Here is a 71202-nt window from a genome sequence, read left to right as displayed (position 1 = left end):
AACACAGAATTATCTTGATATTAATACGTCACATCGGTGAACAAAAATTAAAATGAAAACAAAAGGGCTTTTTTGAATGTTTTTAGTGTTTTATTTGAAAAAAATCTAAAATGAATATAATTAGATTTACATCTAATTATATATATTTATATAATTATTATCATTATTAAATATAAATAGAATTAGAAGTTAAAGAGTAAAGTTTGGTAAAATAATGATGTCACAGTGACATCATCAGTTATCCAAGTTTCAGTGTGACACTACAAATTTATAAAGGAAAGCCTGAGTTACAAACTGGAAGTGTGGAGTTTGTAAGATGTGGGAGTTTAATAGGCACAGTGAGTCTGATGAAAGACTTTTTTATTCAGCTGCATCATGGGAAGTGTAGGATCGTGTGTTTTTTTGGGTTTGGTCCATAATAGGGACTAAAAGTACCTAGATTACCTCTTTAAATCTCATGCTGGGACAGATTTCCATTAAATGTTACTTTTTACATGAAAACACATGAACCACAAGTCTATGTTATAATTATAATACAATTAACGATACAGCTGAATTATTGCTCCATTTTCTCCACAAGTTTCAAAAAATATGTTTCTATATTCTCTCCTCTTCCAGGTAACATTGAATACAGCTGCCCAGCGTCCAATGAATGTGAAATCACCAAGAGAAGAAGGAAATCCTGCCAGGCCTGTCGATTTGTGAAATGCCTGGCCGTGGGCATGTTGAGAGAAGGTCAGCTATACACTGAAAATCACTTTCAGACCTTGGTCAAAACATTGTTTGAGTTGCTTTGATCGGTCGATAGACTTGGCAGAGGTTCAAATCTTGTCCTTTATACAGCTGAGATGGAGAAAAAGCAGCCAGACAGTGAAGGCTGACACAAGTCTGACGGCAGTTTCTTTGTTGTGCATTCCTGGAAACAATACCCTGATTACCAGCTGAGATTCTCTTAATGTCTCACCTGATAAACTGGTGATGGCATGTACTGTAGTTGGGTAAACTCCAGTGAAACCTAAAACCTCTGACAGTTAAACTTCAGGCCCTTCGTGCCAGCTGTGATGTGTGTGTAGGTCTGTGTATGTGTAGTAAACACACAGAACTGAACAATGCATAGCTGTGTCTTTGAGAGGGAGGAGAGGGCCACTAACTGTTCAGTTGTCACTCTTTGCTTCACCAGTGTTCCTCAAAAATAACTTCTGGAAATCTGCCAGTATGTGTGTGTATGTGTGTGTATGTGTGTGTGTGTGTGTGTGTGTGTGTGTGTGTGTGTGTGTGTGTGTGTGTGTGCATGTAGACATAGGTGGTAAGGCACCATTGTGTCTAAGCACCCATGTAGTGTATTAATAACTACAGTATATATAGACTCTTTTGGTTAAATTAAGGCAAATATATAAAAGGCAATAAATATAAAATACATCAAATAATTTTAGTGATAGCTAGCTTTTACATCCCAAAAATAGTTGTACAGCTAATTTCTTCTATGCAAAACTTCATTATGTATGTCCAAAAATATGAAATGACGATGATGACATTCCACAGAGAGTCAGTGACAGCAGTCAGGTGCTCATTTAGTCTGACTGTGTGCCTGTCTGGTGACATATTGTTGTCCAGATTTAGAAGTGACTCAAAAAGGAAAACATTACCGACCTCCTACTGTACCAGCCACTTGTTGCCTGCTGTGTTGGGCCAAGAAGGCAGATAAAATGTATGTGTGTGTGTGTGTGTGTGTGTGTGTGTGTGTGTGTGTGTGTGTGTGTGTGTGTGTATGTGTGTATGTGTGTGTCTGTGATGGAACTAAGGGACAGTAAATGTAAAGATGAAGCATTTAACATTTGTTGTCAGTATCATAAACCATACTGAAGAGGGAAGAAGGAAAACAAAACATGCTAACTGCTTGCTAACTGTCAGTTAGCAGCTTGTTGGTGTACTTGCTAACTTAGCAAGTGTACTTGCAAAGTTCGCACAATGTATTAAAAAAAGATGTATTTTTACCATTGACTCCTTTCTCTTTGTGCGAACCATGCATCTTTCAGAGCAGTTTATACTCCCACAGAGGAGTTTATGTTAAAGTTGGTGGTGCAATCTAAAATGCTATCTTAGCTTTCTCCATTTTGGACTCTCAGACTCTCTGTTCCCTTAAAGGTCAGCGCTGGTCAATGGCAAATTGGGTCAAGGTTGAACTTGAAATCAAATCACTTCATCACAACCCCTCTGACTTTCTGGTGCAACCAGGCGTTCAAATAATGCCCCAGGTTAGCCAAACTTTTTTGTTAGAGGAAATGAAAGTGAACTGTAAAATTGTCACCTAACTGTGTGCTGTAAAAAATTATGATATATTGCAGTTGTGCAGACAGATTTTCTGTGCAATGGTAGATTATTACCATCATTTTGTAAACTCTCACTTTTAGTTTTACCTCCAAATAGTGATAGATCAGTATTAGATTATTGACTTGTTTACAACCTATGTGATTGTCTGACTGCTTGTTTCTTGACCTGTCAAACTTTGACAGATCGCCATTTTCCCAGACCTCATTACTTTCATATACCATCATAACCAATAGAAATGATAACCAAAACTATGAAATAAGATCCCAGGTGTAATAAACTGGAATTATCCTTTAATGCCACCTACTCATCTCTAAACACACAGGAGCACCTGTTTATTGCTGCTGTGTGTGTTTACAAATGTGTGTTGAGTTATGTATACACAGAATTATAGCATCTTTACACGCGTATCAGTTTGTGGATATGAGTTTGCTTAAACACATATGTGTCTGCACTCACATTTACGCTCACACCTCTGTGTGTTTTTGTGAGTGTGTGCGTGTCTGCCTTTTTTCAAAATTAGCTGCTTTTAAAAGGGTATGGGCATCAATACAGTCCCAGTCCACCTCTCAGCCACCCCCTCTTCTAGCCACCCTCTTTGCTTTCCCTCCCCTCTCGTAAATTCCTCCAGATGCCTTGTGGGATTCCTAGACCTCCGTGAAATGCGAACTGCCCCTCGTAACTCCCGTCATAAGCGCCCTCGTAACGCGCTTCATCGTGTCTCGTAATGCCCCTCTTCCCCGGAGAGGCCGCAGTAAAGGCTGAGACAGAGGAGCTGTGAGGTTTAATGGGGAGAGTCAGAGCCATATTAAATACACAGCTAAAAGACATATAGACCCCAGGCAGGATTTGATTAAGCCTTGTTTAGTGCCCATCCCTATAGTCGCTGTCGCTTCTAAGGGGTTGTAAAAACATGTATGTTAACAATTTGTGTGTAATATTTTTAAAATACAGTTTATCATACAGATGTAATTTTGTGATCCTCTACTTTTATGGTTTAACGGTTAATCTTCCTAAGAAAGCAGCAATACCATTATCAAAGAACTTCCTGTCTTCATCTTGTCTCATCCCCACTTCCTGTTAGCTGAAGTTATTTGGTCTCAGGTGTGTTAATCGTGCCGTGTTAATCTGTATTCTGAGAAAAGCATCAGAACACAACAGAGGGACTATGTGCACTTTTCACTGCCAACTTTCCAAATTCTTTTCTTGTCATTTGTTGACGAGAAGAAGGGAATGTTACGCCACAGTGGCGTTGTGGTGGCAGCTCATGTGTACATTTGTCACAATATCTGAGATGCGTGGGATTGTTTATAGTGAACACATGCTGGTGGTGACAGCAGTGATGGACAACACTAGACACAGTAACCTGGATGAGTAAGGAGCAGTGTCTGGATGTCCGTGCTCCTGATCGTGCTGTTCTGTTTGCATTTTGGGAACTTGAAAAACTCCACATGTGAACATTCAGACATTCTGAAAAGAAGCTCAGTGATGAAAGCGGCAAAAAATAAATGAATGTCTGAGTAGTGTTAATCGAACTCTGATGGGCTGTACAGACCAACAGGGAGGAGGTGTGCGCATCTGTTTTGTTATCCACCAAAGCTATTCTTGGCCTTTTGGTTGTCAGCACATTTCACTGTGAAGAGTTACACTTAGCTCTGATGTGTGTGTTTGAATAACTGTCAGATCCAAACACACACAAATATACCCGTATAAAACACAGTCTTTCTATACATCTACTACCAGAGTTTGATTTAATCCAGTGTTTGCCAACAGTTTAAGTTAAATCTCATAACAACACACAAGTAAGCACGTCCCTCATCCCTCATTTCACACCTCATAGTGGCACCTGCCAAGTACCCAATGCTTACTATTTACCCCACGTGACTTGACCAAAGGGTCAGGGAGCATTGAGTTTACCTGACCAATCTCTTCTTTAATACCCCCCTAATCTTCTCCAGTGCCAACTATTCTGTCCTTCCCAATAACTCCAAACTTCCAACTCACTTCTATGGACCAAATGTGATGTCCAAAAGTATGAAATAGAGCTAAACAATCTAAAATCTATATCCTATATTTATTTTGACTGTAATAAGAGCAAGCAATTGTTAAACACAACACATCAGCACAACATTTCCCTTCTTGGCCTGCTTGGATTAATCACAGTATGACCACTTCTGTGTTGGCGTTTAGGCTGATGGTTGGCTTTAATGAGGGTATGATGTTATTTTGACAAAACAATCCCAACTCAAAGTCTACTTACTAGCTTTTTCTGGAGCTTTCAAGGCTGCTGGTGTGCTTCTGTTAACGCCAACGCTGACCGGTGTGGGTGGGGGAGCCCCAGTCGCACTGCTGTTGACCCCACATACTCCGCTCTCTCGTCCAGCGTTTATCCCCCAAAACAGAGGCGACTGCCCACCGTGTATCTTCAGTACTATTTCTGTCTTTAAGCTTTTCCTGTGGTCCTCCTCCTGTTTAAGGATTTCTTCTTTTAAACATTTATTTCTTCGTGGGGATTGACACTGTTTACTGTCGCTGCAATTTTTTTCCAGATTAGATTTTTATTCGCTGAATGTCCCAAGTAAAACGTCCATGTCACTGTTGAATTCTTCCGGTAGACAAACATTTTCAGCTGGGTTAAACAAAGCTGAGCGGTTGGATGCAGTGATTCGGTCGACCTCTTTTTTTAGTTGAAAAATGTCTTAATTTACCCAGAATCCATTGTACCAAGGTCCGATTTAAGATAGTCAAGATCTAAACTACTTTGTGCAACTTATGAATTAAGAGGTCTATCTGAAATCTGGCTATCTGTTATATTTAAGCCATAGTCGAAGTCTATCTCTGTGAAACCAGCCATGCCTATAAAATATTCCTGACAAAGTAAAAAAAAACAAAAAAAACACTGAAACATTCAGCTAAAGACTACATTGGGACTGTTTGGGTGTGGTGTGGTTTGATTGGATTTGATTGACAATGCTGGCAACATGAGCAAACAACCCAGCAACTGATTTTCAGCTTTTGATTCAAATATTGTTGATCCCTTATTGCTGTAGGGAAATACATGACATCACCTTTTTTTCTTTCCAGCTGAGCTTCACCCATTTCAAACCAATTAGAAACCCTAGAGAAAACTCAAATGCAGATACCTCTAATGTAAAATAGCCAAACTCTGACCTCATCATTCAAAGTGAAGAAGCTGATAGGCACAACAGGTTAACATAGAGTACATTTATAGGACCTTCAAGGAAGTGGGTAGGTAGGGATTTTGCAAGTGTCTATCTGTCAAAATCTTCCCACATTAAAATATGGAAGTGTACTGTCATACAACACCTGAGCTTGACATTTCATAATAATCTTATGGAAGAGCACATTGGCATACAGCAAAGGTCACAGGCCATATTTTCACACCATTACCCCTCTTTCCACCCTGCCTTTCTTCTATTTCTGTTCACGATCCATTAATTAATAAAGCAGAAATTCTGTAAAATTGTTTTCATGCTAGTAGCACAAGTATGAAATGACAAACCACCACATGACTTTACAAACCAATGATCCAAAAAAAGAAAGAAGAAGAACCTGTCCATAAACTGAAATGACCCTACAACACATTTTACATGCCTGATTAAGAGGACATTATATTATTTATTTAATGCTGTGGAAGTTGATGCATGATCTCCATAAATGTCTGCATAGGTAAGAATATGTACAGGAGGCTGCAGGCTCAAAGGGATGGAGTATCACTATAAGGTGTCAAGTGGGCAAATAATAACCTCAGAGTGTCTCTTACAGGCGCGAGTGCCGTTATAGATCTATTCAGGGCCACTCTGGCCGTTTACACTGTGTAGATCAGGTAACCCAACACCACTACTAAAGGCTTCCTGAGTCACGTTTGCGCTCGCTGGACACATGCATTTTCCTCAGAGATGCACTTGGTGACTGTGACTTTCAGCTTCTCCTCATCCAGCTGCTCACTTTGCACGCACGCACACACACACACACACACACTCTTAAATCCCTATCGCCATGGTGACGAGGTTGCCACAATAAATGTTAAGAAGAGCAGTTGTCATCAGCTGGGTGTCATGTTACAGGATGCACGCTGCTGTGCCAACATTAGATATGTCCTGCTAGGTCTCCTTGGGCCTGTCAAGATGAGTGAGCGGATGACTGGCCAACTTCCTGCCTCCTTCTGATAACTGATTACCTATTTGAAAATGCCGTCAGTGTCTTTACTGATGAAAAAAGTAAGACGGCCTGCACGCTGACTCCAAACCACTCCACTTACCCGACCAAGATCCAAGTGGAATTGAAATGTTCTGTTTAAATAAATTTGTTGTTTGGAGTCACTGTGCAGACATTACCAATTGATGCTGATGACATACATTGAATTATGTCCTTTTTTAAAAATTAAAAATACTTATCTTCTCACATCATATAATTGGCTGCTATTAATTTTGGATTACTTTGTTTCCCATAATTGAAGTATTTATTACAGCAAGTTTAACTCTCTATAATCTCACAATATAAATGTTTTTTTAATCAAGACTTCTAACAAGATATATTTTTTGTCTGTATTTGAAATACCACTTAGGTTACTGTCAGTCAAATTGAATTTACTGAATTATTATTGTGCATGTGATACATACTGTATGTGCTGTATGGGAGTAAATGTGAGTGAGTCTCCCTTTCTGTGCATTAAGCACTTTACCCTGCAATATTGGGACACCCAGGTGTGACAGCTGTGCATCATTAATGTCCTGTGTTTGTGTTTTTGTAGGTGTGCGTCTGGACCGGGTCCGAGGCGGCAGACAGAAGTACAAGAGGAGAATAGACGCTGAGAACAGCCCATATCTGCACCCACAGAACGCCCTGCCCCAGAAAAAAACGTGTAAGTGTACAAGCAAAACTTTATATCACCTACGGTGCATATGAACACGACTGCAATACATAACTGTTAGGCAGTCAGTCTGCCTTAATGGATTACTTTATTGTAGATATGACAGGCTCTTATTTTATCTTGTGTTGTGGTCTGTGAGTTCAAAACAGTCCAATCATGTTTTCTGTGATGTTGTCTGTCAGAACACTGAATCATTTTTATAGCTGGTATTTGCTAATGAGTTGGCATTAATCATTGCCAACTGTAATATTTGAAGTGAGAAGTGGGAGGCTTTGAATGGCTGTGATGAACTTCTTGTCTACTTTGCACTTGTAAAGCAAAACATTCCTGTCCTGTGGAAACCACATACCTCCAAAGTGATGCAATGCATTTTTCAGATAATCCTGTGGGGTTTCAGATGGTTTATTTAGCCTTAGAAGTAGGGCGATTTACTCAACCCGTGAAGAAATACTTACAATTCAAAATCACCTAATTTGGGGCTACATGGTTTTCACCGGAGAGGGACAAAAAAAAAAAAAACATTTTCCATTTCTCACAAAGGATTTTAAAATCTCTTCTAATCCCTCTGAGAGTCCTCTAAACTTTTAATTTCGGACCTTTTTAGATCTTGACCTCAATGAGAAGAGACCTGATTAAATAACGGTGGTTATAATAATATAAATTTCCTCTCTCACTCTCTCTTAGTCTCTGTTGGCGGTGTGGTGGAGAACAAAGTAGTGTCTCTGCTGCTGGTGGCCGAGCCCGAGGGCATCTTCGCCATGCCGGACCCCACTGTACCTGAGAGTGACATCAAGGCTCTGACCACACTGTGCGACCTGGCTGACAGGGAGCTGGTGGTCAACATCGGCTGGGCCAAACACATCCCAGGTACGGTTCAGGCTGAAACCACCGTGTCTCGCTCAGTCAGTCACTCAGTCAGTCAGTCAGTCAGTCAGTCAGTGAGTTGTTTGCTCACACAATCCACCACACACATTATCTCACATTAAGTCTATAATCAGATCAGAGGAGGAGATTGTTGTGACTTGCGGTTGCCAAGACACTTGCTGGATGCCCGGAGGAGAGAGGAGGGCATGTTGGCGCGGCAGTGACACATCCTCTGTGTGTGTGTGTGTGTGTGTGTGCGTGCGTGCGGGTGCGTGCGTGCGTGCGTGTGTGTGTGTGTGCGTGCCATGCCCTTGCTGACTGAGGTGTGTTCCTAATATATCAGCCAGATGACCAGTGGCCACCTGGACATTTTAATTCATTTCCTGGGCTGCAGCCGTCTCCCTGTGCTGTCTGAATTACGGAAATCCTCCTGACACTTGGAACACACTTAGCTTCTCCTCTGACACAGGAACAGCAGAAGGGATGTCCAGAGTTTTCTTTTTTTTTCTTTGGATGAGAGGGTGGAAAGGAGAGGGGAAGTGTGTTCTGACAGCTTAGTGGGATTAAAATGCTGGTATGCAGCGATGTTGACAGTTGTAATCGTTTGCGGTGGCAACAGAGGTCTGCAGTTCTGCTGTGGCGACACAAATAAAAAACAGCACTATTCAGAAACAGTACACCAGTACTGTCACTGTATGTATGTTGATTTTAGTCTTGAAATGATCGGTCCTTTTATTAGTTATTTGAGTGACAAAAATTTAATTGACAGCAAGTTAGGGCTGCAACTAACAATTGCTTCATGATCGATTAATCAGCCAGTTATTTTCTCGGTTAATTGATTCCTTTACAGGGCATTTTACATAATATTTGGACACTAAAAGCAGTGGCCTGGTCAGTGAGTCATTACAAAGACATGCTGTGCAGACAAACTTTACTCAGATTAATCTATTAAGTTAGTGTAGATCCCAAAGTTTCCAACAGCGAATGTCTCAAGCTGAATTATGGAGAAATAAAAGGAGGAAAAGTTGACATTAAGGTATTTAAACCGCTGTCGATTTCTCTTCTCCTTGTTTTTCCTCCAACTGAAGGCCTGACTGCTTTATCAGCTGTGGTTATCCACACCCAAAACATCACCAGGGAAACACCTGGGGTTTTTGTTGATGTCTTGTCTCCGAAATGCTTACAAAACAAACAAAGCAGGTGTGTGTGTGTGTGTGTGTGTGTGTGTGTGTGTGTGTGCGCGTGTGTTTGTGCTTGTATCCCTCTGTACTATATTTGTCCCCATGTTTGTTCCTACAAAGTGGACATGAAGCAACCATTTGAGTGTGTGTTGGTGTTTGGTATCCCTCATCAGCATTTCCATTGTTCTGTTAAAAAAAGGAAGAAGAGAACCAACCCCCCCCCCCCCCCACCACCACCACCACCACCATCACCATACCTCCCATCCTTCTCCTTCTTCTCACCCCCCAGGCTGTTGCTGTCTGTCTCTTTTCTCTCGTTGTCGGCTCTTTACTGTCAGCGCACGAGACAGACGGAGTCCGACTGATGCGTGTATTTGTAGCCCTTTGCCAGTGGAGGGTTTGGCTGAGAAAGTGGAGCAGCAGCAGAGGCAGACACCCACCTGAGGGGGAGAGAGAGAGGGGGAGAGAGACAGGAAGCCATGTTTTCATCCAACTGTCAAGCACATCTTAGTCAAACTTTTGAAATGTCACAAAAATAAAATAAAATGCAACAAAAGGTGAACTTCCATCAGATGAGTTGAGGCGAATAAACGTGATTCGTACATTGATGAAGAAAGAAAGAAAAAATATTTGAAAGATCTGATCAGCAGTCAATATGTAAGGCTTTCATCTAAAGCTAAAATCAAACAGTTGTTCAAATATCACAGCTAATTTTCACAAGACCATGATGCACTTGTTCGAGAAGAACATGACATTTTTAAAAGGGTGTAGACATTGAAAGATTTCTAAACTTTTAAACAATTATTTGATAAAAGGAGGAATTCATGAGGCTAAACTTGTAAAATCTGTCATTTGCAACATGTTTCTCACTTTAGGACGTATTTTTACTTGTTAAACTCACCCCTCTTGTGAAATACACTTATCTGAAAGTTAGATGAGAAGACTGATACCACTCTCATGTCTGTACAATAAATATGAAGTTGGAACCAGCAACTGGTTAGACTGATATGAGTGGTCTCGATCTTGTCTAACCCTTGACAAGAAAGCAAATAACTGTATGTCCTGAAATGTTAAAATATTCCTTTATGAGAAGATAAATTAAACAGATTTATGTCAATCAATTAATGATTTAGTTCTTTATCAGTTATAACTTCCAAACATCCGCTCGTTACAGCATTTTACAAATGCTGGAATTAGCTGTCCTCAATTTGTTAAATAAAACAACTTATATGTTGAACTAATATGTTAATTTTTTAATGAAGATGTAAAAGCATTTATCAATGCTGAAAATAAACTGTTATCACTGATATCACACTGTTACCAAAACATTGTCCTAGTCACTGGGAAATTTTGGTTGGCCTGACTGATCTAGCTATTTCAGTTTAATAGAAAAAGACAGAGACAAAAAACAGAAAGGCAGAGTCAGAGAGACGGAGAGAGAAAAGGGCAGATAAAGAGAAAAAGGATGGACAAAAAGAGAGAAATGGAAAGAATCATAGTGACCCTGACAAAATGGGACAATAGCATCATTCAAGGAACAGGTTGATAAGACAAAGAAGGGTAGATAGTAGAGACAATACACAGAGAGAGCGTAGAGACGAACACGCAGAGAGAATTGGTATTTTAAAAAAAAAAGACTGCCCCCTCCTAGCAGCGTAATGGCCATGTCACATCAGCTCTGGATGAGTGGCAGGCCACACGGCCCCCATCGCTGCTAGAACCAGGGTCCTGGGCGAAGTGGCCTGGGCCATCTGAGTTCTTTGCCCAGGGGGAGGTGAGTGTGATGGGGCTACTGTCCTGGCTGCTCCCCCTCCTCTGTGTCTGCTCTTATCAGGCAGATTGACAGTGATGTGGTCTGAAGTCTGAGGGCCAGACTGGCAGATGAGCTGGCTAAAGACCAACTGCCCTCTTTGCTTTTGGCCTTTTTGAGTCTGTGCTGCAAGTTGGCTGTCGAATGCGCGTGCTATGGTGTGACTGGCTGTGTGTTATTGTTGATAAGATACACTGGCAACATAATTCTCCCCAAATGTCAACACTCCTTGTTGCCCTCAGTGTCCTTTGCTTTGTCCCTTGAAAACATGCTCTTTTCTCTTTATTGAAGGTTTAACTTGTATTTGACCTTAAAAATCTATCAATATATTTCCTGAGATTTCATCACACAGACCTGCACACACACACACACACACATTCACACAGGTCTCTGTCCCTGATCGATGGTCCAGTGCCAGAATACTGATCCCTATCGACCAATGAAATTGTGCACAGACAGCGTTTCCAATCAATCAGGGAGCGATAGTGGGGAAATGGGCGCCACTGACGTTCCCGTGGTGATTGTAAAGAGCAGTGGATCCTGATAACAATCACTGATGGTGTCAAAAACACAAACGCCTCCCCCGCCTCCGCTCGCACTGTAAAATCATCTGTTTAATTACAGTAAACGTGCGCGTGAGTATGTGTGTGTGCAGGTTTATGTGGGGAGGATGATCAAGTTTAATCATACTCCTGTGAGGTGTAATTGTCAATCAAACTAGGAGTGTCCTACAGAGTGTAATTAAATTCACCACCTCTTTATTCCTGTCCTTTGTTATGCCCTTTGCTGTGTGGCCTGCTTTTAAATAAAGCATTCTGCCACAAACAAATTCTGTATTATCAGTAATATTAAGGGCTCATGTACACTGTCATCTGCACCTTAAATATGTCATCATTAGCATATTCCATCAAGGTACAACTGCACACACTAAAATAAAAAAGACAGATTGGGCTGGACTGTCCGTTTATCTCATACAGTATATGTCTGTTAGATAAAAGATGGTTTGGTTAGCTTGGCATAAAGCTAATGCTAAACTAAGCTGCTGCTGGCTGTGTAGCTTCATAGTTAGCATACACACAATGAAAATGGTATCAGTCATCTCCTCTATATGTTGGCATGAAAGCAAATAGGAGTATTTCCCAAAATGTCAGACCAGAATTTAATTCAGCTGCAGAATTATATGTTAAAGATAAATAATCTAATTTCTACAAGACATTTTTGCAGTTACTATGCTAATGCTAATGATGCTCTCTCTTTTGATATATTCTGAATCTATGTTCAGGCATCTTCTAAATGATGGTGGGAACTGTGGGAAATAGCAGGTTGAGGAATGTGGATGCAATAAAATAAATAATTACACTAAATTATTTAAAGGGGCACTCCAGTGATTTACTATTACTCTCCCATTAAGCAGGGGGACTAATTAAAAATAGGAGGGTCAAAATCAAGGCTGCAGGGACCGAGATGTCCTGACGTTTAGTCCCGAGTATGGGTCAGGTTTCAAAAATGCTGTCTCTTACATCTCCCATAATGCAACAGAATAGCATCTTTCATAGACCTTCTCTGCCTACTAAATACCCACTTCTTTCAAACTCCATGCCCCCAGCAGGTTTTCTGTGAAACATTTGTGGTGTCCCGTCCAATTCAAAATGACCCTGATGACATCAAGCTTTGGAAAGCCCCTTCCGCAGCAACAGAAGACATTAAACAACGTTTTTTAAAGGCCTAACTGCACTATGACTAGTGAACTGACCTTTGTATAATGGGCGGAGTGCCCCTTTAAAATCTTTCTTTTCTGCTTATCAAATTACTGCTCTACATTCTTTATTTCCTTAAATCTCTCAGGCTATACAATCGTTAAACTAAATAGTTCTAACCCACTACAGTATCTCTAACCCGTCCATTTTTCCCCTCTTTCTGCTTTAGGCTTTCCCTCCCTTTCGCTGGCAGACCAGATGAGTCTACTTCAGAGTGGCTGGATGGAGATATTGATCCTGCGAGTGGTGTTCCGCTCGCTGGCCTTGGAGGACAAGCTGGTGTACGCCGAGGACTACATCATGGACGAGGAGCAGTCGAAGCTGGCAGGGCTGCTCGACCTCAACAACGCCATCCTCCAGCTGGTGAAGAAGTGCAAAACCATGGGGCTGGAGAAGGAGGAGTTTGTGGTCCTTAAGGCTATTGCACTCGCTAACTCAGGTACAGAGTTACTTCTTACAGAGCTTAGGTCTTTTACCTTCACTGTTCTGTATCTTTATGTTTTGTGTAATTAAAGCATAACATTTCATTCCTCAATTCCATCTCTTCTATCAGACTCCATGCAAATTGAGGACTCAGAGGCAGTTCAGAGACTCCAGGACGTCCTTCACGGGGCCCTCCAGGACTACGAGGCCACCCACCACCCAGAGGACCCTCGGCGGGCCGGCAAACTGATCATGACCCTCCCTCTCCTGCGTCAGACGGCTTCTCGCGCTGTGCAGCACTTCTGCAGCATCAAACAGGACGGCCGTGTGCCTATGCACAAACTGTTCCTTGAACTGCTGGAGGCCAAAGCCTGACCTGAACACAGACAGTGGTTCGGTTCATCCCCACCTCCGGTACAGAGGTCAGGATGGGAGGAAGTGAAGGATAACGGGTAACGGTGGGGTATGACGCCACGTATTTGTCCATTTCAGCTTGCATTTGACAGTAAAGTTTTGAATTTGCAATCGCCAGGAAGCTGCTGGAATATTTTTAGAGACGCACCCCTCCTACTTCCAACGAATGTTTGGAAAAAGCAGTCAAATTTGCGTTTAGTGTCTTGACGCCATGGACGTTGTCATCTTTGCTGTTTGTGACACTAATCTAAGTGTATTGACCTGCTTTGAAAGCTGAAGACAGATGACCAGACAGTGTAACAGCAGAAGAAACCGCCTTCTAGAGATATTTACAGTTACATGCCAAAAGTAGAGCTTCTTTTGTCAAAAGACCACCTGATACTTGAAGATCCTCATGGATTATTTCATCCATGTTGAAGCCTGTTTATCTGCATTCTGATGCATTTAGAGAGCCTTTTAATGATCTGATTTATTTGTCCTTTTTGTATAGAAAAGGTAAACGTGTCCTAAGAGACATTTAAGTAAGTCTTGCCAAAGAGTAAAGACTCATACTATTGAATAATACCAGCAAACGTCCACAACATTATAATGTGGCCTGTAAAACATTCACATAACCTGCATCCCTGCTCTGTCGTGTATCGCAAAAATATCTATCTCGTCACTGCATTCATGTATAGTTGATTAAAGGGAAGCGATTAAGTGATCAGCATCTCATAACACAATAATCAGCCTCCTGATTTTAGTAGAAGATTTCAGGGAAAGAGTACTTAACATGTCATGATACCACTGTATTACAGCAAAGTGATATTTATTTAAAAGTGGCTCTGTTCTTTTGCTGTTTTTTATTTACTAACGTGGCATTAATGGAGAGTAGATTAAAGCAATTACAGTGGATAAATAATTTTTTAAAGATTTTTAAATGATATCATTGTAAGATAATTTTTTTACTAGCTTCTCTGCTACAGCACTGATACCTGTGTATACCATATCATGAAATTCAAGAAAACATGATTTAGAAGTGGAGTCTGTACTTGAAGATCATAATGTTGTAGAGATGTGTAGACCCATAGATATAACTTTAACTATGTAAAATGGCTGCCATACTGTATAATCTGGATTAGGGAGGTGCTTGATGTCCTTTCTCTGGTAGAAATCTATGTGTAGGATGAAATTTGTGCACTACTTTTTGCTTTTAGCCATAATGTTTGGGGAAACTGGTGATGGCGCTCTGTTAATCTAGTGTGTTTTGTGTGAAGAGTAGCTCTATCTGAAATTTGTCTTTTTCCGCACATGTTAAATGAAGGGATTAAACTCAGAAGGAATCTCAGTACAATAAACAAAAAGCCCTGCTCCTTATTTTACTCCTTAATGCAAGGTACTGTGACACTGTAATGTGCATATTTTTGTGACAAGAGGATGGCAGCAATATGACGGTTTAAATGTATGTTCTGTACATTTTTGCTGTATATACAGTACATCATGTCCTATGCCAACAGCTGAGAGATGTTTCAAGATGCAAATAAGCTTTGTTTGGATGAGCTGTGCCGTGCTATTTCATTCTCAGGTGGATTCTTGGGCAATAAAGATGATCCCCATAATGCAAAGCTCAGAATATCTTTGCGTGTCATCTTTCTCAATAAAGAGAAGCAGGGGAAAAGGCTTTGAAACAAATTCATTAAGAGCTGGTAAGTAGGCGCAGTGTACTCTGCACCGTCTGACAATGGACTGTCATTTCCAAGTAAGGCCCATTATGGCACATTTAGGCCATCAGAGCCCAGTTGGATGGAGATTTATAATTACCAGCTGTAATGTAATGAAGTCTAACAGTGGCTCCAGGGAGTGCTGGTCATCAAATGCCTGTTGATGCTGATGGAGGGAGATGCAGCCAAGCCATCACTTTCTCATACAATATTTATTAGGATCTTAATACAATGTTTAATATACACTATGTAGTAATTGTAAGTAGATACAAGGATATTTTTGTTTAGCTTATTTTGCTACATTATTTTTTTAGTGCTCATTAATATATTTCAAAATTTTAACTTGTATAACTGTTGCATGTTTACTGCTAATTCATCAATCTCAGAAGAACCAATCCAAGCGTGTTATAATATACCCAATATGTACATGTACAAATCATCCACAGGGAGATTTTAACTGTCTGTAAATGTGTTAAAACTCCTGAAGACATGTTGAAGCTTAAAATTGGATTCCTTAGAAACAGTAACTTGACCAACAAAAAAAAAAGAAAAAGAAAAAGAAATCAAAAGGTCAACTAGATTTCTTCAGCTAATCATATAATTGTAATACATTCCTCGATAATAAATGTGATACATAAAAAATCCTATACAATTCCAAATGTGTGATATTGTCAGTCCTTTGTTATCCGTTAATACAGTTATGGATGTTTCATGGGAGGAGTTGTTGACAAAGTAAAAACTTAAAATGGTGTCATATCAATGCTTACAACTACAATAACATGTTGAAAACAATTTATAAATGGCTAGTGTCCTCCTGATAAATACTAATGGGGATGGGGGGGGGGTTCAAAATAAAGTGCTACCAATATTTCTTACAATATGATCAATCTCAACATCATGTTTTACACTGTTCATTTAGAAAATGTAATTGGAAATTGCGAAGGCGAGGAAAACACCCTGCTTTTATTAGACTGGTGATTGAAGACACAGATATTTAGTTTAGATTACATGGTTTTTGATTGAGTTTACAGTCGATAAAGGAAGTATTAACTGGACTGACACGCTGCTTTCAGTAGCAATCAGTCACGACCGATTCTGTAACATGAAGCATGTGATTTTATTTATATATACACGATAGAAAAAAAAACTATATTATATTTATGTATCTTACATTCAAACAGGAGATGGGAGGAGAAGAGTGGAGAGGAGCCAATGCCAGAAAGACCTTAAGAATAAAGATGGATGAAGACAAAACAAAATCCAAGTGAACCCATTTGTCCTTTATCCCTCCTTATCTGTCAGCAGAAGGTAAATAATCTCCTTATTTACCTGTGGTTAAAACTCATGGAGTGCACCGAGGGATTTGGAACAAGCTGGAAATTTTTTACCACATCAGCTGTCAGTAAGTGAGTTAGTGATCTTGAGTGATATATCCCCGTATGTCCCTCTCCTTAAATGAGTTAGTATGTGTCTAGCGGCTGTGTCGCCCGGACACCTTGGTGATGGATGAGGCCCTGAGGAGATGGGCTGTAAAAAAGGCTGATTCTGGCACTCAAGGGTGAGATCACTTCCTCAATAAAAAAGCATTGTCCCGAATCATCACAGCAAGGTATGAATGCTGATTAGGGTATTAGACAGAGGAGAGCTTGTCTGTAAAAATAAATCAAATGAGCTGTTAGTTAATGTGGGGGCCCCTCTGATACAGAGCGGTGATGTCTGGAACTGGGGACCAAGGACTAAATATTTAAAGAAAGCATTAAATAATCACTTTGTTTTGTTCGATTATGTTGCTAATATACATAATTCTGAATTTGTCCTTGTTATGTTGCAGCCAACATCCCCTAATACAAGGGTTCATCTCAAAAATGGGCCTGAAATGTTCCACACTGAGGTGATGTACATGAATATGCGATGATTATAATTCTCAAGACTTTTTTTTTTAAACACACTTGTGTACTCTTGTTGTGATTAACAGCATTAACATCTTACGTCTGTTACATGTTAATAATTGTGTGGTCTTAGAGATCCTGTCCCAACATGTTACACCAGTTATAAAAAATACTCAGCTTTAAAAAAAAAGTGAAAAATCTGCTCCCTTTCCCTCATTAAAAGAAAAAAATCCACAATCTGTGAATGTGCAAATATTCACCTACATTTAACTGGTTGAAACAAGAATATTTCCATTATGTTTCCTACTTCTTTGCTTATTGAAGCATAATTGTTTCCAGACACAAACCATGCTTGTACAAACACGTTTGAAACTCCCATTTAAGGTGAAACATTCTCTTTTCAGCAATGAATATGAAAACAGTCAAACTCTGCACAGTCAAGGTCAAATATCCAAATTAAGAAACAACAAATAAACCACATTTTTTTTAGAGAAGGGAGACTTTAACATTAAGAGGGAAAGCACATCTTTTTAAAACATTATCATCTGGGAGGCCCCATTGTCCAGTACTGATGGAGAATCATGTTTAATTCAGCAGTTTTCAGGTAGAAGAAGAACATGACCATAGAGCAGGAAGATATTTCAAACTGGTTCTGATCTAACTGCTTCAAATCCTCCCAGACTTGCATCCGAGCTGCTCACATTTAAAAGTTTTATACCTTCCTGCGGCACTGCCATGAACACCCTGACAAAATGTTACTATATCTGCTGCTGTAACTCTGGCCTGTCATTTTCTATCATCCACACACAGCAGATGGACAACTGTACATGCACAGTTAGAGGTCACATGAGAGGAGTGACTTTGTCCCATCAGGGCTCTTTGGAGCTGTGATGCTACGTCCTGACATGAAAGACAAGAGGTGCATGTACTTTGTTTTCAGTCTTCGATAAGGGGCACTGCAGCTGTACTTGCATAATGAGTTCCTTCTTTGCTGCTGTTGACTCAAACTGGACACTGCCTCGCAACAACAAATCCAGCAGCTGCTGCATAGCACCATCATGTGGTTATAGAGCGTACTACATGGAACACCATGTATTCTGGTTGGGGCAACAAGGTCATGTTGTTCAGAAACATTTGGAGACCATATTAGGTAAAAAACATTTTTATAAGTTTAAGACGAGGCTTTTAAAATGATCACTCCCCCTTTTGAGCAAGGTCAAATCTCGCCCATGACTTTTAGATACTCATGATAAGCACGTTAACACAAGTTATGAAATCACAGTCATAACAAAAAATGTTCAAAATGTGCAGAACGTAGCCAAATAGATTTCCACTTTTAAATAACTTCAACCATGTACATGTGTTGAATTTCCATATATGAAATACATGTACATATAAAGTAAAATCATATATGTACTTAAAGTATAGCCTATATATATAAAATTGCATATAATACCTGTAAGAAATTGGAACAATATCACATATTGTCATATGTCTAGCTAATAGAAACATGTATTTAGCATGTCTATCTATATTATAGACATGTTACATAAATATATATCCATCACAAAGCCTGTCAGTATATGTTATTATTATATGTAAATATAAAAGAGACATGAATGTGTATATTTAATAAGAAATGATTAAGAAAAACAAAACATCCACAAGGCCTAAAATCTGTCATCACAATATTATCATATGTGCATTATTAACCTGATATCAATACTTCATTTTTGAAATGTCAAGGGTATCGTCAATACCTGTGTATAATTAGGATTACATATTCAGCACCATATTAACACAGAATAAAAGCCATGATATATAGTGACAATTTCGCCAATCTTTTTTAACATCATGATAGCAGGACATCTGATATGATGCAGCTGTCCATAACACTGTAGTAACAAAAATGTGGCACTTTATTAATTGTTGAAAACCCTCTGTCCATTTAAATATGTAGCTGCCTATAGGCTTGTGGAATAAGTATTCTTTATAATTCAGTACTATACACACAGAACTGTCTTTACACCGATAGAGGTCACATATATATTTCATATCGTCATCATCAGTTGACATTTGTGCGTATATATGCATACGATATGAGGCATGTCATTTTATAAGAAAAGACAGACTCAAACAGTGCACCTGAGGAGCAGAGGGGTTATATGCTTCTACCATGCCTCTTCAGGTAAGCTGAAACCTGACACCTGGCTGTTACCATGGCACTGCTAAGGAAAGCAAAGGTTGATGGGAGTTTTTAGAGGATTAGGGGAGCACACATGCAGTGTGTTTGAGGCTCTTTTAGCTCTGATACTAGATACTATATTTCTTCCATGTGCTTTCTAGGAAACATTAGCCTCGGGGCAGGGACGGAGACATGGGAATATTTCTCTCAAGTCTGTGTGGTGTTGAAGAAGAGGGCAAGTCGGCAAGTAAAAGTATCGGGTGTAAAATATTGATGCGACGACAGGTGTGATCCTAAACGCCCAACAGGTCTTTGCCCTTCTGATTGATGCATCACAGTGAGGGGCTGCCAGCACCCCCGCCACAGGCTGAACCACGGACCTCAGAACTGGTGAGTCTCTGGGTGGACACACTTCTCTCTCTGCAGTTTTCTTTTTCTATGATTTCTTACACATTTTTCTGTCTCTGTAAGTCTATGACAAGAATGTCTGAACTTACAACAGCCTGGACACAAACAGGTTAGCACTTGAGAGCCTTTGCTGGAACATACTCACTAACTGGCACCTAACCTGGCCGGAAGGGCCCACCGATACCAAATAACTATATATACTCAAAGTCTTGACATATCTACTACAGAAGTCTATAGAAACATAAATGGATAAAAGTGGCGTGTGGTGCTACCTGCATGCTACAAACTAGGCCATGCAAGCCAGTATGTCTCCAGTTACACTGTTATCTCCTCCGCAGTATGTGTGATCGTCTTTCTTTCTCACAGTGTTGACTTGTGATGTGTTTCTATCAAATGTAAACCTACAGGAAAAGGTGGTTTTAACAGAAAAACAGATCCTCATTTACCTGCTGATGTAGATGCGCAACTCCAATGGTGCCTGGAGTTCATTTAAAGTTGACCTGCTGCTCAGTCTGGCCGTCTCTCATCCAAGTGCATATGGCTACATATGCAAAAGAGGAGTGGGATTGATTATTGGCTCTCTCAGATGTATTTATAAGGAAGCAATACATTCTGCATTAGGCTAAAATCTGCTGCAATTCGTAAAATCTGACAATGCACAACTTGCTTAAAAATGATCTTGTTTTTACATACATTATGAGTCGTGATACATGAATTCAGAAGAAGGCTGTGGCTCATGGCATTTTTAAATAAACATTTTAGTAACTGGATGATTTTAAGGAGATCCTGTACTGTATCCTTTAATTTAATTACTATCAAAGATGCAAGCTGTTTATGTGCTTCCCTGCAGATTCACAGAGCCCCACTCCTCCTGGAGGAGGAGGAGGGGGTGGTGAGCGGGCAGAGGGAGGTGAGGGGGACCAGCCTGTTGTACAGGAGCTGTGGTTCATTGTAGTGATGGCAGGCATTGCCCTGCTGCTGCTGGCCATTGTGTTAGGTGTCATGCTACATAAGGTGAGACACATTACTCAGTGATTTTTTTTTTTAAAGACTTAAAGTTCATAGCTACTTTGTTCACTTCTTAAAAAGAAACCTCAGCTAGTTTCTCTCTTTTCCTCCCCTCATCCTGCACTAGGTTCTGAACAAACCCCCCTTCACCCGAGAGAGACCCCCGCTGGTGGCCTTGCCCCTGCAGAAGAGGAGCCCCATGGCTGTTTACCCACCCAGCAACTCTGTTTTGGTGGGGGGAGATTTACTTTGGTTCCTTATTTAATAATCACTATTCACTATGCAGAATATTTTTTAAAAAGTATAAAATAAATTGGTTATACATGATAGAATCTGGCACTTTTACTGTGGGATGATTTACGTTAACTACATAGGGGCAGAATTTACTTATAGTGTAAATGATTGGAAAATGCATCTCTCCCTCTCTGTTCCTCAGTTCGACACTGTGCCTGACACAACAGGCTTTTCCAACAGCGTAACACTCAAGGGCTTCACCATGAAGATAGAGGTAGAACTCAATGAACAGATAAACTCACACCAACAATAGTTTTGCTATACATGTGCAGAATATGTTTAGTCTTGTTTTTGTTTTGTCTTACCAGGAATTGGTGGAAGCTAAATGTGAGCCCACTGATGAAGACCCTCCGCAGGGTGAGCTCGGGATCCTCAGTGTGAACTCTCTGAGACGCAGTGTCAGCCAAGTGATGGACGGGAAGTCCCTCACTGGAGACGACGAAGCGTGGGACCCAAACATCTCAGGCCATGACAGTGGGATGGTGAGAGACCCCAAAAACGTATGCTGGACCTGTTCAAAGTACCACCACTAAAAAAGTGTTACCACATAATTGAAATGTATGCTAGGCTACAGTACTGATCACACATCTGTGAACTGATATATCAATACATCTGTGGGAAAAGTGGAGACATTTACACAGGTGCAGAAAGACACATAAAACAAGCAAAACATTTCAAAGAGACTAGAAATGTGGTGCAGAGCCTTGTATCCTCTATCTAACTAGCTCCTTTCTTCTTTATAGTTTATGGACGATGAGGAGTTTGTTGACACCATCAAAGGCTTCAGCACCGTGAAGAAGGAGCACACCATGTTCACTGACACCAACCTGTGACCTGAGGGCGACCTTTGAACCTGACAGGACATAAAATCCACCTTGTTTTGTCTCCAACACTGACCAGTTCAAAAGTGTCACTGTAGCTGGTTAAGAGCTGTCAAGAGGTCAGCCACAGTTTCTTCTCTCCTACAATGAAAAACGAAGGAAGAGGAACTCAACATGATTCATGACAAGACTGTTGGAATAGCTAAGAGAAGAAACAAGTGTAAAATGTTACGGTGCTGAAATTTAAACACAAGCGGACAAGAAACATTCCTAAGCAGTGGATAAGAGGAAGCACCTGCTTTTGTGGAAAACTCTTCTGAAGTAATACAGCACGCCTGTTATTAAAACTTCTCATCATTGAATACAGACTCACAGCACACACTGAGAGAAAGACTAAAGACACTAAAGACACTGTGTGGTGATACAGCAGAACATAATTACCTGTTTGACATTTTTTCTTTCAATTTTATTCCCTCCAGAGAGAAGATTTTGTAAGGGGCTTAATTTACTTTTTTTGGGGGGTTTTTTTGCAGACATGTTCATTTTCAGTCAGCTTTTCTGGTCATTTTCACCTCTTTGGGTGCTTTGTGGTAAAAATCTGTTGTGATCTATTGAAACTTGAATCAATTTTGTGGATGCAGTTTGCAGGTGCCACTAGGTTAGCCTGTAGTAACTGAGAGGACTATGCACACAACAGACACAAAGCTGGCTGATGAGGTCAAAGAAGTACAACGAACAAATGAAATTAATAAACGAACAAGCCTGGTCAGGTTGTTGAGATGAAAAAAAATCATTTCTTTTTCTAATTAAGCAATATCACACGAGAGGGAGTGATGCACTGAATATCAGCACGGCTGTGATTAGGTCATAGGCACGAGGCCACAGGCCGAGTAGCCTACTGAAGACAACAGTATACAACATTTCTACGAGCGCCATATTAATTAAATAAGCAACAACAGATTATAATTTGTTTATTTTATCATTTATTTGACAACGCCAATACAAATAGTTCCGCCACTGGACTGGTACTGGACTGTTGCTAATCAACACAAACATTTTCCTGACCTGAACAGTGCACACTAGATTGCTACTTTGTTTACACTTTACCTCAGGAGTGTGCTGTGGTATCCAGGCTTCTTCCATTCATCCTCTTCTGACGACCTTTCCTCATTTAATTCAAATGTTATTTCTGGAAATATATTGTTCTTTGCAAAGTTTGTTACAATCTAAGATAGATAACGACCGTTACTCTGACGCTAATTAGCAGTTAATAGAACACCTGTGAAGCGGAGCGATACGCGTAGTTAAAAGTCGCAGTGCTGTTATACTCGCCTCTATGGCAGAACTCATGGAATGCCTCTCGTCCAATCAAAGTACTTGGTCGGAACTAACTGTTGTATAAAACAATTTATATGATTTGACTTATTTTTAATTTAAATAAATTGCACCAAATCTCACTGATTAGTAAAAAGTATTTGATAATTTTGATTCCTTGAGGTGAACAGAAGGATGGAGTGGCTCTTTAGGAAATGATCCTGCTTTTTATGAATGAATGAACCTACTGGATTATTTGAAAAAAGGCAGTGTTACAAAGTTAGACACAGGCCTGTTGTTCTTTGCTCTAATGAAGTTGTGATTAAACACACACACAGACACACACACACAGACACACACACACAGACACACACACAGACACACATACACACACACACACACACACACACACACACACATTATAGAACCCAAACCACATTAAAGTCTTCACATATTAATTTATTTGAAATGAGTTGCAATGCAATGTGGGCACAAACACTTGTACCATTACAGTCAATAATATGGTTACAAAATGAACATTTACATAATAAATTAATATACTGCAGTACCACATGAGACAGTAAACATAAAACCCCAAACTGGGGAATTATATTGCATTAAAAACAAAAAAATTGGTTTAATGTACAAAACATTTTCAGGCATTTACAAAGGCAGCCTCTTTTTTTGTTGCTTGTTTGTTGTACATATATAAATATAAATCTCTAAGTTGTAGTTACACTGATATGTCTGCTAAGAAGAGACCAGATGAAGGGCTCTGGCCTGAGACGAGATCTTTCAGTGACCCCCGCGCCGACTGCCATTTCATTATAAAACAAAAGATTAATATACACAGTTTGTGTCGTAACCATTTTCACTGAAGCTTTTGATTCACCAGATTATGATCAGCTGAGGGACGTTTTCTTAAAATCACTCGTGTATCACTGCCACAAGCCTTCTGGAGATTTTCTTTAGACTGGTTATGATTAATACTTGTTTGCTTTAAGGTTGAGTCATTTCACTGCAACATGCACTTGTCCCTTTAGTGTGATATTAATATGTCTGTAAACAAATAAATTATCCTTAATTAGAAACGCGTTCTTCAGCAGTAAAGTGCATGCAGCACATGCTAGGTTGTGAATGTTTTCAACGCTGGCAACAGTACATATAAATGGTTAAATATAGCACTATGAGTTTTTGTCATCCTTTACAAAAGAATAAATGGACCTCTCGTATTTAAGCAACCCTTTGTGCAATCACCCCCAACATCCACAATCTTTATTGTACCCCATCTTCTTCTTTTGCCCTTTTCTTCTGGCTGCAAGCATGAAAGCCATGCTTCACATTTTTAACCAGTAAAAGTAAATTCCTTTTTCAACAGTTTCACCTTCTCTTACAAATCAACCACTGATTTTCTAATAAACTAAAGTTTGCTGCCGGATGTCACTACTGCATCTACGTTATTCTCGCTAGACTGCTACACCATGCGGATGCTACTGAGAGGCCTTTGCATGTGCCATTAAATTGCAAGCTACACCTACTACTATCCTGCTAAGCAGAGTCTAGGACTTTAACTTTGTTTAATAAAATCATGACATAATCAACATCTGTAATGCTACCCTGATTTAGTCAAGAGGCTACCATGATTACCTCCATCTGCTCGTCCAGGTATTTAGAGGGAGATTTAGAGAGTGAAAAGATAAAAGTGCAGCAAGTCTTGCTGTTAAAATGTTGTTGGAAATATACACAGACTCAGGAATGTCAGTACCTTTCAGAACGAGATTGTAACACTGATGATCGTACCTGAGAGCTAGACCAGACCTGATTTGACAGTGTGTGGTGCACCTGTAGTAGCTGGTCATCTGAACGTTAGTGTACCAACTTGCTGATGACACAGCATGAAGTGCAGTGTTAGATTGGTGTAGCATGGTTTTAAAGGGGTGCTCCAGTGATTTAATACTGCAATGACATAAAGCTGGGAGACTTGCAAGACACACATAAAAGTGGTCAAAACTGATGAGGCCAAAGCTGTGATATTCTGACTTTTAGTCCCTAGTATAGTAGTAGATCCTACAGTTCCCATAATGCAACTTGATGGCATCTTTTTGTTAGAGCCACTCTGTTTGGTAAACACTGACATCTTTCAAACTCCATGCCCTGAGTTTTTAACACAAACTTTCTGTTATAAATTTGTAGTCTCAAGCACAAGCTGAGATAACCCTGATGACATCACTATGACATCATCAGGGTTATTTTCTAAACTTTGAAAAACCTCCTCCAAAGCCACAGAAGACACTGTACAACTGTTTTAACAGGCTGAATAGTGCTACTAATGACACACAAGCTGATGGCAATGAGCAAAAATCAGTGGAGTGCCCCTTTAAGGCTGTTAAAAATCTCATGCTGACTGCTAAGGTGAAGGAAGGTGATGGAACAGGATGCATGACAACAAATATTGTGGAAGATGTTTTCACCACCCCTATCTTAATTTTCTAAGCTTCATCTAACACTAATCTAGCGAGACATACTCTAAAGTACATCCATCACATAACCACTACATGACCAGATCACTGACTGGTGCTACCACCAAATGCCTAAATGTACACAACAGTTAAAGGGTCAACAGATAAAGAAAACCCACAGCTTATAATGGAAGCTTAACTACACAATTATCAAAGTGGACATGATCTTAACTACACTATTTATCTAACGATACGGCCAAATAGCTTGTTTTCTATTAATGCAAAAAATTTAATACATGAGGTATCTGCAGACTCATGTGGAAGTGATAAAGTTGTTGGGGATTGGGTCACTACTTGAGGGCTTAGAGGTCAATGGACAGCATTTACAAAATGATGTTACAACGTGGTCACAAAAGTGGCGACTGGCAAGTGCCTCATCTCACTAAAAACAACTCCTTATCCAAAAATATGCTTTACATGTTTGTTCATTCAGATATTACTTTCTCATGTCCATTTCACTTTTTTTTCCCTTTTTCAAAAAGTGAAAAGTTCCCAAAACTGTGCAATTTCACTTAATCGTATACAAAATATTTCATTTTAACATTCGACTAACTGCTAATATTGAGCGCGAACCCAAAACCAACATGCAAAGACAGGTGAACCAACAAATCTGGATATTTAAATTAAAGGGTTTGATCATCTCAATCCTTAGCAAGCATGAATTGATCATCCAATGCTATTAAAACAATGGTTTCCAAACAGGAAAAACAAGATTTATACTTGATGCCACAGCTCGCCAGGGACTTTAAGATCCAGAAATTTTGCCAGAATTTGTTTTCCCATCAGGCATGAACTACACTGATGCAAATGCATTCAGTTTACAAAACAGATTGGACTGCATTTCCCTCACACAGGCCTGCTGATGAAGCCCACAGATTAAAAAACACACCTCATTATTTCGTTGACCCTTTACCGTTCAAGAGCCACTGGTAAATCAGGAAGTGAGGTGTTCAAACTAACACTGATCATCATGCAGTTAGGATATACAGGGCTGTAGAACTCAGGCAATAAAACAATAAAATATTATGACTATACATACCAAGGAGTTATATCTAGAGTTAAAGTCTTAGGAACAAAAATGGCAGAGTAAAAAATGCCACAAGGAAAGAAAGTCTATGTTGTGAAAAATGGGGAGGAAGGTTTGGATTTTAATCCATTATCTGGTGTCATCCAGATTACCAGAACCCTCATCTGGTGGTCCAGTGGAAGGTCCTGGAAACACAAGGCTTCGCCTTTGGCTTTACGTGGGACAAAGAACTGTGGAGACAAAAAGAGATGAGTTAATCATCAATGCTGTTCTGTGAGAGCTGTGACAGCTATAAAGAATAAAGAATGGAAGAGCAACTACCACAGGGAGAGATGTGGGGTGAGAGAAGAGGAAACAGTAGCTACAGATGAGAAGCAAACACGTGAACAGCTGCTACTAGAAGCTGGCAGTAAAGGGGAATTATGTGCTTTGGGTATCTCAAGGTGGGTGTAGTGCAGCCACAAGCACTGCACAGCACGACAGGCGCTACAGCGAAGAGTGAGTGAGGGAAAGCTGCTTTGAGGGGAGAAAGTGATACTACACAGAGTGAGAGAAAGAGAAAAGGGGCGTTTGAAAAGGCTCAGAATAGAAGGCTGAAGGTGAAGAACCTGTGTTAATGTGTCAGTGCCTCACAAACCTCAGTTTCCACTGCTCTCATACCAGAGCTACCCAAAGGACAATGCAGCACAGACGAGAGACAAGGAAGGTACACGGTCAACAGTGAAGGGTGGCAAGAAAAGCATTTTTTCCCTCCCATAAAATGAACATTTGTGTTGAGTGTTAAGATTTTCTTTTCTCTATGTCATATGTTTTTTTTCTATTATCAGCTACCCTGAAAATGGAGAAATGAACTTATTACTTCCACTTTCAAGCAAAGAGGGACAGGGTGTGTGAATGTCAGGTGGAACCAACACAATCAAATAGTCACCTGGCTACGACACACACCTCTAAATATAAATCCCGATTGGCACACTGTTTGAAACAAATCATTTCCACTCCTCAAAGGTTTTTGTTGCAAAATGACTGCAGTTGCTATTTTATTTGCTACCTGACACCAAAGTATGGAAAGTATATTTACCTTTGAGGATGTAGTCTGTTAGCAGGGCAGGTACCTTCTCACTGTCATCCCTCATGGCATGGAGGACTAGCAGAGAAAGAACAGTACATTACATTTCAAAAACAAAACAAACACTGAGGCAAAACAAAGACAGTAATGCCTTTGGTTTGAGTACAAACAAACCCAGGAGAAAGTCACATCTCATTTTATCATTATGTTTGTTTGTGTGTTGGTACACTCACTCTTTGTGAGGATCTGGAGGTCTTCTACTGATGGGGAGCCTGCTTTCTTCTCATAAGGGATTACTGTGGTCAGGTACTGAGTGGAAAAGATCATGTAAGATTCAATTAAACAATTAGAAAATATATATATTGCCACTTAATACTGTTCATTCAATTTCGGAACAAAAACAGGCCAAACTCTTGTGACAGCATTATAAAAGATGTTGTTTGCCAGTGTCATGAAGATCATGTGAACATATGGTGAGTGAGAGCGGATTTAAATGTAACTGCAGGTTGGTTTTAACCTTTCAGAGCAAATGTTTACTGATGTGAAGTTAAAAAAAGCAGTGATTATGCAACGGTATCTTCTTGGCTTGAAACAAAGGAACAATGGGATTACGCCACAGTAAAAGCTGCAAAATGAAAATGACGGGTGATTGAGTAATACTTTGTTGAAATCAAGTTACTTAAAAAAAGACTAAAAATGACAGAAGTGGAGAAAAGCAGAGAACAAAAATCAACCACAAAGAGAAGACAGATGAAAGAAATGGCAGAAAAAATGACACCAAATACCAGCGGTGGTAGCTGTAGAAAAGAAAAGAAAAAAAAAATAACACACCACAGAGGAAAAAAGAAAGAAGGAAAAATAAAATGGCACAGAAATTCATCTGGAGTGGAAAGAAATAGCAGGGGCACCTGTTTGTCCCCTCCTGTGTTGCCAAAAGTTTGACGGAGACCATTTTGAATGACATTGGAGAGTCCCTCCAAAGTGAGGAGCTACAAGGAGTGAGAGGAAGGAGGAAAAAGACAGAGAGTGAAGAGAGATGAGGAGGTTTCTAGAGTAAATTAGGGGAGAGAAGGAAAAGGTTCGGCACAAACCCTCAGTGCTAGAGTAAAAGCAGCTTTCCCATGCACATCATGTCACATCATGCATCATGCATATCTATTTATAATTTGAATAAGTGTGTGGCTGCATATACGTGTGTCTGCTTCACTAGTCGTCATCATCATCGTGCATACAGGGCTTATGTGTTTGTCTTTGTTTATGCCTCCCCCTGTGCCACCACATGACTCACTGTGCCTGGTATGTGCGTGCTGGCTGTCCTCTGGCCGTTGGGTCCGGTTGTAGTCGTACTTCTGATTTTCTTCTTCTTGCGCAGCAGCTCGCGGTGCTCCTTCTGTCTGTTCTGTACATCAATCAGCAGCGAGATGAAGCTGTTCTTCACCTGTTTAACAGATGTCATTTTATTTATGTTGGTTTTTCAGATCACACTACAATTTACTTTTTCCATGACTTTATTTATACATGTACTGCTAAATCTATTTTTATCTGCTGTTAAAAAACCACTATGACAGTCACGACAAATTACATTGTAAAAATTAAGCTGCCAGAGATTCACTGACCATCTCGCTGTGAGCACTGCAGTCTGTTCTCACTGCACAACAGATGTTCAAATAGCCCTTTTTTCACATCTGATTTTAACATTTAAAAGCTTGTTTTTAGTGAAGCGTTACTGTACATTTGTCTGACTGATTATACCTTTAAAGTCACCTGAATGCTGTCTATAATCTGGTCAGTTTTGACTTGGTGCTCAGCTTTTCAAAAACTCAACACAACACAGTTAAGAAGATAAAAATCAAAGTACCTCCTTTTCATAGTCCAGTTCGTCTCGCAGGGCCAGAGCCTGGATCAGCTCCTCACTGTAGCGGCGAATGGCTGTTTCCACTTCCTCCAGAGTCTCGGTCAGTTCAGACACAGACAGCTGACGCAGCCCTGTGGGTGGCGTATGGATATATTACAGATGATGTGCAGTACATTTATGCATTTGTTGTGTGTATGGGTTTGTTTGGAAGCATGGAAGTGTTGATGGAATTTCACAATAAATAGTACTTTGGTAGTTTATTCAGGTTATACTTTGACTATACTATAATTATATTGTTAATGATTAAATTAATACAATGGCTTACAATAGAGATACAGACACTTTAAGTACAGCTTAACACCTTGTATTATCCATTCATGGTTAAATGTTCTTGTTTAGTTCACAAAAACTTGCAAATGCTTTACATACATTTAGAATGCAAAGTACATAGTATTACACAAGTCAAGTGATGTGGATTTAAGAAAAAAATCTCTCTGAGAGGTTAAAATGGCTCAGTATAAATATTGCGAATACACATTGTGACACTCATTAGGAACTGTGTAATATGTAAAACACACTACATACTATAGTTAATATATACAGATATCAGAGACAAAATCTAACAGCCTTAAGGTAAACTAGGTGCAACCCGCTCAGTCGCTACCACACTAGAAATTGTGTTGAAGCCAAATATATGCTGTCGATTATATAACACGTTATGATGATAACTCAACTGCTGTCTGATAGTGTTTGTCACACATTACATAACAATGGTATTACATGTGTGTAGCTTTTTCTTCACGACCCATTACACTTCATTAAGTGATTTAGAAAGCTGACAAATGGCAGTAGAGTGTGAAAAGGTGCAGACACACACTAGCGCACACAAGGAGGTGAGCACTAACTTTAGAGCTTTATGTCTTTCATTCTCTCCACTGGAAATGTGCACAATCATGCCGGTACTCACGGTCCTCGTAGCTGGTGTTGGAGCCAGAGCGTTTCAGGGCGTGGAGGTCCTGAGAGAGCATGGACAAGTCGGACTGGGAGGGACTCTCATCGTCCTCTGGGTCTGGAGACTCCTGCATCATCTCTTCTATCTCCTCTATCACCTAGACAACACCACGAAAACATAGACACACACAAAATACATGTTCAGACACTGGTAACCCTGCCAGAGTTTCATGTTAATGTGTTGATCTAAGTCACTGTCTGCTGTTTTTGTCTCATTCAACAGAGCAGTACAGCAGAGCACTCCGGCAGCTGTGACACATGCTCTGACAGACACAAGATTAAGGTTGGTGACCTGCATGTCTTGCCTGAGCTGATGTTTGCATAAGACACATGGAGAATATCAAGGATGGTGCAAACCAAGTGTATGTTCAGCACTTCAGCACAGGAGTTTCTTACTTTAATAAATATTACCCGACACAACAACTTCTGGTAGCTAAACAATTTTATTTTATCGCATTGTTATTTTGGTTCTACCCATTCAGTCTGTTTGTAGTTGGCTTCTCAGAGGATCTTTAGATCTTTGTATTTGTGTGTGCAGGCGGGCAAACAACTGAGCTGAACATGCACTCAACTTCATGAAATGCTAAAGGCTAAAAACTTGCACACAGAAAACACTACTGCACAAACAAGATGAACTTTAGAGTAATTACTTTGGCTGCTTACATAAAGTCTATTCAAATGTAATTTAAAATCAGAATCCTACAGTGTTGATCTGTCAGACACTTTGTCACAGCTTGATTTCTTTGTAGCGAGAGCCAGGATTTTTGCATATTCTGACAGTGTTTGCTGCAGATATGAAAGGCCTTCAGCACAGAGACAAAGTGGCTTAGATAAAAGTACAGAATTTATAGTTCTTCATTTTGAAGACACATGACTTGTGGTTTGGGTGGAGTATTAAACCAGATGATATATTTATTTATTTAAATCTAACTAATAGCCGATTTCTAAATGATCCTGTATATAACAAAACAGCCACATGGATATCAAATATACAAAACACTGCTGCATTTGTGCACACGTATGTGTGTGAATGTATCACCTGTTCAGCTGTGAAGAGCGGCTCATCGTTGATGCAGGAGACAATGATTGAGTGCATATCCATCTGCTCCCTCAGCTCCTCATCGTCGGACAGATCCAGAGACTGGTTATCCAACTTCTGTCCATCGGGGGAAGGAGGGGAAGCAGAGATTGAGAGACAGAAGGAGAGAGAACATGGATGAGACAACAAACAGGTGGTTAAGCAGATTGAGGAGCAACCTGCTTACACTTTGTGTCTCGACTCTTCTTCAGGAGGTCAACACTTCACGTTCAAGTGTGCAGATTTATGGAAAAGTAGCCTGTGTGCTTGTACCAGTACACTACATCAGACTGTGTGTGAGTATGGTACCTCATGCTCCGTGAGGTTGAGGGTGGGAAGGTGTAGGGAGCGAGTGTGCGATGTCTTCCAGTCCACAGGCATCACGTTGCCATAGTTATCTGTCAAAGCGTTCCACACTCTGGAAAAACAGTAAGAAGGATTCATAATTTCATTAGGATTGTAGAATGATATACTGTAATTATAGACAAAATAAAGTTTTGAGCAAAGAGCAGAAGACATGTGAAGGGTTTTCAGATCACAGTTGATAAAACAAGCCGTTTCCTTCTCTTTTAACTGTGACACAGCATTACTTGGCAGTGTTATGTTCTCTCCTCCCTCCACCCCCCTCACAACTTCACTGTGTTCCTGCTGCTGCATCTCACAGCAGTCGCCTCAATCCAGTGACGAATGCAACAACTCCCTAATCACACATTTCCCTGGTGAGACACACTGACACATGTATGCTAGTTCAACCTTAAAATGAAGGTCTGTTTAGGTAGCTTGTTTGGACTTAATGTCTGAAAAACTCACATTTAATCAACTGTGTGTTTAGATCATTAGACCCTTATTTAAGTTTAAACTGGCTAATTAAGAAACAGTGTATGCATTATACCAACAGACTGTTGAATGTTTACAATAGTGTGAAGCATGCAAGCTGGCAGAGAACATATCACAGCCGGGCAGATGGTGGAGCAGAGCCTGTTAAACATAACAAGCTTATTGTTCAACGCTGCCACCATCATCTTTGTCAAAGCATATTGAAGCATCTTGTTAAATGTGTACAATTATGTACATTTGGCTGTTTAGTAATTTACTCTACACTCAGCTTGTGTTAGTTACTCAAGTGAGCATCAACTGGCTGCAGCTCCAGCTAATTTGTAAAAGCCCCATTAATTTCATTTTATTCAGGATGAGCAGAGACTGGAGATGCCATTTAAGGTTATGTGTAGTTTAATGAAGACTGTGAATCTTCTCCTTCCCTTGTAGTAGAAAAAAAACTAACAACTGCAGGCATTGTGCATGTTTTTCAAACACTGTGACAGAAAATCGAGTCGGTGCATGATATAAAATTCACGTGCACATGCAAGTCACCGTGTTTTTATTCCTGGCCCCGACTGCTGCGAGCAGATCGAGGATGGATGCTGTGAACCCATGTGTCAGAGTGGCTCTACATCGTCATACTCTCTCTCTCTCTCTCTCTCTCTCCCTCTCTCTCTCACACACACACACACACACACACACACAGACAAGTGTTTACGTAACTTGCATGTTTCTCCCTGAAGTGCTCATGCACAGCTTGGTGAGTAGGGGGCTGTTGGCTTGTTCTAAATAGGGCAAAGGCTGGCAGGAAATATCTTTTGTGCCGCAAGCAGTGACGCTGTCTCGGGCACGTGAGTGTATGCCAAAAGGCACCATTGGCTTCAGTTTCACGGAGAGCATTTGCATTTCAAAAACAAGCCTAGTCCAGATTTCAAGGAACAAAGTCATTTGTTTCTACTTCAACTTTGTGCCAATTTTTCTGGATTTCTTGCTCGAATACATTTATGCATTTGTTGTTGTATCTTGCACACATGGGCAAACATATAATTCACATGCACAACTTGGCTTTCGCACAAAAACATTTTGCTTTCTCTGTGCACACTAACTGAAACACACTTCCTCCTTGTCATCCCCAATGTTCGTCTCAGCTATGGTCTTACTGGAGAACTTGTTAAGCGCCTAGACACGTCCTGCAAAAGCGCAGTCATTCAGAAAAGACTCTCACTGAGCCTGGCACTGCTCTTTGGGCTTCACCAGGCTGATGTCCAATTATTCCATTCCCTCCATCCTCTGTTTCTTTACCTATAACAACCATGGAAGTTTCCCTCACATCTGACAAGCCTTCCTAAATTCCTCCAGACATTTAGAGCACCATTGACTGCGCATAACTGTCACTACAAACCCTCTGTGACGCATGAATGTTGGTTTGTGTGTGTGAGGTAAAGTTGTGGTTAAATTACAAAATGTTCAAGTAAAAACTTTACATCGGCACCAGAGGTCTTCTTTGAGTCCAGCCACAAGTCCTCAATGCTCATGTCCAACTGATCAGCTAATATCTGTGAGATAACTGCTAGATATTTATCTAATATTAGCTTTGATGTTAATTATCTAACATGATAATAATACACTAGCTTGTTCAGACCCTTGTAGAGCCTGAATCATTGTTCAACTGATAAAAAAGTATTTTTTGATAATGAATGATTAGTTATTAAAATAATGTTTCAAGGAAAAATACCAAACATGCACTAGTTTCAGATTCTGAACTGTGGAAATTTGCTGCTTTCTTCATCAAATGTGGTTGTAAAATGGAATTCATTCTGGTTTTAGACTATTGGTTGAGCAAAATAAGCAATCTGAGGATGTCACCTGAGGTGTTAGAAAAAAGTGATGGACATTTTAGACACAATTAATCAATGAATCGAGAAAATAATAAGCTGGTTTGCTGCAATAATGACTATTCAATCCTAATTAAATCTTATGAATAATTTTAAAAAATGGACATCGCAACTTCCCAGAGGCCAAGATGATGTCTGCAAATGTCCTATTTTGTCTGACCAACAGTCCAAACCTAAAGATAGTCAGTTTAAATAAAGCAAGGAAGAATTGATACAAAATATAGAGGCAGCAAATTCTCACATTTAAGAAGCTGAAATCAGAAAATGTTTTTTCTAGATAAATCACTGAAACAATTTATTAATTATAACAATAGTTGTTGTTTAAGTCTCTGCTAATAGACTACCAGTTGACTGACTAACTACTGCTGCTCTTTATGCAATGGTGAAAATTATCATTAGTTGCAGCCCGAAAACCATTGTTTTTCAAAGTATCTTTGAAAAACCCACAACCACCACCTTCACCTCAGAGAGAAATAAGACATTGCTGGTTGTCTTTCATCATTTTCTTTTCATCATTATGCTTGGAGGTTTTTACAAGGTACACATTCAATTTTGTAGTTCAGTCAAGTCCATGATTCCAGTTGAGCAACACTTTTATGTAGAAGTGCAATTTCTCTTTTTGGCAGAGCAGGGGAAGCTTATATTCATGATGTGATCAGAAGGACGAGTTTCACAGTGTTGCAATGGTAGACACAGAAGACAAGAGGAGGGTGATTCATGCAGCTCTGTAGTTACAGCGATGTCTATGCTCAGTGTGGGATTGATGAGATGAGTGGCTGTGAAGGAATCGCATGTTGTGTATGAGATACAACAAAGGATATCCAACTGAGATAACAAGGGATGTTGAGGTGGCAAGAGGAGATGCTGACAGTGTAAGGTTTAAGAGAATAATGATTACATGTATGACACACTGTGACAGCAGAGCTCCTAAAAGTCAAGTCAAAGTCAAATTTGTTGTGTTTCACATATTCAACATTAACATGGGTCAGCAGCCAGTCACTAACACTCAAAATACACTTTATGGATCAGTGGTTTAATAGCTAACATCAACCAATCTAGCATGAAATCAAGTACTGGTAACGTGGCATGACCCCTCCCCTCCCTTCAGCAGCTCCCACTCCCCCAAACACTCATACACAAGAAGATGTAAACTTGCGCTTCATCCGTATAAGGTACAAACAGCAAAAAATATGTTAATAAATTATATTTTCCATTTGCAACGTGTTACTGTCCCTCCATTTCTGAATGTCAACCTAAAATTTAGAGTCTCATTAAGCTAATTAATGGAAAATATACAGCAGAAAGTGTATTCTCGTTTAACAAACATGTACCAGCTAACTAAACTTTGCTCGACACTGATTAAAGCTAAGCTAAGACTCCCTCACCCTCAACGGGTCACATCAACGTTAGGTTAGCCCAATGAGGCTAAAATGGCTAGCTAGCAAAGAGATTAAAAGTTAGCGTTAATAAAACTCGCATAAAATTCACACTCACTCGTCGTCTTTCAAGTAATTATCCTCCGAGATAGGTTTAATGGGAGCTATGTTTTCCGTCGCGGTGTTGTAGTTTCGGAAACACACTGTCAGCTTCTCGTCGAAGTCGTGGACGAGGTCCTCCATCGATTTGAAGCTGCAGATCTCCCCCGAGAAACTGTTGTCCAGGTCTGAGAAATCGTCTAGGCCCGACGACGAATCGCCCACATTTGAGTTAAGCTGGTCCAGCTGGTCGGCCGACTCCGAGGACGGCTTGAATTCGTTAAAGTCCTGCCAGTCCTCATCGAAGTGGGCTAACGGCGCCGCCATGACTGCCGTGGGAGCTAGGTTGACAGCCAGTTAGTCCCCTCGGTGGTGCTATGTTTTCGGCTTCGAGACACTGGACTAGACGGTGAGACAGAGGGAGAGGGAGAGAGAGAGAGAGGGGGTGGGCGGACCAACATGACGTCAGTGTGGACGCCCCTCCCCCTTCTGGTGAAGCAAAACAAACCCATGTCTAATGGGTTTCTATGAAGGATATGACTGTTTTGCAGTTTGTGTTGGCCCAATCACTGTCAGTCAGAAGAGACTGCAGCTCTAGCTGTATATTTATTGAGCCATTTTATGAAGACAGCATCTCTTCTCCATTTAAGGCAAATTCACAGATTCCTACATCTCACAAGTGTCTCCTTCTGGGGGTCTTTTCAAAACAGCATTGAGCTTAGCAATGGAAGACAAAAAGGCTTTTCTCAAATGAAATACAGGTTTGATCTGAGTGAAGTGTAGAACTAGGCATTTATCGTGTATGCCTGTGTCCAAATGTTATTTATTTCTGATTTTATGCTTCCTTTTAAAATATTTTCACCATTTTAATCTTATCTTTTATTTCCAGATTTCTTCTCTGTCTTCGTTGGGAGTCTGCTTTTGCTTGTATTGCCCTATAACACAAGATACTCGTTCAAAGAGAGTGAACTGCTCTCACTGACAACCCTGTAAAGACTAACGGATAAATGGATGAATAAATACCACTAGGGTGGATGTTATTCTGATTGGTGTCAAAAAGACAGCTACAGTGTATCATAATGTTAGAGGATGACTGGACTTTGAAATATAGGCTACCACCAGGTGGCGCAGTGAGTCTGATGTTGCAGATTTATGGAGATCCAAAGTGTTCAATATTAGACATAATATATACCCATGAAATTGTGACATAATCCAAAAGTTTTTGAAACCTATCATACTATTATTAAATCATATTTCATCCTTCATTTTTATTTAATTACATACGTTTTCATCTCAAAGAGCAGAGCCAGTTATGCTTTTTGCAAAACAACAACCAAGTTAAATATGTATTTGATTTTCTTTTTTTCAGTTTCATGGTTTTATTATATATTTTGTCTGCATCAATTCATATGAATCTTTATTTCATGGCTTCTTTATATATTTTTTTTAATATTGAACACTTTGGGTCTCCAAAGAAAATGTTCTCACATTTTACCAGCACCCATGCCTTGTTCACCTACTTCCTGAAGTAAATGGCAAGTTGTCTGTAGAAATGTATGTCCAACAACAAGGCTTACTCAAAATAATGTCACTTTATTGGCAATTGTTCTTATTTTTCCTAATTTTGGCATTGAAGATTGCCTCTTACCAGATGGTCTGGCCCCAGACATTGCTTTCAACACATTTAGAAATCATGACTGAATACAAAGTGGAATTTTGACAGAAATTCAACTCAGTGTTTTCCACCAGAGACCCCTTGACACATGCTTTGCCAAAAACAATGATTCAGGGCCAACCTGGGTCTACAGAACTATCGCTGAAGGGGGGTGGAGGCGAAATGAGATTTCTTGGCATCTGATGGGTGGCCTTCACAATCTCCTGCCCCATCAAACTTCCATGGGCCATTTTTTTTCAAAACCCTGAATGCTTTATTGAAAATATGCATACATAACACTTTTCCTACACAACAATACAAAACAGTACAATCACTTTTGTAAATAACACACTGAACGCAAACCCACACATCACCCCTTCCCGCCCTTGCCCAAGGAACTTAGAGATGCTACAGTAAGCCCTTAGTATTCCCCACCCAGCCCCTACCCACAACCACCACCTTCACCTCAGAGAGAAATAAGACAGTTAAATCAGAAACAACTCCCTTGGTAAACTCAGACAAAAGAACAGAGTAGACACCAGGTTGCATACAGACATAGCATTTGCCACCAGCAGGTGAATGATGGACGATACTGAAACTCTTGTTTGGGCTCTTGAGTGTATGATTTGCCTCAAGTCTTCTGAAATAATGTCAGGTGTGGAAGAGGAGTCCATTCTGCGGTCCAGGATTTGAGAAAGAGGTTTCCAGAGTATGAATATCAGACCATGACACACGTAACCTACAGAAAACACCACTAGGTGCCCTAAGTGATTTGGCTTTGATACGGGTTAGAGAAGTGGCAACTGTCAATCAACAATGGCACACCAAGAGAGAGATTTCGGTCAATTACACAGACATGCGATAAAGGAGATTTTCACATGAAGGAAACTCTTTAAAGGCGAGGGGTGGATAGTTCAAACCTGATTTGATTGTAGGTAACACACTTCCTAAAGACTCTTCCTGCTCCTATTGGCATGGGTGTTACTGTGCATATTTATTTATAATAATAGTGGTAGATAAAATGCAACTGAATACAAAGAAACAAAAAAAATGTATAAAAGAAAGTTAAGAGGGATTATAAAGATTACAAAAAAAAGTGAGGACTCCAAATGTCTGGTTATATTTTAATATGATCATACAGGGATAGAGGTCAACCAAAAATGATATAATGTGAACAAAAAATTTAAGTAACAAAAAAGTTCAATAAAAACAGACAGAAAAGCACTGTTTTTAACATTTTTACTGTATATCAGTCTGTAGCAAATAGTCATTACATACCCTGAAAAAGGGAGGAAGAAAGCTTTGAATGGTGCACTGAGCACTGGATAACTTGGCTGGAGAGCAAAGGGGGAGTTAATGCTGAATTCTCTCTAAGCTCCAAGAGTGGTACCCTCAAGATGAGGCTGCTATGCCTTATATGCAAGAGGTTGAGTTTTATAATGTCTACAAGATAATCAGTCACTGCTCTTGGGTGCATAGAGAGGGCTTGTTTCCTTTAGCAATCTCCTGTTAGGTTTTAAGTCTTTGCCAATGCAACCTTTTAAGCCAAAAGAACGGCAAGTGTGGCAACCATAAGGCTATAAGAACCTCAGGGCAATGCCATTGCAGTAGGTGCAAGAGAGCAAAAAAGACCACTCAAAGTGCAGTGGGGTTGGGGGTGTCATACATACTGAAGGTTTGTGTGCAACTGTATGAACAGGAAGGCAGTTTGTGTGTGTTTTAGGAATCCAACAACACTCCCTAACACTGTGGGCTCAGAGCGTGGTTCTGGTTATTGATGCCTCTTCTCTCTAGGGCTGTGCTAACTACTCATTCAGTAATTACAATCATTAACTTTTCATATGAAATGATCCTTTGCTAATAACACAACACTTTACAGCTTTTTGAAACATGCCTCGATCAAATTGCTCTTTCTTAAATTTCCTTTTCTTTACCCCCCCACAAAGATGATTCGATGCCAATAACTCAGTGCCATTTGAATGCCACGTGGTAAGGACAAAAAAAAAAAAAAGAAAAAAAAGAGAAAGGTCAAATGTAAAAATCAAAGCCCCAGATTAAAAAAAAGTTTTTCTTTTACAAAATGGCTCTCAAGTATTCTTTGTTCCACAGATTGAGGTCCCTATGGGGCTTTGGATAACTTAGAATTGGTTTAAAATCCTCTTTACAATTTTACTATGGGATTAGGAGCATAGGGGGGAGGGGAGGGGAGGGGGGAGGGGCGAGAATCTTCTGCTGGTGTGAATTGAACACATACAAAAACACGCGCCAATTAAACCTGCACCCACAAATGCCAACTCTCACATTAATGTGTGTATGCATAATCGCTCTCACTCACTCACTCTCTCACACGCACACGCACGCGCGCGCACACACACACACACACACACACACACACACACACACACACATAGAGGAGGGACAGCAGTCACCGGCGTGCAATCTAAATTGCACTTGAACCCTTTCACATCTGAAAGCATGTCTTTTCAGAAGGGTCGTAGTACATGTCCTGACAGTGGAAACCCCACCTCACCGATAACATCTGACCCCCCTCACCGCTGATATGTGACCTGTGAATCCCTCTGTCCTTCTCCTCTTAGGCAGATGTAATGGAGTTGTGCGGTAGCTAGCTCGACAGAGGGGGTTTTCAGGGGGAGGGGGGCTGTCAGTTGGAAACATTACAGCGACTGTCCTTGTTAGAAGTTAAATTAAGGAATAAAAAGTTTGATGTCCTAATGTCGAGAAACAGAAAGTGGAATCTCCACGCTAAAGCTTTCCACGGGCACTACTTGAGCTAAGATTCACCTCTTAAATGAGAATAAACGCTATGACTATCATAAAAAAACTCCAACATTTAGCATAGCCTTGTTTTTGTGTTCTTTGTCAGCTGGTCGGTCAGTGTTTTTATGGTGGATTTTCAGCCTTTGTCCAACTTATCGAATGCGAAGAATATAGCAAGAAAGAGGGGAAGAGGAAAACATACATACAGAAGATTTGCTATATCCCCCTACGCACCATCCTCCCCCAACAACACCCCACCCATGTCCATGGAGACATTATACAGGTAACGTGAAAGACAAAACAGGCAGACAGATGTAGTCCAATGAGTAGACGGCTGGTCTGCCGTGTCTGTCTGGAGGCATCACGGGGACTTGATGTGCTCCAAGCTCAAGGTGGAGGTGGGTCTCCTGGGAAACTCTGTGAGGACCTCGCATGGCTGGTGACCATGCAGCAAGATGGGGTGAGGAGGGTCAGTTGGAGGAGGAGAACAGCCTGTTACAGCTCACCAGTGAATGGCGGTCGTATCCCGCTGGGTGTTGTCTGGTTTCCCAGGCCTCTGGGTCAGGATTAGGTTTTGGATGAGGACTTGAATTTTCAGAGTGTCCGTCATCACCTCCACCATTTTTTGTAGGCCAGTCAGGAGACAAGTTTTTCTCACTTTTTGTTTTCTCTTTTGTCTTGGTGGCTTTTATTTGTTATTCTTGACTTTCTTTAGGTTGTTAAGATTTTATTTGCCCGTTTAGATTTTGTTTTATTGTGGGATTCTTGGATTGTTGTCAAAGAGAGATGTCATTTGCTCCATGAGTGACCATCAACTGTCCATATTACTGCAGTTCTCTGTGGAAAGAAAAAAGACATCAGGTAAATATAGCTGCCGCAGTAATTTTCATGGTTAAAAACCAAAAAGTAACCAACAACAGCGACATTTTCATAGCTCAAAAACCACAGATGTGGTGAATATCAGCATGCTACAAAATATTCACACAGATTTATTTAAGGCTTTAGCAGAAGCAACTGAATCCTACACAGCCAGGCAATTTGTCAGTTACCACAAGTTGATGCTATCCTTGAAAATTTTTGAGCTAACAATGTTCATTTGCACTGTGGTAAACAAAGATTTGGCAATTACCATTGAGTCCGTCCGCCTCTTGCGAGTCGAGGAAGGGTGCAGGACCCCAGACACGCACTGTGCCATCATCTGAGGCAGAAGCCATGAGTCCTGGGATGGCCGGGTTCCAGCTCACACAGTTAACGGTGCGTGTGTGGCCTGTTAGCTCAGCAATGGGAAGCTCACCACGCCGGTGCCAGATGTACACTTTGTGGTCTGTGGAGAGGGGGTGACGAGGGAAAAGTAGAAACATGCATCAGACTGAATATGTGAGAACAAGTGCAACAGATTAAAGCAACAAAGTGAAGGGAAACATGTTTCGTTTTTTTCCCCACAAGAGTGGAATGAGACTTGAATGAAAAGCTGTTAGCAGAGGCAGTCTACATGCTGTATTACACTGAACAACAGCTTCAATCATGGTATTATAACTTAACTTAACTATAATATGTTGACTGTACCTTCGCTGCCACTTGCAATGAAGTCTTCGTTGTGTCCTCCAAAGCAGGAGTGGATGGTGTAGAAGCCCTGGGTCACACCTTGGTACTTCCTCACCAGCACCCGGTCCTGAAGGTCCCAGAGGTGTACTCCCTACCAAAGGTTGTAGAAGAATAGACTATAACTATGGAAACGTCAAACAAAGTGGCAGTGTGGTTTAGAAGCAGATAAACTGATATTAGCAGTGAGGGTGGTCAAGAGACTTACCTGAGTTGCTACATTTAACAAAGCTAATCTTCCATTCTTTGAAACAGTAAAAGACATGATAGGGTGGTCCTCCTGAACTCTGTAAAGGACATGTAAACAACACAGTCAGCCAAATCCAATATAATGTAGTGAAAATGGAAATATTTACACCTGCAAGACTCACAATTATACAGTATGCCAACATTTAGACAGACAGCTCTTCACTTGTTGCACGATTTGTTTTGATACAAAATGATCTTAAAATGAAATTGAAGCTTTTGCTAGAATCTGTAGAAGTTTGTCTTGTCCAATAACAGAGAGGAAGAACTCTGCTGAAAAGACACTCATTCAGTATATGTTTTCAGATCAAGTGAGGGGAGGATGAAAATTTAATTTTTCCTTGAAACATGAAGACCTCACCTCCAAAAACTATAGTTATGTGGACTGTATATTATGCTTGCTTTCTGAATCCATCCAACATCCTGTAACTCACTGTTAATGAAGCATCAATGCTATTTATTCCATATGGTATCATTTCAGAGCACATTAAATTATGCAACTTGTAAGTATTATAACTCATATATCTCTTATGTATTTTCAACTAAGTATTTAAACATTTATCTACATATACAACAGTACAGGCGGCAGGAAGGCTGACACGCACATGTTTCTGTCGGTAAGGTCCTCGAAGTTGTAACCCCGGATACGTTGGTGGGTGTCCGAGGCCAGCACTGTCCTGCCATCACTCAGGCACCACAGGCACTGCACTCTCACGCCCTCCCACGAGTCCAACAAGTTACCATCCAGGTCCTGACAACACAGACAGCAGACCTCTCATCTCTTAGTCTTGACAGGAAAATAAAAACATGGACAAAGTATAGAATGATGAACTTATTTAACAAGAGGATGCTTTTTCTCTGCTTAGACGCCAACACAGTGCATCAGTCACAATATGGTTCATCACACATGACCAATGAAACAGCTGTATATTTTCGCATTTTTCTGTATTAAAATATGTGTGAAAGATGTTTATTTCCAGCATACTGACATGTCGATACATTCTCAACTACACAGACCTGCTCATTCACAAAACACACAGGTACAAACATAAGCCATGTTCCCAACAAAATGTCATAAAAACACATCCTTACGGGTTCATAGGGTTCATGGCTGGAAAATCAATACATGGAAAGATACCATTATCTGGAAGCTGTCTGCTTAAGGTCAGAGCAACACTTAGGCTGCTATGCGTACATCATAACTCACATAGTGTCTTCCCTTTTTTTAAACCCCCCTATCTCATACACCTTCACATACACTAGGTATTCAGCACTGATTGAATACAGAAGTAATACATAATTCTTGTGAGGAAAAAAGGAACTCACTAATATACACATCAAATCAAAACAACGCTGTCCATCAAAAATAAAAGGCGAAATCATCCATCCACTTACACACTGATAAAACTGCCCCCTCTGTCCTCCAGTGACGAAGCGTTTGCCATCGGGGTTCCAGGCCACACTGGTCAGACTGTCTTCATGGGACTGGGACATTTTGGTCCGCAGCTCCCCCGTCTGGTCAGCAAGGACATCGACAGAGATAGTGGAAAAGCAGAGGAGAGAAAAATGGGGGGAAGGGAGACAGCAACAAGAAACATTAAGTAAGAGTGGGGGAAGGGTGAATAAAAGGAAAAGAAAGGGGAGTGGAGGGGAGGGGATGGGAGAAGAGGAGAGGTCATTGAGTACACATAGTGTACAGAATATCTATGTGAGGCTCAACGCATGTTTTGCTTTTCCACTTGTTTACTGAATTTGAATTAGACATCTCAAGTCTTTGACATGACCGATATCAAGTATGCAGAGAAAAAAGGGACTGACATAAGGAAACACTTAGAAGTATCATAAGTACAGGATTATATAAAAGATAAAAACAGAGGGATGTTACCTGAACATTCCAAAGCCAGAGCTCAGAGCAGTCGTCAGGTCCACAGGCGATCAGGTAGGTGTCATCGGGGCTCCAGGCTAAGTAGGAGACTCCGTACGCATGGCCCTCCAGGGTTCGCAGCAGCTTCAACTGGTGGCTCTCCTACATAAAGACAGGATTAAGATGATTATGATAAAATTAATTCAGAGACACTGAGAGTTTGGCTCTCATTTGCAGTGGTATTAGCATTACAAGTATTCAAAGCAAAGTCAAATGTGCAAATTGGTGAAATGTCTAACAGTCTTTAAATAAAAACAGTAATGTAACGGCACGTACGATATTTAGTGATACATCTGAAATGACAGATTACACATAAAGGAAACAAAGTGATAACAGATGTATATTCAAACTATGGCCTTAGTAGGGCCTCTGTAAAATTAATTGGTTTTGATTCACAAATACTATTTTTACAGACATTAACCAGGTAAGGATTGTTATGTGTAAATACAAAGACAATATTTTACTGTCAGATACACATGAAAAGACAAACCTGCGAGCAAAATGTACAAGTAGACCATTACATTCCAGCAGGGTAATTTTAGCTGTGGACTAAATCATAAAGAGGTAGTGTGTATTAAGACAGTTTTTGCACTCACCGGGTCCACTTGCCAAATTATGACAGTAGTGTCTTTGGAGCCAGTGGCTAGTTTGGTGCCATCGTTTGAGAATTTGCAGAACCACACCTCATTACAGTGCTCTGTCAGAATCTGTTGGGTGTAACAGGGGAACTGCTTCCTGTGAAGGAAATGAAAAGACCAAAAGTTAAAATCTTCTTTGTTTAAGACAGCAATGATTGGTCTTTTTACCTTATATTGCCTATATTTCAAAATGTCGCAACCACAGTAAAATCAAACAAACAATACAAGGCAAGGATAGAACTGAGGAAGAAAAATTAAAAAGGTAGTAGTCAAGCAATAAAGTGAGAGTGAAATAATAGGGGGGGACTCATAAAGCAGAGGCTAGATGAGTTAAGACTTCCGATGCAGAAAACGACATTTGGAAACAAACCGGGGCTTTCAGTGTACATGTTGCGACATTTTAGTTTAGTAACAACAGGAGGTCAACTGATACTTAAATATCAGATGGTGCAGTCTGACAAGAAGCAGGGTCTTGAGGGGCCAGAGCAGCATGCTAGCTCTGCAGTACCAACCTGCTGCAGACATGATCGAGGAGGAGAGAGACTGAGTCCAGGTTACTGTCCAGCTTGGTGTTATGATAGAGGCAGCGGTCCCTCTGCAGCTCCACTGCTTGCCGCAGCAGGGTCTGCAGCCGCCGTGGGGGCAGCATCACAGAAGGTGGCAGGTACGCTACAAGGGCAGAAAAAAAAACATACTGACCACACATATGGGTTATGTATGTAGCTCTATGGGTTCAGTGTATAGACATGTCTCCTCACTCTGTAATTTGTCCAGCAGTCTGCAGCGTGAGGCGGTGCCCTTGCCCTCCCACTCTGCCTTGGCCCTCAGATCCTCAGCATGGCTACACATCAGGTACCTGCGCAAAGATACAACACATTTCAAACAAAACATGGTAAGATTTTTCGCAATGTGCAGTACAGACTAGACTTAATGCACATGAATAGCACTGAACAAAACACTGAATGAAACCTCTAGTTGACTGAAATAGAGTATGGTGTAGAACATGAGGAAACTCAACGCATTAAATGCAGACATTGATTGAGGAACGGGTTGACAGAAATACGTTGACAGCGTTAAGGACACATTTGGATACAGCTGAGTGATTGACCTGAGACAAGTGACAGATCAATAAATTATTCCGTCGACTGAGTGACAGACTGTTGAGACAAACAGGCTTGTAGGTGGTATTGAGTGCTCAGTTCCCACTAATTGATTAGGTGACGTATGAGAAGAGTTTCTTTGCTGAAAGCATGGGGACTGTGCTGATCAGACTATGGGATCATACAGCTTGTGACACTCTTATACTATAAGTCAAAATAACAAATTAATGGTATATGTATATTAGAGAACCAAGTTAATAACAAGTTGGAATGATATTGATTCAAACCATTAATGTTTAACATGTTGTGAAAGCAATCTACATTAGTGCAGGTTTGGACTACAAACAAAAGTCAAGGGTAAAGACTATAACTAGTGTTTTAAGGCCCCATGATTACTGTCAATAGTCACCCCTGCCTTGAGTTCATCTGTGCAACACTAGTAGCTCTCTCTGTTCAAGATAAATACACGTCTATGAAAAAACATATCCTACACTTTGATAACCAGTAGCTATGTGACAACATTAAACCTTAAAAATTAAAACTTAAATTCACCGCATTAGTTTCATAGCAGTTTGATGAGGTCACATATTTCATCCCAATGACTAACCACACTCCGTTACAAAATATGCCAATGTAACAATGACATATTTCTTAGAAAATAATTTCGACAACTTATATCATTTAAGGGTAAAATTTGGCAAAAGTGTTAGAACTTAATTTCAGTGAAATGTCAACTATGTCAGTTGGTTCACCAGCAATGGTGGAGGCTGTATCATTATTGATTACAGAGCTACCTAAGAGTTTCATGAGTATATACTGTCGCTGTTTGTAGGTGTGCATTTGTGTAGCCAGAGTGAGCTGTCTGAGGGCTGCTATGAGATGGATGCAATATTAAACTTGTAACAGTACCCGCTGAGTACGTGGATGCGATCTGTGTTGTATTTGAGAGGCGTCAGCTCTCCCCGGAGCACCTGCAGAGCCTCCAGGACTTTCCCATCCTCCAGATACTCCAGGTACTTTTGCTGCAGCAGCAGGAACTTCATACGCTGACCAGAGGAAGAGAAACATGAATACAAAGAGATTTTATTTTAAAAATGACAAGAGTAAAAAAGGAAGACAGACAGAATCACAAATAATCTTAAACTGCTACCTAAATCCCTGATCCAACATGAGATTTTTTGCATAACCACAGAAGGACAAAAAAAATTCACAATTCTAGCGGTTCAGCTGCTGACTGCAACACGATATATAATATCCTCGTATGAAATTATTCCATCATTTGTCAACAAATCTTGAAATGGTGTTCATATTGCAGGGCTGCACAATCTCACTAGAAGAGCATATTTATAGATATGCCCAAGACATAAGGTAATATCAACATCAACAACTTACTTCCTTCATACTGAAGACCACTGGCAAAGGTTTATAAGTTGCTGCTGCTGCTGGTCAATATTGACATTTGTGGTATTAAGAGTTTCTGTCTTATCTCAGGTATGCAGTGGGAGCTTTGGCCCTGACAACTGGTGCAAGCACAGTTACACCTACTACATATAAATTCAAGAAGACAACCACCCACAAATATCTTCAAAGACAGGATGCAAAAAAACACACATAGACATCTCCTAACTCTCCAGCTAGGGTTGTGATATAAGCAAACTGCCTACAACAAGTGAAGTGAAAGTCGTGTTGACAATGATAACCTCTAACCTGCCACAGCTGAAGAACTAAAATGGCAGCTCACATTATAGATGCAGATTAAAATCAACAGCTACATTCATTTTCTTAACAACAGTGGCAGCTACACATACTTAAAGCATTTTGGGGGCTCACATTGACAGCTAATTAGCATGCTAGCTAAGACTAATTAGCCTGAGCTGAGTCCCAGTTCCAAATACTATATTAAGTATTTAGTGTCATACTGATCTTTATGGTATACTGTTTAGGCAGTTAGTATACAATTAATTTGTACACTTTATTATTTTGTTGTAACAAAACAGAATATGATACAAGAAGACCTGACAATCACACTAAAAATGTATGTTCCTATTTTCTAAGCTGTTCCTGGAGACATCTCTTATCACTTTTTTTAATGTAGACACGGTCCTTCTACAGACCAAAGAGATGTCTTCAAATTCCTTCTGTTGTCTGAACAGTTTAATAACCAAAGATATTACGTTCGCTATAATGTCAGAAAGAAAAGCAGCCAATCCTCACATTTGAGAATGGAATGATCAAAAACATTTGGCATTTTTGCTTAAAAAACTACTGAAACAATGAATCAATAATCAAAATTGTGTCTCAGAATATTCTTCAGTTAATCTACAAATTGATCAATCAACCAATCAACCAATCATTTCAGCTCCATGTGAAACAGATTCATGCATTCGTTCCCTGAATCTAATGTGACATCCCTTCATGTCACATACACTTTTCCAGGCGCCATCCAGAACATTTTAGCGTTCACTGTTTCACAACAAGAAGCTGCAGCCCTGCATTATAACAGCACCGTTCTAGAACCGCCAGCTGTGCCTGCGAACTGACTGACTGTCATTCACCCAGTTCAGGTTTGGGAAAAGGGAGCTTACCACAATAGCATTAGGAGAATGCATCAGTGCTCTCAGCTCATTGAGATCATTCTCAGCCTGGACCAAAACAAAGCGAGTTTGGTGGAGGGGAGAGACAGGGAGAGAAATGGTTAGATCAGCAGTTTCCATACATGAACAGAAATACAGATCTCTAGCAACATTCATGTTTAAGATGAGTAAACTCAGGCTTTAACAATGGAGCAAAGTACAAAAGGCAAGTACATAAAAACTTAGTAAAATTTTAACCTAATGTTTTCAAATTCCACATTATTAGACCTGTGCTCTATCATATGCTTTGGGTGCTCTGATAAACATTTATTTTGATCTTTTATTTTAATAGCAGACACATAATCAGGCACATGCCTCGTTATTTTGTAATTAGTTTAAAAACTACAGAAAATGGTTTACCAAACCATTCAACAGGCATAATGATAATAAATGCTTCTACTTTTACCATACACTCTTCCTTAAATATTTAAGACCAGCTGGCCAGAGAAACATTCTTCTCAACCACCTGAAGTCAGATTTTTTTTTTTCCTGAGCTCACAATATTAACACTTATAAACAGAGAAAATATTATTCTGGCAAAAACAAATTAGACAACAAATACATTAATTCTGGGCTTGACTGTCATAGTTTCCACAAAGCTGTGCACTAAAGTTGCCAGTTCCAAAGTCATATAGCATTTCAACTATTAAATCTGTTGGTAAAAAAGCTTCATGTCAAATACAGTGACACACTGGAACTTGTCAGGTTGTGTGTCATTCTAATACTAAATAAAAAGGCTGAACTTGTGTAACTGTGGCCCAAATGCAGACCTGACTTTATGTACTTTTCTTATGTTTTTACTAACTGGCTTCAACAATGCCTAATAGAGATCATGTTTTTTTGTTGATCACTCATATGAGTTTGATCTGCAAAAGATACATGTCTTCTAATTTCTTGACCAAACGAGCTCTTCATGTTACGGTAAAATATGGACAATGGATCCCAATAGGGGTCATTATTTCCCTGTTTATCAGAGGGCTTGCTATTATGTAACTGTGGTAACCCAAGACCAACCTTGTCCCATTCCCCCTCCATGACATGGTTGCGGAACTTGGTAGCTGAGGGGTGTTCCAGTCTGCAGCCTGACTCCTGCATCAGCAGGTCCACTGTCTGACTGCAGAGACACAGAGAGGAAGAGAAGCAGTCAAAGTTAGGCAGACATACAGACACAAGACAGACAGGATAAGAGAAAGGAGAGGATGACTTTAAAAATGACAAATGGAACTTAACAATCAAGCCAAAAGGATGATATTTCAGCTATCACAGCTTGGTCACTACGCAGAAATGTGCGCTCAATCAGAATGATGTTGAAAGTTTAGCACATTATCATATTAAATAGCATTTCCAGGCAGAATATTCAACTTTTCTTGAATACCTAATCATTTATGACACTTGTAAGATAGTGTCATGTTTTTCTAGGAATGGCAAAAAGGTGAGTGGGAGATCTGCAACAATAATTTTAGCACAAGGACAATATTAACATCATTGGCTGACAATGGGATGAAGGCAATTTCACAGCCAACAATATCTGGAGAAAGCCAGCCCGGAGCAGCAGTGTCACCAGATCATTATTTGTGGACTGTGGGAGGTCCACTAACATGAACCCAGCTTTCACTGCAGTTGACATCACCCTCTCAGCCTGTCAACCATGAACCATAACCATCTGTCCAAACACTACCCCTCTGCTAAACACACTCTACCAACACACAAACAAGTCTGCTCAGACATGAGTGTGTGTATGTGAGAGTGAGATAATGTAAGTGGGTTGGGAGTGGGGGGTGGCTGACACCTTCAGCATGATGACATCATTCTCAGGTATCAATGGAGTGGCGCAGCAGCTTTGTGTTGAGCCTCTCATCTAGCTGGCTGCTACACTGATTTCACTTGCATTTCCCCTGCTGAAATGTAGGGGCTCTGTTTCATAGAAGGCAATGTCATGTATCCCCCTAACCCACCCTCTTTGTAAACATAGCTGTGTTAGGTTGTCCTTTATAATGCCTAATTATGGAAGCTACACTTTCTCAGCAGGATAGCAGAGACCAGCAGATGTCTATCTATCCAACAGGGGCTACCACAGCCACTTTGAAGAAGAGAGCTAGACACACATTTCTTGAAATCCCACTGTGCTATAATTAGATTCAAACACTGCGTTTCCGTCTAAAACAGCTGGTAGAAAGCGCATTCCTCAGCCACCATGAAACCAACTGATTCTGTTCAATTTAGGACCAACTGTCGCCCACGGTATTGACTACTGTCTTTAAATAAAAACATGCACGTCACTGTTTGTGACTGTTGACACATTGCTCTGACACAGTGACAGAAAAATGACATTTATCTAGGAATAAAGTTATCTTGTACATAAGAAAGCTGTATGAAATGGTGATTAATCTGATCAATAAAAGAGTTGCTCGAAATGACAGCTCAAGACGCGCATAGAGTGCACTCGGAATACTAAAATAACCAGGACAGTTTTCATAACCATGCTCGTTATTACAGTGTGGCCGACCCATTAATGTTCCTCCCACACAGTCTTGCAAAAACCATATTATTTTCCCGAGGCATCCAAGCTGGAAAACGAGGAAAACCACAAACCATCAGGACGAAAACCGACGTTGACAAACCGCACATTAACATTTCCTCCGCATTTTTTGCGCAACAGCCATTGAAACGCAAAAATAAACACTGGAAACTCGATAATCCTGCTTGTGAACTTAATTAAGAGGCTAAATCAAGTTTCTCCCTCATGACATTGATTTTATGCTTTTCCAACGGTAACAGTCGGAGGATCTTGTTTTTCTGAATAAACGTTGCTAACGTCAGATGATGTAATGCCTTTAATTCAATGCGAAATCTATAACAACAATTAACGCATCATGGCATTACTGACATTTAAAATATAATTCTGCCCACAATGGACCTCTGAAGAAGCCAAATGTTGGACTGTGTTTTATGTTTGTGTGAGGGTTTAATGCCAGGACACAACACCTCAGCGCAGGCTAGTGCTATTAGCTATCAAGCTAACTGTTATTGTGCAAGATGGACCCCTTCTTTCTACCAACTGCCGAGCTCACAGGCTAGCTACCCCATCCCCCCATGTTTGTGTCTGTCAAGCACACTAATAGCGTTTTTACCAGCTGCAATTTCGCAGCTTCACACCAAACACCAGTAATATAAAATACACATCACATTTTCAACGCTAACGTTACATGCTTTTGTAGTTTTTGTCTCGACTGACACACTGAATAAACTTACTTAAGCCCCAGTCCGTGGAGATGTTGCCCTATTAATCGTATGACATCTTCCTCGGCCTGCGATAGTCGTTTCTTCTTTTTCAACGAACCAACCTCCGTGCCCGAAGTCGTAGATGCAGCCAAAGTCCCCGAACCGGGCCCAGTTGACGACCCGTTACTGGTACCGACGCTATTCCCGTTGTCTGTGCTGGAGAGAAGCCCATTGGAGTGGGTTCCGCCGGCCGAGGATGACTCCCCGTTTTGTGCGCTGTTTAGGCAGGAAAGCTCTGAGGATTCTTGTCCCTGTCCTGCCCCGTTTGCCTGCATGCTGCTGCTGAGGTTGTTGACAACACTTCGGTTAAAGTGGATGGCAGAGGTGGCTTGAGAGTGTGGAGAGTGCGTAGCAAGTCCTAGGACAACTCCAGGGAGGCCTGTTACAACTGCTGAAGCCCCGGGCTCTCCTGCTCCCTCCGCCGCCGAGGCTCGGTGCTTCTTCCGCGGGGGCGGCGACGCTCCGCCGGTGTCCGAGTCGGAGGAGGAGGAAGCGGAGGCCAGAGTTTCCTCACCGAGAGCGGCCGTGGTTAGAAGCCGGCGGAGCTCCGGGTGGGAAATGAAGGTTAAGCTTCCAGATTTGAGGCCTCGTTGTCGGGCTGAGAGCAGACTGTCACTACAGCAGCCCTGACAGTTAGCCCGTTTTTGTTGTTGTTTCTCCCAAAACAGCTGCAGCTCTAATGGAGTCCTAACGCCCTGACGTAACCGGAAATTCCTACACTAGCAGGCTTCCGGGTAGAATTAAAATCCATGGGTGGCGCATAAGAACTTAGTTAGCATAATAATTATTTGACAACAATAAAACATCTCATTAAAATTCATTTGAATGTTCCCCGAGACATGACTTTAATATGTTGCTAATTTTTACATCAGCTTAATGTGTGAATCACATATTGTCTTTCCACAGGCTTCCAGCTTTTACATTTTAACACTAAACCATTCACCTCTCAATAAATCATGTAGCCCCAAATTACTTATGTCAGAGAATAGGCCTAAACAGTATGTAAGTAAAACTCAGAGATCTACCTACCACCTAAACTACAAATTCATTCCACTCACTTTTTTAAACGACCCTTATTATTATTCATATTATTAAATTAATTTGATACATTTTATTTGGCCAATTATGAATATAGAAGGAAACTCCTACTTTTTTTACGTAAGACATTTTGACTTATCATTGCAGGAAGCGCACTGGTGTAACTAATCAAATTGCTGTTTATGTTCCATTACGTGTCACAGTTTCAGTAGTTTTGAGTTTTGGTAGCAGGGCCTATGTGTAAATGGATGAATTAATCAATGAGTGAATGAATAAACAAGCAACAAGTAGCCAGAGAAACTTCCATTGTATTTATAATTACACCATTTATAATTGGATCACACTAATTAGTTCTAATTACCAATCATCCTGAATGAATGAATAATTAATGACCGCATCTAATATTGTTTGACATAGATATTAATTTCTATTTTTCCAACATAACATAATGCAATTACAAACCTAACATGTGAGGCTGGTGTCATCATTTAAAACATAAATTTTAATTTTCTCTTTCTTGTCAGTCAGAATAATTTGTAACATCTGTGTGGATTTGCAGTGTCAAACCAGACACCTCCACATAAAAGCTGCATGTATAGGCCTATGCTGTGGCTTGCTCAATTCGAGCACTGTCTTTAGACCAGCAGACCCACCAGCTAACATTATCATCCACGCCATATGGCAAAAAAAAATTAAAAACTTAGTGCAAACATTTTTATTATTAACACAGTATAAATAGTGTCATCAACCTACATTATTTTACAAAACCTGAGCTTGAGGTAAAACAACAGAAGAGAGTAATTTATATGTCTGTTCCCAGCTTGTAATTCTCATAGCACTCTATAAATCAAGTGCAAAGTGATAAAATCTTTAATGCAGGAGCTCTGTGAGATATTTAACTGTATTCCTGAATTATGTACAACTATACAGAAATCTGTTCTCAAATTACCTTGTGGGTGAAATGGTATTTCACAGTTGTAATGCTCATAATAGTATTGAATTTTGCTGTGTTGGTCTATGCTTTATGTTGCTACAGTGTGTAGGAAAAAGGTCTAGGTAAATAAACTGTGTATATGCGAGAAATTAAGCAAAATGGATGTTCTGCCCAGGGTTATCTTTGTGTGAACGATGTTTCCTCAGATGAAAATAGTCAAGAAAGGTCCCCAACTTGGTGTGGAAGGGCAGTGGTCACTGGACCGCCATTGCTACTGGGTTTGTCTTTGCCCTTCATGAAGAAAGTTAGCAGCTCCCCTTTCCCTTTGACAAATATGGGCCCTCTTCGGATAAAACGGAAGCCATACTGCTTAAGGATGTCATAGCAGTCCTCCACCACCTGAGGGCAGAAAAAGAAAGTTTAGAAATAAGCATAAAATAAGAAACAGGGAGCAATAATAGGAGACATTCAAGTATGTTGCATGTCTGCTTTTGTGTGTGTGTGTGTGTGTGTGTGTGTGTGCGCGCGCGCATGACCTGGATGTTTCCCATCACTCCAGTGGACTCCATTCTGCTGGCGACATTGACTGTGTTGCCCCAGATGTCATAGTGAGGTTTACGAGCTCCAATCACTCCAGCCAGAACTCCTCCCTTATTCAGACCTGAAGGGGATCAGCATGGAAATATGAACATCCACATTTGCAACTGTGCACACAGACACACACACACACACACACACACACACACATACGCACGCACACACACAAAAACTGACCGATTCGGAGCATGAAGTTGTTGAAGGACTGTTTGTTGAGGTTGTTGAGGGTGACTTTCATTGCCAAGGCAAAGTCCGCCAGGGCAGAGATGTGCTGCCAGCGCTCAATCTGTGACTGGTCCTCTGGCTGTGGAACGACAGAATGTATCTCTCATGATGACCATCATCACCATTTACAGCACGAGTGGAGATGAAACTGTGTAGCAGCAGACTGTTATACTCGCAACAAGGTTTATTTGTAACTTAGAAGTGTCACACCTTGAGGTTGCTGTATCCATTGGTGTTGCTCTCTGGGGTGAGTCCTGATGCAGCCATGTAGGTGCTTCCTATCGTCTTGATCTTAGTGATGCAGCGGAACTCGTCCCTGTCGAGCAGCTGGTGCAGAAAGTGGACATCACTTTTCAAAACCTCTACAGTTTGTTCGCACCTTGCGCTGTTAAATGTCAATATATGCAACCAGCTGTAGAGATACTGGCAGAACTCACGCTGTCAAAGTCGGAGATTATCTCATTGAGAATCCTGAGACACTCAAGCCCTCCGTTGTTGATGCTCTCTTCAGTGTAGAAGTCAGAAAAGTTGGGGATGGAAGCGAACATCACACCTATTTCATCGTAGGACTGGCTGTACAGCTCCTATGAATAATGAATGAAGATGTTAGTTTTCTCTGATTTTATGTAGCTATTTTTTTTATTCATGAAGCTCATCATCACTGATTATTAGAATATATCAGAGATAATATGTAATTATGATATAAACCACAAGATGGCACTGATATGTAATGAATTGTATTGCAATGAGGCGCAGGTGTCACATATAGTACCATCATTACATATGTGGTGAAATTTAGTGTATGTTGTTGCTTAAGTTGCTTTTGATGAGTTAGTTCTGTTGCCCCTGGTGAAGTTGGAATGACTTTTAAACGGCATCATGCTGTTTGACATTCCTCCTCCTCCTTCTTGACATTCCTCACTCATATCATTTTCTTTTTCTATACTCACTGCCCCCAGATGTAAATGATACCGTAACTTAGGACACACTCGTATGTACCTCATCTCTCTTCTTAGAGCCCAGAAAGTGTTTGGCCACATGTTCAGGCAGCATGTTGGTGACCAGAGCTTCGTTCCAGCGTCTCATCTCAAACACTCTCTCCTTCTGGTCATGGACGCCAATCTTCCACAGGAACAGCTTCCTGGACTGACACTCCAGCTGCACACACACACGCACACACACACACACACACACACACACACACACACACACACACACACACAGTGCAGAAAATATTCAAGTAAGTTAGCGAGACAGTGAAGAGAAATATGTGCCATTACAAATTTTGAGAGTCGCTTTGTCCTGTTGGGAGGAATCTTTCTTGCGAAGGTGTAGAAGCTGTGGGTCAGCTAAGGGTGACACTGTGTGGGTGTACAGGGGAAAGTGACTCACATGGCGTCCGAAGAAGTAGAAGCCGATCATCATGATGATAATCATAATGGTCATGAGGTACTTTGATGGAACTGTAGATGTTCTAGAAACACAAAGACAGTGATACATAAAGGTCTTTGTGCTCATAGTTACACTGACCTTATATTGTATTTTATAAACACCCAAACCTAGTAGGATCAACATCTAACAGCTTATCACAATTTATTTATATATATTTTCAATAAAAGTAAAAAAAATCACTATTCATTGATCTGTTTTACCCATTTCTCACCTGTAGGAGGCGAACTGTATATAGTCATACAGGTCATAAATGTCCCGCCAGCTGTAGATGTTAACAGCTCCAGTTGCTGTCACAACCAGCACCATGAGGCCCAGTTTAATCAGATGGCTGACCTGTACCAACATGGCGGCTGCGATGAGTGACATCACAGCCATGAAGCTGTAGTGCTTTGGGTTTTCGACACAGCCTTGGTCACCAAATGACTCCAAGACAGGGCCAGAGGTGCTGTTAAAGACCCGGAGGGATGGTGGAGCACAACTTAGCTGCAACATGCAAAAATAAAAGGAGTGAGACGTTTTCAGTGGACAACTGGTAATGTGGCTTGGTTTCACTAGGTCGGACATCATTTCTGACATTTGTAGCAAGTTAGGAAAATAGGATTTATTGACCGAAAGATACAGAGGTGATGTTTTAACCCATTCCATTCAAGTGGACACTGTGCCATGAAAATTAAAATTTATAGTTCATTCGTCAATACATTTCTTAAATTCAGTGTGTGTAAACATGAAACTGGCAAAGTGACATTTAAAATATAATCTGTAGATTTAACATATGAAACTGTGTGATGAGGGTTATTTCACTACTCTAAATATATAAACTATATGTTGGGAAAACTGCTATGATAGCAACATTGGAATAGTAAACCAGCGTCAATTCTTTTCTTTTTTTTTTAGGCATTTTTGTTTTCAAAGTGTGACTGTCATAACATGACAGCAAGGACAGACACTTTGGCGTCCTGTGTTTCTGTCAGACCTTGAAGGCAGCAGTGTGTGTAACAGGCTTCTCCTGTGGGGCCGTGACAAATGAGCCAGCAGGCAGCGAAACAGACAACTAATGGACCCCACTGGGAACATGTAGTCAGACACATAAAAGTCACTGATAATTTGATGAGGACAAAGTGGAAACACACAAAATGGCAAGACACACACTAGGGTCGGGTAATTTGATAATTAACAGTATACAGTGATGGCTACATTTGATGTAAGAGATTTTTGCATGAATGTACTTCGATTTTTCAGATATTTATATCACTGCATTAGAAAAAAACATATATTTCCATCTAGTTATTTTGAGAATAAATTATTTCTCAATTGGATTTCCAGAACAGATGCTGTATCACAATATATTTTTTTTCTTTTGGGTTATAAACTTACATGCACCATGAGCAAGAATTTGTTATACCGCCCATTCCTAAAACACACACACACACGCACACACAGGCCCACGCACACGCATACACACACGCACACACACACAGTGTATCAGAATTTGGTAACATCTTTTAAAAGTACCATGTCAGCGATCACAGCCATGGTAAGAACAAATATTGCTGCCATGGCCCATGTGTTTCTTGCCCAGCGCGTGCGATCGATCCAAATTGAGAAAGACACCAACCTCTTGGAGAACATCTGTGACAAACAAAAATCAATGTCATCATCATCAAGCGTTGTGCACTCAGCAGGTCACAAACGCCCATGTGACAAATCAAATGAGTTTACATTCTCACACAGATCCTCTAAATACTGTATGTAACTATAAGTTGACATCAGTCTTCACAAATCTAGTCAGTACTGAGAGTAACTGCATTGTCAGAGTGTGTATGCACCTGCATTGAAAAGGGTTTGTGCAATTAGCAAATCTGAGACATTACACAATAAATTCTGCTCCCCATCACGACAACCATGAACACTTTTTTTTTTGATCTCTCACCCTGGGAAAGATGGCAGCCAGAGAGCACACTGTGAGGATTAGCAACAAAACCTCTCCTATTGCCAGAGTCACATAGTTCACACCCAACCTAGAACAAGAACACATATTTTCAGTCAACTTCTAACAAATAAACAATCACCAGCAAAACATATGACAAAGAATATGCCAACTGATAGTTAGTCTGGTTTCGAACATGGTCAAAGACACAATAGCTTCATATGTGAGTTTACAGATGGCAATGGGGAGAAGTCTGTGTGCATTAAGATTCCATATTATGAGTGCATTCATTTCACTGATTAAAAGTCATACATTCAAACTCACAGTGGGTCTATGAACACCTGCATTGCTGTGATGAAAAAGAGCACTATCATGCAGCAGCAGAAGGCCGCTCCACTTCGCCTCTCCTTCTCGGAGGAGTAATGCTCCTCCAACTTTCCATCCACAAAACACAACGACACAGGGTTGATCTGATGATCCTTCATTCTGTGAGAAACACAGGAGGTACAGCTGAGTAAATTTGTGTCCAGTTTTTTGTCATGTTAACTTTAACGTCCCCCTAATGCCGCTCCTCTTATTCCTTTTTTATTTCTCCTATCTTCTTACATTTGCTGAGTTTCTCTCTCCAGCAGCTCCTGCTGCAGTCGCCTGTTGATCACTTGCTCCTCAACCATTTTATTCCTCTGAGAATAAGGAAAGCAGAGATCAGACAAGGGAAAGATTTTCATGTGCACTCAAAGAACCTCTGTGCATTTATATACATGGGTATCAGTACGCTCTTATGAACCTGTGTCTGTGATGCAGACGTTTACTTTCAACATGATGATGATATAGACATTTATCATAGTTCACCTCCTGTTTAGACTCAGTGGGCGTGGACTGGGGTGAGGCCACATTCCCATTGGTTGCTGTAGTGTTGATCAAGTTGTTTGAATTTCTGTTAGTCAGTGTGCTGGGTTTCTAACGGAGGAGAAGCAGGAAAAACAGACCTTAGATCTGTGAACTATTAACCTCATGGCCTGAAAGAAACCAGTAAATATTTTTGAAAAAATAAAATGAGTACTGAAACCACTCACGTTTCCACTGAGCCCATTCGCCACCTCAGACACCAGAACCAAGTAAGTGTCGATGCCTTTCTCCAGCAGGTACTCGCACCTCTCTCCGCCATTCCCCGGCTCCAGTTCAAATTCTCCGTGCAGACTGTCCTTGGTGGTCTGGGAAATATGCACTCTCCTGCGTAGCACAGACGCCGTTTAAAATAAAATACAGACAAGAATGTGGCCGCTTGCCGCGAGAGTGTTGCTCTCTTACCCAGGAATCCCTCCAGACTCCATCTTATTGGCTACAGTGACGTCTGTGGACCAAACGTCAAACTGCCACCTCTTCTGGCCGAGCACTCCTCCCAGCACCGTGCCCGTGTGGACGCCCACGCGCATGTCCACGTCAGTTTTTGTCTTGTCTCGCACATACCTGGAACAGGAGGGAAAGCAGAAGATCAATGTGGCTAACTCCACATTTTTCTTCACTTTCTAAATTTGTAAAGGTCTGTCTTTCCTATAGAATCCCTGTGTCCTCTTCTTATTCCAAATGTATAACTTTATTCCTCCATAATTTTCTTGTGTAACCACATCTTCCTCTTGCAGTAATTATGAATTCCTGTTGTTATGCAAATAAATATTGTCAGCGGTTTGTGTTTTTTAAAGTCACTACTTACGAGATGGCTTCCACCATGGCAAGGCCCATCATTATGGAGCAGGCTGCGTGGTCCTCTCTGAAGTCAGGAAGACCACAGATACAATAGTAACAGTCGCCAAGAATCTTAATCCTCAGTTGGTGATGTTGCTGTAGAATAAGGCCAAACATGCAGATTCAAATTACAAATTACCACCAATACGATACTAGAACAACACAACATCAAAACAAAAAAAAAAGAGGACACATCAGTCATATATAACATGAACAGTGCTCCCGCCACAGATATAGTCCTGGGGCCGTATTACAGAAACTTCCTAACTTGCAGACCCTATTTTAGCTGTTTGGTAACCATGGTAATTAGGATTAGAACCTGATAGAGGAAGAAAGCGATTCAAAAGAATAGTTCCTACATCAATGCTCCTATGCTAACTTAAGATAGGAAAAGTATATTAGTCTACACAAGCTTCCCAACTTCCCAAAATCTTGAATAAACCCTCCTAACTTTAGGATAACTGTCACGCTTATCCCTATTTTTATCCCTACTTTTCCACCACTTAGCTAACTTGTTTAATCCATACTGCTCCTCTTTTATTGCTTTTACACAACCAATGAAATGTCAACATGCGGAGCTTAGTAACTGAGAGGCTTCTGACAGGCTCTAATGATGTGTCACGGTTTGATGACAAAGTGCCTATTAGTAGATACAGTCTGTCTTAGCCCACTCTCTCTCTTTTATCTCTGAGTTAGCATTGTTTCTACGGATTGACGTTGCCCACACTTCTAACTCATCTGTCTTTAGGTTTAAGTTACATCAGTGTTTTATTCCATTTTAAATGGGAAATCTAAACAATACCTCAGCGAGCTGAGATGTGAAAAATAGCGTCGGTTGCTAGGTAACAAACAATTGATCCTAACCTGAGATGAAATTAGATGAAGAAAGAAATGATAGGATTCCTAAAGTTAATTCACATTTGCTTCTGTAATACCAAACTGGGAAAACTCCTGTCGGATATGCTTCCTATCTTAACTTGAAACTTAAGATACGAAGTTTCTGTAATATGGCCCCGGATTGCTTTCATCAAATCTGACTCAGAATCTAAGTTGTTTCACGAGGGGAGGACAGAGAAGCACAGAAGAAAATGCAGCAACATGCAAACAGATACTCACTGCTGCCAGTTTATCAAAACGTGCAAACAGTTCATTGAGCAGCTTCACGAGCTCCTGGGCACTACAGGCTGAGGACAGCTGGGTGAAGCCCACAATGTCAGCAAACAGGATACTGCAGTGAAAGTGTAAATGTTGCAATGTAACACCCAACAAGTTACAAAAGCGGTCATCCTGTCATCAAAAAAAAAAAAAAAGAAAAGAAAATAGGGTGATTTTGTGAAGCTGACCTGACGTTTTCATGGCGGTACATGTACATAGTGTTGAACTGCTGCTGCTGGACTTCTTTCTGATTGGCCTCGTTCTTCATGCCCTGCAGCATCTCATCAGCGATGTGTTTGGGCAGGATAGACAGTAATAATTCCTCCTACATGGAGAGACAGTCAAGGGAAGTGTGAGTTTTGCCATGTTCAGTAGTGATAGGAAGAATAAACTGTCCCAGGTGGCTGCATAGCATGACTGAAGCAGTAAAGGCATCCTCAAGAGGTCCTGTCAATTGGCCAGATGTGTTGTGGTTGGCTGGTTCTATTTGTCTTCTATCTGTCTAGGACCCCCAATGAAAAGGCAGTTTGGGAATTCTACCTCCACTTTCTTTCTCTATCTCCTTCTGTCTCACCGTCCTCGTCTACATATCACCACTTCACCGCCTTTTCCACCCCTGCATAAACAACTCTCACAGGTCTGCTCCCTTTTAATTGTCACAGTGAGGATCATGGAAAGGACGAAGCGAGCGTGGAGGAAATACACAACAGTATAATATACAATACATTATCTTTGACTCTCCTGTGGCATGAGAAGAAATACATAATATCATAAACTGACTGTGAAAGGAAAACTGTATCATTGCCAGTTCATTTACAATGGGGTTGCACTAATATACAAGATTTATACATGAATAAAGCCCAAATTGTACCGTCACTCCTTCAACTCCTTATTTGAGAGACACAAAATGGTAGCCTATAGTCAATTAAGTTAATTAGCTTATAAACAGATGGACTATAAACAACACATAGTGAAAGAGCAGGGCAGCTGTAAAAGGAAGGAACAAATAGACAAGACACCACAATACAAAAGGAGATGAAACAGTAACCTGTTAGTAGAATGAGGATAATCTAACACAAAAGGAAGTTAAAAGTATTAAAGGGAGGATTAAATATACAATAAATAAGTAAAAACTGTATCTTTTAAAATGCTTTAAAATATCATATTCTATCTCCACACAGATTTGGTGAATGTTGTATTGGTTGTTACAGAAGTTAAGATGACTGCATTGTGTCAGGTCCCTGACGGTGTCTCTGCTGGTGAAAACAACCGTCTCTCTAATCAACCTATTAGTCCCGCGCTGAGCAAAACACTCCATAATTAGGCAGCACAGGGTGTTCTGCCTCACAGCTGTACTTGTGTGTTTGTGCATACTGTATGTGTGTGTGTGCCCAAAATACGAAAAATGTATTATCTCATTAAGCAAAAGATTAATGTGTGACTGTGTGTGTGCGTGTGCGTGTGTGTGTGTGTGTGTGTGTGTGTGTGTGTGTGTGTGCATGTGTGTGTGTGTGTGTGTGTGTGTGTGCGTGCCCCACTTACCTGCTGAGTACTCTGCTCCTCCAGGGTGAGTTTGACCTCTAGTGACTGGCGCGCTTCCAGAAAAGCTGTTCTGTACTTCCTGTCCGCCATGTAGTAGGACATCACACCCACTATGGCCGCACACAGGTACAGCATGTTGTTGGCCAAAAGCTGGGGAGGAAGAAAGGATGTGTGTTTGTGTGTGTATCTGGTCATTTGAGGTTTTACTGTCACTTTGTAACCACTGACTATGATGCTGTGTGGAAACAGATTCGTAATCTATTGAAACTTTTCAGCAGAGACTTTGTAGGTTGGAGCTGAATGAAGAAGCTGTTTGTGTATTAACCGCCTGAATATCTTCAGAAACAGATTTACAGAACTCTTTAGTGGAAAAAAAGACATTGTTTCTGACCCAGATGCCGCATTTTCCAGAAAGAAAACCAAGACAGGCTCAGTAATGATTGGAATGTCCTTTCAAAATAAAGGTATTAAAATGAATTCACATACAATCCATGTTTTCCATAGGAGTGAGAGATATAATGTAAAAGAAACAAAGTAAAACAAATGCAACACATAAGCAATTGCAACCTTGGCCTTCAACTACATTGCAAGTAAAAACTATTTTTTTCATATCAAATTTTTCAGATTTTTTGTGCTTTTCACATTTTACCTTGGGGCATCAAGGGTTATATGACCTACTGAATCTAGTGCCACAAAATGAAGACAAGACATTTGAAATAAGTAAAATGTAGCTACAAAATTATTACAGTATTTGTTTAAAGAAAATTTGTATCAAAGATACAGTGAGGTCATGGGGGCTTAGCCAACACATGTAGTTGTGTTATTCCTTAAAACAGTGGTTTCTAAGCTCTTTGGCTTCTAAAACCCTGTTAAAATATAACATTGTGCTTTTGACACTTTTCTGAGATGCCATATTTACCTGTCTCACCAGCATGGGCCCTTGCAGGTTGGCATCAAACCTTTGAGCAACAATCACCCCCAAAACCAGGGTGTGTATCCCAGAGGAGAGGGCAGTGAGCAGCAGGAGAGGCACCAGGTTCAGTGGCAGTGTCAGGAAGCTGGAGAAACTGAAGAAGGCCTGCCATCCCACTGAGTCACTGGCATGAGGGAAACGCTCGTTGTTCAGCCCCATGTAACATAAAACGTGGATTGTGATCATCAGCCACAGTACGTACGGTACCGCTCCGCGTAACACAGGTGAAGCAGGAAGCTTCTGCAACCAGCACAGCAGGTAGAGGACAATGTCCGCGGCCAGTCCCACAGCTGCGACCACCACCATCGCCAGTTTGTCCTCAGTGTACACCACCGCACACATGATGATGATGAAGCTGTTGAAAAGCGCGGCAAACATCGCCAGCACCAGCAGGTTCTCTTGTCTCTGGCGGCGGAAGTAGCTCTGGTAAAGTCTCTCCAGTGACTCGGGCGTGAAGGTGAGGCGCACTGCGCGCGGCAGGCAGCGGCAGCAGCTCGACCGGAGCACGGTCACCTCCCGCGTCCGACCCGGGTCACTGGGAGCCTGCAGTGAGTACTCCACAGAGTACTCTGCAGACTGCTCCGTGTCTGTTGTATGGACTCGGTTCAGAGACATGTTGATTTAATAAAAGTAATCCTCTTGATTCATGTAATACTGTGTTAGTATTCCTGAAGTGCACAGAATCCCAAAATACATGGAAAAATTGTCACGTGCCCCATCTTTGTGCTACTTTTGGAGATAATTACATGATCCAGCTCCATCTATATGAGTCAAAACATTTCAGTGCAGAAAATGATTCCTTTCATTCCAGGATGAAGAGCACATTTAGTTCTACCATATGTCCACCATGAAAAGTCTCTTACCTTTAGTGTTTATTACCATGTTCCTTCTTGTAATTATATTTAACTCCTTAAAATACATAAGATCAATAGAGCCTCTTGTCCCCAGGCGGTTTCATTAGAAAAACTTCTTGCAGCCTCTTCTTGCAGCCTAAGCCCTGTTTGCTGCCATGGCAGACCAGCAAACTCCTGAGCCTCAGGTGGATATCCATTCGCATGCAACATATCATCTCTTCACAGAGGGTTATAGGACTGTCTACAGGCAGACTGACACCACATTTTGGTGTGTAAATCCATATTTTAATACTAGTTAGTTCTCCACAACTTCACCTATTCAGAGATGCTCTTCTGTCTGATGTCAGTCTTTGCTTCTTTCTCCTCCCACACACAGCCCCCTCCCTTTTCTAAACATCAAGTCCTCTGTTACAGTTGCTAAGATGAAACCAAAGTAACTGCCAGGCTGTGATCATGTCTTGGGAAATGTGGCAAGTGAGGAAAAGGGATCATTAAAGCTACTCTACAAAAAGTCAACTAATTAACTATTTATTTTATGGCAATCAGTCCTATGGTTTCTCTGACAATAATAAGGTATTAATATGTCAGTGAATAAATAACACCATGTTAATAGTTGTCATACGTTTTAATCAACACTTGTAGCCACAATAATATATGTTTAGGACAGGTTTGATTTTTATGTAAGAGAAATCAGTAAATCTGAATCACATAATAGACTAAATTTAAACTAATTTAAATTGCAATATTGCTTCCATGTCAGTCTAGACCTGCACATCTCTCTACACACATACATACACATGCATATGCACACAAATTGTCTCATTTAGCTCTCAACATGTTTGGCTCTACAGTAAAGGCATGATTTTTTCTTGCAGTTACTTCTTGTACCCTTCAAACTTCAAACTAAGGAAAAGAGAATACACACTTTTTGACATGTGAATCTTGCACACCAAATGGCTCTTTATTGGAAGTAAACTAAATGACACCATGCATATTATTAGATAAGATGACTTACATACTGAGAAACAGACAAAATGTGCAGAAAATCTGGAAACCTTTTATTATATTTACATTTACTCATTTGGCAGACACTTTGAACCGAGGTGACTTACAAGTGGGGGACAACACTAACACTATTACATTCCTGAGACATGCAAGCGTTAGAGATACCCTTACATAAGGCAACAATCGTATAGCTTCTTAAAAAATGACATACATAAACATCACCTTTGAGACAAGAATGGCATCAATAATACTAGAGCGTTGACATCATTTTTAATTTAGTTTTTTGTTGCTGGTTTTTGTGCCTTGTGTTCAGGTTGTGACCAGCAGGAGAGATAACTCAGTCATCAGTCAGTCTCTGTGTGCCCTTGTTGTTGGTGGTGATTTTCCTATCATGCCACTCAGAGTACTTCCCAAAGCCAACAATATAGCCACCACAACTCCCACAGTCCCCAGTCTCCCCAGAGCTGCAGTGGCTAACGCCGCAGCCCCGAGCGCCCCGGCTCCAATAGGTGCTGCTGCTGCGGTGACTGTCTCCATGCCGATTCCTTTAATTAGCTCTGGCCCCGTGAGAAGGCCCCTTTGTAGATTCACCTGAGTGTGGAACGGGCTCTTTGGTGCACCCAAAACAAATGCCCCTACTGCAGCAAGAGTGATGGTTATAAGTTCTGATGTTGTTGGCAGAGTTGCAGTCAGTGCTACACCTCGTGTGGCCAGAACGACACCGACAGCAACTGAACCTAAAACTGTTAAAGTTGAATTTCTAGACCCGAATGCTTGTTTTGCTGCAACACTTGCAGCTCCCAGTGACACCCCTGCCGCTGTAGCTGCTCCCAACGTTCCCCCAATGCTGCTGCGGGCCCCCAGGGAAGAGCTCCATTGCAGAATAGCTCTCAAGGACACTGATGATATTATAGCAGCTCCCACAGCGACCTTTGCAGCCATCTCTGGCCCCAGCCCAACCATGGCCACTGTTCCCAGGCCAGCTCCTAACAGCCCTGCAGACAGAAATGCCACCCAAAGGACTGACTGCAGCATCAAAACCACCTCCGACCCTTCTCCTGCCTCACCTGCCACTAAACCGACTGAAAATCCCAGTATCCCCACGACAACAGAGTAGAAGAATATCCTCTCCAACAGTCTGCACCCAGTTTTAGATTTTGGTCTTTGTGTCATCCTCTCTGTCAGGGCCTTGCGTAGGGCACAAAGGACACTGATGGTCAATCCCATGATAAAGATTCCAATTAGGACACCCATCCTTCCGTATACAACGCTGGTGTACAGAGTGGTGAAGATGATTACCAGAGCTGTGGTCATGTCGTTAATATTAGAGTATGAGTAGACTACAAGGACAAGAACAGCTTGGGCTGTGATGTAGATCCACGGTGGAAGGACGCCCACCAACACTCCAGTAGTGACAGCACCCACGACGACAGAGGCCCCTGTTGTGGCCTCCGCTAACCACGGCAACCTCACTCCAACCTTGGTCAACAGCTTCATCACCACGGCAGCGAGGAGGAAACCACTTCCCAGAGAAAGGAGCGCTGAGGTGAACACGAGGCACGCCGTTACTACCCCGACACCTGTGGAACTGGCTCGACCAGCAGCCAGCGTTGCAGCATTCAGCAGGACGCCATCTTCAGTCAGCGTGGGCTCAACTGCAAATAATGCAGCTTCTCCAAAAGCAAAACCTGCTGCCGCACTTTTTAGGAGTGTCGGCGCCACACCAAAACCACCTGGGAGGGGTAAAGACATGGGACTTTAAGTTGAGTATGTTCTACTGTTTTCTTTATTAGAAAGTTGATTACAGGAAATGAATAGAGAGAGAGTGGGGTGAGCCTGTCAGGGACGCTGCAGTTCATGATCGTCACCTTAAATCCCAAGGCCTAAGCCACTGAAGCACCCCAGGAATACCAATTATTAACAAAAAAGTCTGCATTACATACCATGACATGGGGTTTGAAAGATGTTCAGGGGATGTCTACCAAAAGATGGTACTTAGTTGCATTATGGGAAACTAACTATTTTTATCAAAAACTTTCAATGTTTTCACTCTAATTATTTCATTTCCATATGCCTACCCTTTGTACATCACTTTGTAATCACAGATTTTGATGCTATATAAATAATAATAATTATTATACTGATTATTATGATTATTTTTAGGATATATATTTCCATTTTGTGCTTCTTTATATTTCTACTCTTCTACATTTCACATAGAAATATCATACTTTTTACTCCACTACATTTATCTGACAGCTATAGTTATTTTAACTATGAAGATTTATCAAACCAAACACATGATCAACTTATAAAATATGATACTAAATTATGGCTCAAACCACCCAGCAGTATATAAAGTACTTAAAATGAGCTGCATCTCCACCAGTTCTAGGACACTGCTGCTTTTATGTTAAAGCATTATAATAAACAGTTTATAAATATACAGTATTAAACTTCAAAAAGATGTCATTAAGGGTACTTTAAGTATATTTACATGATACCTCTGTGCTTTGATTAATGTGGAATGCATGATTTTTACTTATACTTTGGTAATGCTACTTTCACTTAAGAAAAGAATCTGAATACTTCCTCCATTACTTGTATGCATGTACTGTTCTGCATGTGTTGAACTGCTACTATCACTTTAAGAGGAATGTGATACCACTTGAACAGGACCATGCTGAAACTTAAAACCAGGAAGTCTGTCTGAACTACAGAAAGAACAACAAACATTTCAACAGACCGTCACGGTTTTATATATATATATATATATACATACATATATACCTGTGTCAGGGCACCTGACTCTCACTAAAACTGACTATTTATGCTTTGTCTGTAGCCTGATTAATTTTAAATATCACCACAGCAGCTCAGTGGCTGCAGGTTTCAGATCCTGATCAACAAATAACTCTGAGTCCTCTGTCCATCATATGGAAGCAGCTGCATTAAAGTCCCACATGCGTATTAAAAATCTAAAGCTTGGCTTTTCTTCTGGCTTTGTTTTGCAGTGTATTTCTGAAGTGATCTTACCCTGGCTTCTTTCTGTCATGGCTCCCTGTGGCATCGAGCTCATAAGCTCCACCTTTTCCTGTTTGATGTCACTTTTAGCCCAGGGCGGGAAGAACAAACCAGTGACCACATCAGAGTGTATCAGGGAATTGGTCTGACAGGACAGCCTATAAGATTGACCTATTCTGTCAAGTTATATATATACGTACATATGTATGTATATATACACACACAGCTCATCTCAAACCAAGTGAGAGGACAGAAGTTATCATCTTTGCAGGTTTTGTAGAGTTAGCAGCTCACATATCACAACATAAGTTTATCTATTGAGTTTTTTTTGTTTTTCTATTTTCATGAGATCAAAACTGAATTCATGTTGTCATGTCAGCTGGGTTAAACCATTTGCAGGAGCTACAATGACTGGACTTTTTCTAGTCCTAGTGCGCCTCCTACTGGATGTGTTTATTTTGTTGCTGTACTCTTGTCTCTTTCTCACAACCATTCAGATTTGTCTTGTGACCTCTAGGAGGGGCCCGACCCCTTGGATTAGGAATGCATGGATCGTGAAGAATTTGTAATTTACTGAGGAAGATTTTGACTTTTGAACCCTTTCCATCCTGTTAACTTTTATTATTGTTCACATTTTCCAAACCATTTCTTTCTGACAGGAGAATAGTGGCATTGATGTGTTCTGGTGCCTTGGTGCTCTTCAGTCATCTTAAAGACATGCCCTACCGCTACCAGACTTCCCTCAGCAAAGTCAATTACACCCCTGGCAGCTACCTGTGTAGGGTTAGGTTACCTGTGTGCTGCACTCAGTTGCTTCACTTTCACAACAGTGTTGGTCCACTGAATACACATGAAATGTCTGGTCACTTTTGCGTTTGAATCAAAGACATGAATATAGCAGGAGAGTCACCCACTTCGTCCTTCTGTTTTCTGTCTACTCTTCCTCAGATCTCTGATGTCTTCACTAACAAGACCATGATGCTGAAAGACTCCTCTGACTTTGTGGTGTGAGTGAACCCCACAGGTGTGGTCATGTGGCATGTCTCTGCACCTGCCAAACTGAACCTCCGCCAGTCCTACAAAGGTAGCAAACTCCAGAAATACGTCTGAACTTCATCTGATAATCCATCAAATTTTCTTCTGGCACTCAAAGGACTTATTTCTGTGACCCTTCTCCAAAATTCTGCACTTGCAATATTAATATGGAGCAAGTCAAAGGGTCCAAAAGAAAGCACTTCACACTAGTCAAAAGTGGTGATTGGGACACCTCAAGTGTTTCTGTACATTAGAATGAGAGATGCTGAAGGAGGCTGAAATTAGTTATAGGTCAGTGCTACAACTCAGACGTCTCCTATTGGTGCTGCTGAGGAAGCAGGATAGTCTGCATGTCAACATGTTCCACAAAAGGCTCAAGGAAGGATGACAACCACTGCAATACTAGTTTTTCTGAATGCATACTTGACGATTTCAGGGGTCTGAGAGAAAGACAAAGACAAGTATAAGTATCATGTTGGAGGATTTTCAACAACCTGGCAACCCAAAATATTGCTACTAATGACTTATACATGATCTATAAATCACTGGTGAATATTTGTTAAACATTAATAAAGCTATGCAGTTTATAAAACCTGTATAAATGGTACATTTTCAAAAAAAAGTGCTGCCAAAGTTTCTGTTAAAGACGACAAATGCCAACATAAGCTCTCCGTCACTAATAGAAAATTATTGCAAGGGCATAAATAGAGAAGTGACTGACTGAAGGAAAGGAAGTGAGGTGAGTAAAAAAAACCAAAACGAGTCACTCCTTGGGTCTTTCCATCCAGCTTCCTGCTCTACGGTCAGCTGATGTGATACATGTCACGTGACTGTCGCTTCCTGCTTCATAGGAGCGGCTCGGTTTCGTTCATTACGACCGGTGTGTGCAGGAGTTTATAATGGTTATTATTTGAAGAGACCAGCAGAGATTCGGAGTTGAGGAGGCTTGAACCTCCTTCGTCTTCTCAGCTTCTCAGCACTCGGTACTCTCAGTCACTGAATTACAGTAAGTAAGTGAGACTTGTTTGAATACGAGCAAACACAGGCTGTTATACCGTTTTATTTAAAACCCATTTTATTTGCATTTTTAGATTGAATACATTTATTTATTTAGGGGGTTACTGGATACTGTTTATAATAGAAAAACACCTGTTTAGTGCCAGGTATTAAGATGCATGAGTCTTACAGTAAACAGAGAGGATAAATTATGCTTTTTGGTGATGTATGCATGGTTATTTCCACAGGTATGTGTGTTTTGTAATAAGTCCTGGGTTTTGATAAAGTGAGCTAATATTTTATCTTATTCATCAGTGTGACGGGAGAAGTCACCTGGCTGGTTGTTGCTGCTTTCAGCCTCAGTCACATCCAGTCAGGTGACACTCAGAAGGTGTATATGTGTGAGAGATGCCTGTCATTTGTCACTTACAATATGTCAGTATGCAAAGGATGGCTTTTGTGAAATGAAAAAGCACAAACAAAGGAAATGGTCAGGTGATTTTGTCTTTCAGCTGTAACCTTGTGTTTACCCTGGATGCCATTCAGCAGACAGCACATGACATGTGGTTCAACGTGATGTTTATTTCCTCTGCAGAAATGCATTTGGCCGTGCTCGTATTTGCCTCGGTGCTCCCTGTGACCACCTTAGCCCTGGACAATGGAGTAATGAGGACCCCTCCCATGGGCTGGTTGGCATGGGAACGATTCCGCTGTGATATTGACTGTGACCATGACCCCAAGAACTGCATCAGGCAAGGCGACACAATATGAACATTGCACACTGTAATCTCACTGGAGCTTCTATTA

At 40.7% G+C, this 71202-nt stretch overlaps 6 protein-coding genes across 10 annotated transcripts in view; 2 read left to right on the top strand and 4 right to left on the bottom strand.

The window, feature by feature from the left end:
- LOC111238286 (estrogen-related receptor gamma-like) overlaps positions 1–15638 on the top strand; it is a 29678-nt gene extending 14040 nt beyond the window's left edge. For both annotated transcript variants that reach the window (XM_022767726.1, XM_022767719.1), the window contains exons 4-8: positions 619–735; positions 7103–7213; positions 7907–8089; positions 13004–13273; positions 13388–15638. In XM_022767726.1, the coding sequence (XP_022623447.1) occupies positions 619–735; positions 7103–7213; positions 7907–8089; positions 13004–13273; positions 13388–13632 (926 nt within the window). In that variant the 3' untranslated portion in view covers positions 13633–15638. The remainder of the gene's footprint in view (positions 1–618; positions 736–7102; positions 7214–7906; positions 8090–13003; positions 13274–13387) is intronic.
- A 10630-nt stretch (positions 15639–26268) lies between these two features.
- Positions 26269–36442, bottom strand: fez2 (fasciculation and elongation protein zeta 2). Of its 3 annotated transcripts, XM_022769909.1 has the most exons (11): positions 36055–36442; positions 32156–32264; positions 31808–31924; positions 30725–30866; positions 29761–29888; positions 29191–29340; positions 28811–28891; positions 28136–28211; positions 27915–27980; positions 27474–27501; positions 26269–27066 (listed from the first exon to the last, which is right to left on the bottom strand). In XM_022769909.1, exons 1-10 carry the CDS (start codon positions 36360–36362, stop codon positions 27491–27493), a joined length of 1188 nt encoding a protein of 395 aa, XP_022625630.1. In that variant the 5' UTR covers positions 36363–36442; the 3' UTR covers positions 26269–27066; positions 27474–27490. The 3 variants fall into 3 exon arrangements, with proteins under 3 accessions (XP_022625630.1, XP_022625620.1, XP_022625639.1); XM_022769899.1 differs by lacking the exon at positions 27474–27501; XM_022769918.1 differs by lacking the exons at positions 27474–27501; positions 28811–28891.
- A 1698-nt stretch (positions 36443–38140) lies between these two features.
- On the bottom strand, positions 38141–52595 carry LOC111239204 (WD repeat-containing protein 26). The gene is made up of 14 exons (XM_022769033.1): positions 51863–52595; positions 49625–49724; positions 48563–48619; positions 46887–47023; positions 45636–45733; positions 45390–45546; positions 44836–44974; positions 44201–44341; positions 43711–43830; positions 42921–43066; positions 42278–42356; positions 42034–42163; positions 41597–41791; positions 38141–41304 (listed from the first exon to the last, which is right to left on the bottom strand). The coding sequence occupies exons 1-14, from the start codon at positions 52165–52167 to the stop codon at positions 41279–41281; spliced, it is 1830 nt and encodes a 609-aa protein (XP_022624754.1). The 5' UTR covers positions 52168–52595; the 3' UTR covers positions 38141–41278.
- Positions 52596–54080: 1485 nt separating this feature from the next.
- LOC111236629 (adenylate cyclase type 3-like) lies at positions 54081–64096 on the bottom strand. Its single transcript, XM_022765445.1, has 20 exons — positions 63428–64096; positions 62509–62658; positions 61155–61291; positions 60928–61039; positions 59780–59907; positions 59377–59535; positions 59142–59298; positions 58918–59025; positions 58672–58748; positions 58390–58551; positions 58069–58156; positions 57651–57767; positions 56350–56621; positions 56079–56160; positions 55686–55844; positions 55124–55270; positions 54897–55013; positions 54639–54765; positions 54401–54525; positions 54081–54263 (listed from the first exon to the last, which is right to left on the bottom strand). Exons 1-20 carry the CDS (start codon positions 64094–64096, stop codon positions 54081–54083), a joined length of 3276 nt encoding a protein of 1091 aa, XP_022621166.1.
- Positions 64097–65116: 1020 nt separating this feature from the next.
- Positions 65117–68408, bottom strand: LOC111240459. The gene is made up of 2 exons (XM_022770481.1): positions 68377–68408; positions 65117–67073 (listed from the first exon to the last, which is right to left on the bottom strand). The coding sequence occupies exons 1-2, from the start codon at positions 68393–68395 to the stop codon at positions 65689–65691; spliced, it is 1404 nt and encodes a 467-aa protein (XP_022626202.1). The 5' UTR covers positions 68396–68408; the 3' UTR covers positions 65117–65688.
- Positions 68409–70230: 1822 nt separating this feature from the next.
- LOC111239406 (alpha-N-acetylgalactosaminidase-like) overlaps positions 70231–71202 on the top strand; it is a 5399-nt gene continuing 4427 nt past the window's right edge. Inside the window, exons 1-2 of one of the 2 annotated variants that reach the window (XM_022769283.1) lie at positions 70231–70405; positions 70991–71147. In XM_022769283.1, the coding sequence (XP_022625004.1) occupies positions 70993–71147 (155 nt within the window). In that variant the 5' untranslated portion in view covers positions 70231–70405; positions 70991–70992. Of the gene's footprint in view, positions 70410–70990; positions 71148–71202 lie in introns of both variants that reach the window. The other variant, XM_022769292.1, reaches the window with a different exon arrangement.

This window comes from Seriola dumerili, unplaced genomic scaffold (genome assembly GCF_002260705.1).
Source record: "Seriola dumerili isolate Sdu_G_001 unplaced genomic scaffold, Sdu_1.0 BDQW01000025.1, whole genome shotgun sequence".
Taxonomy (NCBI): Eukaryota; Metazoa; Chordata; class Actinopteri; order Carangiformes; family Carangidae; genus Seriola; species Seriola dumerili.
The sequence above is the reverse complement of the archived record's forward strand: the minus strand, read 5'-3'. Positions and strand labels throughout refer to the sequence as shown.

Coding starts and splice junctions, on each gene's coding strand:
- LOC111239204 (XM_022769033.1), bottom strand. CDS start 52,167: ATGCAGGCAAACGGGGCAGGACAGGGACAAGAATCCTCAGAGCTTTCC. Junction 48,620..49,624: donor TGGAGGGGGAATGGGACAAG/GTTGGTCTTGGG, acceptor GTTTTGGTCCAG/GCTGAGAATGATCTCAATGA. Junction 41,305..41,596: donor AGAGGCGGACGGACTCAATG/GTAATTGCCAAA, acceptor TTCTTTCCACAG/AGAACTGCAGTAATATGGAC.
- LOC111236629 (XM_022765445.1), bottom strand. CDS start 64,096: ATGTCTCTGAACCGAGTCCATACAACAGACACGGAGCAGTCTGCAGAG. Junction 55,014..55,123: donor TAATCTCCGACTTTGACAGC/GTGAGTTCTGCC, acceptor TTTCTGCACCAG/CTGCTCGACAGGGACGAGTT. Junction 54,264..54,400: donor GAGTGATGGGAAACATCCAG/GTCATGCGCGCG, acceptor TTCTGCCCTCAG/GTGGTGGAGGACTGCTATGA.
- fez2 (XM_022769899.1), bottom strand. CDS start 36,362: ATGGCGGCGCCGTTAGCCCACTTCGATGAGGACTGGCAGGACTTTAAC. Junction 29,341..29,760: donor AACTGGACTATGAAAAGGAG/GTACTTTGATTT, acceptor TCTGTTAAACAG/GTGAAGAACAGCTTCATCTC. Junction 27,981..28,135: donor CCTCCAGATCCTCACAAAGA/GTGAGTGTACCA, acceptor TTTCTCTGCTAG/TCCTCCATGCCATGAGGGAT.